The 72089-nt window shown below is 36.3% G+C and overlaps 1 pseudogene; it reads left to right on the forward strand.

Moving 5' to 3' along the window:
* Positions 1 to 12988: 12988 nt before the first annotated feature.
* LOC122907904 lies at positions 12989 to 54698 on the forward strand (annotated as a pseudogene).
* Positions 54699 to 72089: the final 17391 nt, after the last annotated feature.

The raw sequence follows: 72089 nt of genomic DNA on the forward strand, positions 1-72089 counted from the left end.
GAATTTTTGCATCTGTGTTCATCAAGGATATTGGTCTATAGCTCTCTTTTTTGATGGGATCCTTGTCTGGTTTTGGGATCAAGGTGATGCTGGCCTCATAAAATGAGTTTGGGAGTTTTCCTTCCATTTCTATTTTTTGGAACAGTTTCAGGAGAATAGGAATTAGTTCTTCTTTAAATGTTTGGTAGAATTCCCCCGGGAAGCCATCTGGCCCTGGGCTTTTGTTTGTTTGGAGATTTTTAATGACTGTTTCAATCTCCTTACTGGTTATGGGTCTGTTCAGGCTTTCTATTTCTTCCTGGTTCAATTTTGGTAGTTTATATGTTTCTAGGAATGCATCCATTTCTTCCAGATTGTCAAATTTGTTGGCGTAGAGTTGCTCATAGTATGTTCTTATAATAGTTTGTATTTCTTTGGTGTTAGTTGTGATCTCTCCTCTTTCATTCATGATTTTATTTATTTGGGTCCTTTCTCTTTTCTTTTTGATAAGTCTGGCCAAGGGTTTATCAATTTTATTAATTCTTTCAAAGAACCAGCTCCTAGTTTGGTTGATTTGTTCTATTGTTTTTTTGGTTTCTATTTCATTGATTTCTGCTCTGATCTTTACGATTTCTCTTCTCCTGCTGGGCTTAGGGTTTCTTTCTTGTTCTTTCTCCAGCTCCTTTAGGTGTAGGGTTAGGTTGTGTACCTGAGACCTTTCTTGTTTCTTGAGAAAAGCTTGTACCGCTATATATTTTCCTCTCAGGACTGCCTTTGTTGTGTCCCACAGATTTTGAACCGTTGTATTTTCATTATCATTTGTTTCCATGATTTTTTTCAATTCTTCTTTAATTTCCCGGTTGACCCATTCATTCTTTAGAAGGATGCTGTTTAGTCTCCATGTATTTGTGTTCTTTCCAAACTTCCTCTTGTGGTTGAATTCTAGCTTCAGAGCATTGTGGTCTGAAAATATGCAGGGAATGATCCCAATCTTTTGATACTGGTTGAGTCCTGATTTAGGACCGAGGATGTGATCTATTCTGGAGAATGTTCCATGTGCACTAGAGAAGAATGTATATTCTGTTGCTTTGGGATGAAATGTTCTGAATATATCTGTGATGTCCATCTCATCCAGTGTATCATTTAAGGCCTTTATTTCCCTGTTGATCTTTTGCTTGGATGATCTGTCCATTTCAGTGAGGGGAGTGTTAAAGTCCCCTACTATTATTGTATTATTGTTGATGTGTTTCTTTGATTTTGTTATTAATTGGTTTATATAGTTTGCTGCGCCCACGTTGGGGGCATAGATATTTAAAATTGTTAGATCTTCTTGTTGGACAGACCCTTTGAGTATGATATAGTGTCCTTCCTCATCTCTTATTATAGTCTTTGGCTTAAAATCTAATTGATCTGATATAAGGATTGCCACTCCTGCTTTTTTCTGATGTCCATTAGCATGGTAAATTCTTTTCCACCCCCTCACTTTAAGTCTGGAGGTGTCTTCGGGTTTAAAATGAGTTTCTTGGAGGCAACATATAGATGGGTTTTGTTTTTTTATCCATTCTGATACCCTGTGTCTTTTGATTGGGGCATTTAGCCCATTAACATTCAGGGTAACTATTGAGAGATATGATTTTAGTGCCATTGTATTGCCCGTAAGGTGACTGTTACTGTATATTGTCTCTGTTCCTTTTTGATCTACCATTTGTAGGCTCTCTCTTTGCTTAGAGGACCCCTTTCAGTATTTCCTGTAGAGCTGGTTTGGTGTTTGCAAATTCTTTCAGTTTTTGTTTGTCCTGGAAGCTTTTAATCTCTCCTTCTATTTTCAATGATAGCCTAGCTGGATATAGTATTCTTGGCTGCATATTTTTCTCGTTTAGTGCTCTGAAAATATCATGCCAGCTCTTTCTGGCCTGCCAGGTCTCTGTGGATAAGTCAGCTACCAATCTAATACTTTTACCATTGTATGTTACAGACTTCTTTTCCCGGGCTGCTTTCAGGATTTTCTCTTTGTCACTAAGGCTTGTAAATTTTACTATTAGGTGACGGGGTGTGGGCCTATTCTTATTGATTTTGAGGGGCGTTCTCTGAACCTCCTGAATTTTGATGCTCGTTCCCTTTGCCATATTGGGGAAATTCTCCCCAATAATTCTCTCCAGTATACCTTCTGCTCCCCTCTCTCTTTCTTCTTCTTCTGGAATCCCAATTATTCTAATGTTGTTTCGTCTTATGGTGTCACTTATCTCTCGAATTCTCCCCTCATGATCCAGTAGCTGTTTGTCCCTCTTTTGCTCAGCTTCTTTATTCTCTGTCATTTGGTCTTCTATATCGCTAATTCTTTCTTCTGCCTCATTTATCCTAGCAGTGAGAGCCTCCATTTTTGATTGAACTTCATTAATAGCTTTTTTGATTTCAACTTGGTTAGATTTTAGTTCTTTTATTTCTCCAGAAAGGGCTTTTATATCTCTGGAGAGGGTTTCTCTAATATCTTCCATGCCTTTTTCAAGCCCGGCTATAACCTTGAGAATTGTCATTTTGAACTCTAGATCTGACATATTACCAACGTCTGTATTGATTAGGTCCCTAGCCTTCGGTACTGCCTCTTGTTCTTTTTTTTGTTGTGAATTTTTCCGCCTTGTCATTTTGTCCAGCTAAGAGTATATGAAGGAGCAAGTAAAATACTAAAAGGGTGGCAACAATCCCAGGAAAATATGCTTTAACCCAATCAGAAGAGATCCCAAATCGTGAGGGGGGATTTCTCCCCCCTCACGATTGGGTGAGGGATCTCCTCTGATTGGGATCTCCTTTGATTGGGATCTCCCAATCTCTTAGGATTTGGGGATAAAAAGAGGTTCAAAAAGAAAGAAAGAAAAAAAGAAAAAAAGAATTAAAAAAAAGAGATTGAATTAAAAATTCAATCAAGAATTTAAAAAAGAATTAAGAAAAAAAGATTGAAGAGATTAGGATCTCTTCTGATTTGGGGATAAAAAGAGGTTCAAAAATAAAGAAAAAAAGAAAAAAAGAATTAAAAAAAAGAAAATGAATAAAGAAAAGTATAAAAAAGAAAAATATATATATATTAGATAGTCTAGTTAAAAAACATTAAAAAATAAAAGGGTAAAAGTTATAAAAAATTTTAGCAGAAGAAGAGAAAAAAAATGAAAAAGAAAAAAAATTAAATTAACTGCAAGACTAAAAAATCACAGGGAGAAATCCATGAGTTCCGTGGTTTGTTTTCTCCTCCTCTGGAATTCTGCTGCTCTCCTTGGTATTGAAACTGCACTCCTTGGTAGGTGAACTTGGTCTTGCCTGGATTTCTTGTTGATCTTCTGGGGGAGGGGCCTGTTGTAGTGATTCTCAAGTGTCTTTGCCCCAGGCGGAATTACACCGCCCTTACCAGGGGCCGGGCTGAGTGATCTGCTCGGCTTTGCTTTCAGGAGCTTTTGTTCCCTGAGCGCTTTCCGTAGAGTTCCGGAGGACGGGAATACAAATGGCGGCCTCCTGGTCTCCGGCCCGGAGGAGCCGAGAGCCCGGGGCCCCGCTCCCCTGTGCGCCCTCAGCGAACAGCTCCCGGTAACTCGCGTCTGCCCAACCTCCGGCCGCGCTCCGAGCTCACCGAGCTTGCGACCGGTTCAAGGCAACTCCGAGCTGCGAGCTTACTGTCGGCTCTGTCTCTGCAGCCGGCTTTCCCGTTCCAATAACCGCAAGCTCTGCGACACTCAGACACCCCCGATCCTTCTGTGACCCCGCGGGACCTGAGGTCACGCCAACCCCGCGTGGGCTTCGCCCCGGTTTAGCCTCCGGAGCGATGTCCCTCAGCGGAACAGACTTTTAAAAGTCCTGATTTTGTGCTCCGTTGCTCCGCCGCTTGCCGGGAGCCAGCCCCTTCCCCCGGGGTCTATCTTCCCGTCGCTTTGGATTCACTTCTCCGCCAGTCCTACCTTTCAGAAAGTGGTTGTTTTTCTGTTTCTAGAATTGCTGTTCTTCTTCTCTTCGATCTGCCGATGGATTTGCAGGTGTTTGCAATCTTTAGATAAGCTCTCTAGCTGATCTCCTGCTAGCTGAGGTAGTCTCAGCCTGCTACTTCTCCGCCATCTTGACTCCTCCTCCTCGGATAGTGTATTTCTTATAAGAAACAATGCAAGCAAGAGGATTGTATAGCAAAATATTGAAACTACTGAAGGAAAGAAATGATTATTTCAGAGTTCTTTATCAAATGAAAATATTATTCCAAAGAAGAAGATGAAATATTTTCTCTCTCAAACATGATAAAGCTAAAAGACTTTATCAACAATAGACCTACATTCTGGGAAATGTGGTCTTTCAGGAGAAGGAATATAATACTAGATAAAAATACACAGATACATACAAAATACTCTGTCTTATTTTGTCTATTTTTTTAAAGATAATAGACTGTTTAAAGCCAAAGTGCTAATGTATCAGGGGGTTTACAACCTGTAATTGCTCTACAACAATGTAGAAGTAAAATTTTGATAAAAATAGCACAAGGGCTGGGAGCGGGTTGAAACAGAAACAAACTACTGTACAATTCTTACATTGTACCTGAAGCATTATAATATTACCTGAAAGTATACCAGTAAGTTAAAGATGTATACTATAGACCCCAAATCGACCATTAAAAAAATCAAAACTAAGATTTACAGTTAATAAACTAACAAAAGGGATGAAATAGAAACTATTAAAAAGCCAATTAATCAGAAAAAGTTACAGAAAAGAGAACAAAGAAGAGACGAATTAAATAAAAAACAATTAGCAAGATGGTAGATTTAAACTCAAAATATAAATAATCATGATAAATATAAGTGGTCACCATATTAAAAGAAGGGATTGGCAATTTGGATTAAAACAAAAAGGCAAGACCCAAGTATATGATGTCTGGAAGAAACAAGTAAAAGGAAAAAGATGGAAAAGATGTATCATGGTATGAATAATCAGAAGACTGGAATAGCTATATTATTCTAATACAAAGTAGATTTTTTTAAGTTTTTTTATTTATTTGAGAGAGAGAGCAAATGCATGAGCTGGGTGAGGGGAGAGAGAACCTCAAACAGACTCCCCACTGAGCCTGGCGCCCAAAATGGACTGGATCTCACAATCCTGTGATCATGACCTAAACCAAAACCAAGAGTCAGATGCTCAACCGACTGAGCCACCCAGGTGTCCCTCCTACAAAGTAGATTTCTGAATACATAATCCAAAATGTTATGTCCTGAATAACAGAGTAAATCAAGTAAGTGAAAAAAAAAAAAAACTTAAAACACAGCAGGAAACAATAGAAAAATCTACAATTAGATTCGAGATTTTAGCATCCCTTCTCAATAATTATAGAGCTGGAGTGACAATTAGATGGATGATTCATGGGGCCCAGGGTATTTGAACAATATAATCCGCCAGTTTGATCTTACACTTACAGAATATTACACCCAACAAGAGCAGAATACAAAATGCATTTAGCACATTGATGAAAATAGACCATATTTTAGACTTTGAAATAAGTTTTATTGAATTTAACAGAATTCAACTCTTCTAAAGTATGTTTTATAGAAACATAATTAAATTAGAAATCAATAACCAAAAGGATTCTAGACAAATCCCCAAATTTGGAAACTAAATAATATAATTCTACATATTCCATGGGCCAAAAAAATCAAAAGTAAAATCAGGTTAAAAGTAAAAACACAGCATACCAAATTTCATGGGATAAGGATAAAGCAGTGTGTAGAGAAAACTTTATAGCCATAGATGCCCATGAAAAAATAAGAAAAGTCAAAATCATTGACCTCTGCCTTTGTCTACAGAGACTAGAAGTACAAACTAAAATCAGTGTTTGCAGACATAAGGAAATAATAAACACGTGGGCAGAAATCAATAAAATAAAAAACTGAAAGAGCAAATCAACGAGACCAAAAGTTGCCTTTCTGAGTAGGTACAAGAACCAGACTGATTAGAAAAGGGAGAACACAAATTATCAATATTAGGAGTAATACAGCTGTGACAGATATATATCTACCTATTTTTTTTTAAAAAATGAAAGAATATTATGAACAATTTTATATCAAAAACTTGATGATTTAGAGTAAATTGACAACTTTCTTGAAAAACATAAATCAACAAAATCACTCTAGAATAGATATCTAGAATAACCTTATGTCTAATAAATTGAATTTGTAGTTTAAAATCCTTCCACAAAGAGAGCTTCAGGCTGAGTTAACTTTATGAGGGAATTTTGCAAAAGTTTAAAGAAAAAATAATGCCAAGTCTGTATAAACACCTCCAGAAAATTGAACAGGACAGAGCACTCAACAATTCATTCTATGAAAGCAGCATTAACCAGATATCAAAACCAGAAAAAGATATTAGAAGAAACAGATATAGACCAATAATCTTCATAAACATAGATGCAAAAATAACAAAATTTTTCTCATAGAAACTATTAGTATTTTTTTAAAAAGTAATAATGCAATATGACCAAGTAGTGTTGACCCTGGGAACACTAGGTTGGTTTAACAATTGAGAACCAATCAACATAATTCATCACAGTCACATACCAAAGCAAAACAAAACACATGATCATCTTGTTAGATACTGGAAAGTCCATTGACAAAAATAAGTATTTATTTTGATAACAATTCTCAGCAAACTATAAATAAAAGGGAAAATTTTCAATATGATAAGGGAATCTAATAAAAACATACAACTAACACATAGATCAATGGAATAGAATAGAAAATCCAGAAATAAACCATAATTATACAGTTAATCTTCAACAAAGCATATCCAAAAATAACTGATGGGAAAAGACAGTCTCTTTGCCAAATAGTACTGGGAAAGCAGAAACATACAAAAGAACGAGACTGGATCACCTTCTTGTACTATACACAAAAGTAAATTCAAAATGGGTTAAAGACCTAAATTTGGGACCTGAAACCATTCAAATCCTAGGAGAGAACCCAGGCAGTAACAGTGACTTCTTTGACATCAGCCACAGCAACTTCTTTCTAGATATATCTCCTAGGGCAAGGGAAACAAAACTGTCAGGACTTGATCAAAATGAAAAGCTTCTGCACAGTGAAGGAAACAAACAAGAAAAATGAAAGGCAAGCCATGGAATAGAAGATGTTTGCAAATGACATATATGATAAAGGGTTAATATCCAAAATCTATAAAGAATTGATAGAACTCAACATCCCTCCCTAAAATAATCCAATTAAAAATTGGCAGTAGAAACAGACATATCTCCAAAGGAGACATACAGTCACATGGAAAGATGCTTCCTACCATTTACCATTAGGGAAATGAAAACCCAAACTACAATGAGATATCATCTCATATTTGTCAGAATGGGGGAAATCAACAGCGTAGGAAGCAACAGATGTTGGTGAGGATGTGGAGAAAGGTGAACCCTCATGCACTTTTGGTGGGAATGCAAACTCCTGTAGTTACTCTGGAAAACAGTATGGAGTTTTCTCAAAAGAATGCAAAAACAAGCTACAGACTAAGAAAATACAGTTGCAAATCATATATGTGATGAAGAATTTATATCTAGAACATGGAAAGAACTCTTGATAATGTGGCTATGGTTGATAATCCTGATGTAAACATTAGGGTCCATGTATCCTTTCAAATCAGCATTTTTGTATCCTTTGGAAAAATAGTTCAATTGCTGGATCATAGGGTAGTTCTATTTTTTAATCCTTTGAGGAAACACTATACTGTATTTCAGAGTGGTTGCACTGATCTGCAATCCTACCAACAGTGCAAGAAGGTTCCCCTTTCTCTACATCCTTGCCAACATCTGTTGTTTCCTATGTTGTTCATTTTAGCACCATATTTTACACCTGAAACCAATGTTAACTGTATGTTAACTGGAATTTAAAGAAAAAGTTGAAAAAAAAAGAAAAAAAGAGAAGTCACCCTCAAAATAAATAATAATGAAAGAAATGACTCACTAAAAATGGGCAAAAGATTTGAACAAATAGGTTGTGAGAAAAATACATGGATAGCAAATAAATAGGAGAAGATGCTTGACATCATTAATCATTAGGAAAATGTGAATTGAAACAATGAGAAACCACTACTCTCCTACTGGAAAGAATCTAATAAAATAGACTGACAGTGGGGTTGGTAAGAATGTGGAGAAACTCAACTCTGGTTTACTGTGCATGGGACTGGAAGTAGGAAAACAGGGGTGACTGGATGGTTCAGTCATTAAGTGTCCAACTCTTGGTTTCTGGTCAGGTCACAATCTTGGTGTTGTGAGATTGATCCCCATTTTGGCATTGGGGTCCACACAGTGCAGGTTCTGCTTGAGATTCTCTTTCTTGTTCTCCTTCTGCCCCTCTCCCCCCACTTGTTCTCTATCTCTCAAATAAATAAAACGTTTAAAAAAAAAAAGTGGAGGAGCATCTGGGTCGCTCTGCCTTTGGCTCAGGTCATGATCCCAAGGTCCTGGGATCGAGCCCCACCTCGGACTCTCTGCTCCACAGGGAGCCTGCTTCCTCCTCTCTCTCTCTGCCTGCCTCTCCTCTCTACCTACTTGTGATCTCTGTCTGTCAAATAAATAAATAAAATCTTAAAAAAAAAAAAAGTAGAAAAACAGTTCGGCGGTTTCCTAAAAGTTTAAACGTTTACTTACCATAAGTTCCAGATATTCCACTGAGAGAAATAAAAGTGGAGAAAAAAAAGTCTTTACCCAATGACTTCTACATGAACATTCATAGCAACTTTATTTGGAATACTTAAAAAACTAGATGTAACACACATATCCATCACCAGGAGAATGGATAAACAATTTGTGGTATATCCTTATAATGAAACATTTCTCAGTGTGAAACAGTGATTTATGGAACAGCATGGTAAATATCAAAATCATTATGTGAAGTGGAAGAAGATAGGCTGATAAAAGCACACATTGTATGATTCTAGTTCCATAATATTGTAGAAAATTCAAAATAGTCTACTGACAGAAAGCAGCTCAGTGGTTGCTTCTACACAGGCACTAGGGAGTGGAGAGGGGCACGTGGAAGTGAATAATGTGGGCCACCAGGGAAATTTGGGGTGGTGGCTGTGTTCGCTGCCTTGAAATGGTGTGTGTACAAGTATTAAAGTTATTGATTATATTCTTTAAGTATGTGAAATTTATTGTATGTTAATTATAGCAAATAAGTCTACAAATAAGCATGTAAGAAACAAATATATTACTAGGATGCATTTGAAAATCTTGGATTATAACCTTGGTCTGTCTTATTTGACTTCTGTTGTGTCATTAACCACAGCTATTTAAAACATTATTAAAAAAACACTAGGGTTGAATAATCAGTTAATATGGACTCTGAAAAACAATCTGAGGGGTTTGAAGTGGCGGGGGTGTGGAAGGTTGGGGTACCAGGTGGTGGGTATTATAGAGGGCATGGATTGCATAGAGCACTGGGTGTGGTGAAAAAATAATGAAAACTGTTTTTCTGAAAATAAATAAATTGAAAAAAAAAATAATCCTCATGATTATCAGTACCTGGATAAGGATATATAAGAACATAGTTGGTTGTTTGGGTAACTGTTCTTTTTAGTTTATTAAAGTTATTCGTGCCTATCCTTAAACAAAATTATGTTTTGGTCATAATTTTTCTTTATTAATAATTATAGAAGCTAAGATATCTATTAAGTAACACTTCAAGAAGTATGCTATGTTTTACAATCATAGTTATTCACTCAAATTGGACATGATACAACTCTGAGCTTTCATTCCATAAAAAATATTTTAAAGAATTTTTGCAGGATAAGAATTGTATAATGATTTTTTTTTTTTCTGTCAGAGAGAAGGAATCTTGCTTCTGGGACTCATGGTAGTTCAGCTTCTCCCTTTGACTTGCTATATGACCATGGGCAAGTTTATTTGATCTCAGCAAGACACACTAAGCTCTTGTATTGCTTCCATCTTGAAATTAGCCACAGAGGATGGAAACACTGTAGACCGGAATTAAGAAAAGTGCCACTGGATCAACTGTATCCATTTCTGCAAAGGACTATTACATAATGACACAAATTAAAAAAAAAAAAAAGGAGACAAACATTTTCTCATATTGAAAAATAAGCATTGGGCTCTCTTGTTCCCAGGATTTCCTGAGATAGGAAAAAATCATGCTCACTATTGCTTTTTGAGGAGTCTTAAATTTAAAATATAGACTCTTACCTGATAACTGTCTCTACTCTAACACCTGAATTTGGGCGCCTTGCCAGAGACCTTGCTGTTTATTGGTATTAGACGAAAGATTCTGTAGTAAAATTGTCTACCCCACAAGGTCAACTGCCATAGAAAGTGTGATGGGAAAACCGCTATCTTAGAGCAGAGCTTCTCAGATTTCATTGTGCACGTATAAGGAATCCTGTTCATATACAGACTCAGGTTTGGTGGGGAGATGCATGAGATTTGGGGCTTTGGTTGGACTTCCAGTTGGTGCCATTGTTACTGGTCAGTGAATCACACTTTGAGTAAACAAGTCTTTGACTTTCGTTAGGCCCATTGCTGGGATATGAAGATTTGCTCTTCTATCTCAGAACAGCTGTTAGAAAACTCATGGTTGGAAACTATCTGAACCAGTTAGGATTAGGATTGGTTACATGTGCCCACTTGTAGATTCAACAAGATAATTTCTCTTTCATGTAGAAGTCCAGAGGCCAATGTTACAAGGCTGGCATTGTGACTCCGTTGTATCCAAGACCCATGTTCCTTCTATCTTGTTGCTTAGCCAGATTTAGTACATCACTCCAGGGGCCAAGATGGCTATATGACTGGCAGCTGTTTAGTTTTGAGTTGGCAAGAAACAGCATGATACTCTACTATTATTTCTTGAAAATCACATAAAAATTTTCTACTTACAGAGAAGAAACATCATTCACATAGGCCAAATCATGTCATGGCCACATGTAGGTGTCAAGGAGTCTGGGCAGAATGTGCCCATCTCAAAACTGGGATTCTGTGTTAAGCTAGAGGTACGGTGGCAGTGCTGGGTTTTGGGAAGCAACTAGCAGTTCCTGCCACAGTATCGCTGTACCGAGTTTGATTAATGGAGCTACTTTTCTTACTGAATTAAAGCTCAGCCCACTAATTAGCCACGTAACCCTGTACTTAACCTAGACAGATCTTGTGTTTTTTGCTTGTAAAATGAGAGGTGTGGACCCAGAGACTGAAATAGCAATAAGGTCCTAGAGGGAGAAATTAAGTGGAACTGCCACCACATGGTAATGACATAGCGGATGAACTCACTGGCCTGTTTGCCAGGCTAAAATAACATCTCATTCCATCTCCACTCATGTAGAGCTTGCTCTTTTGTAACCTATCCCTCTTGTATCCTTTCATCCATCCTGCCCTCAATGTACAACATGGTTTATTGTGGGTATATGCTTTATTATTATCCTATTTTTCTTCCTTCATAGGGATAGCACTTTCAAAATATTTACTAAGTAGTAGTAAAAGAGTAATATCTACTAAAATTTGAAAAATGTTATTTATTTAGAAGTTTCAGCTGATGTTTAAAGGAGGGCCCCTGGTTCCAGTTCTGACTTGAATAATGAAGGTTATAGATGTAAAACTTCAAGGAATATAATACAAGTATATACATTTTTTTGTCAGATGACATTATCTCTTCTGTCTCAGTGAAAGAACAAAGTTGACAAGTCCTGAAGATCACATTTAACTTTTGAAACTTAGGAGAAGGGTTTCATCAGAATATAAATGTTGTACAATTTAGAGAGTTCATTTAAGAGTAGAAAAAAAAATCACAGTCCTATGAAGATTTATTGTATGTTTTGCATTAAGCCCTATAATATTCCATAAGATTCATGTGGTTTATAAAATACCATATTCTAACTAGAAAGCACCCATGCCTAATTCTGCTTAAGCTATTATCACTGAGTGTATATGTCTCTGAAGGTCTGTACATATGTGCAACCTTGCATAGGGAATATGTAATAATCTACATGAAGGCATTTTATGAATCAGCTTTTATCCTCTGTTATAAAGCAAATTAGACTCTAGGGACTTGTGTATTTATTAAATTCGGTTTCCTTCACTTTCTCACAAAAAATAAATCTATCCTTCTTTTGAAAACAGTTCCCATGTATAAAACTAGAAACTAAGAAATCATGTTTTTTAGGCTTCAGACTTTTCTATTTTATGGGGCATTTTAAAAAAGAAAAAAGTCTCAGATTTAGAAGAACTTCCAAAATTTACAAAATTGAGATATAGATATTACTATAATTTGAGGTAATAGTCTATATGCTTTTAATTTTGATTAAATAAGTTTTTTTTTTTTAAAGTCTCTACATCACTCAGGGGAGCTTGGGTGGCTCAGTCAGTTGAGCATCTGACTCTTGGTTTTGGCTCATGTCATGACCTCAGGGTCATGAAATTGAACCCTGTGTTGGGCTCTGAGCTCAGTGGGGAGTGTGCTTGAGATTCTCTCTCTCTCTCTCTCCTCCCTCCCCCCCATTCCCTCACTGGCTTTCTCTCTCTGTCTCAAATAAATAAATAAATAAATCTTTTGAAAAATAAGTAGGGGTGCCTGGGGGTGCTCAGTCAGTTAAGCATCTGCCTTTCAGCTCAGGTCATGAACCCAGGCTCCTAGGATCAGGTCCCACATTGGGCTTCCTGCTTCTCCTCTCCCTCTCCCTGCTTGTGTTCTCTCTTTCTCTTTGTCAAGTAAATAAATAAAATCTTCAAAAAAAAAAAAAAAAGAAATAAAAGTCTCTATATCAGAGTTCAGCCAGGAGACAAAAATAAAACAAAACAAAAACAAAACCACACATGGTAATTCAAGCAAGTGAAGTTTATTATAAAAAACTGTTACTTTGTAGCTAGGAATTAACTACTAACAGGTAAAGGGAACTCGAAGGAATACAGAAAGAATGGATAGAGTAGCTGCTGACTGTGACTAAGGCAAAGCACCCAAGGAAAAAACACATTTGGAGAGTGTGTGCCACTGCCCCCTGGATGGTGAAGCTTGCTGAAGAATTTCAGCCTAGTAAGCAGGAAACCTCGGGCTGGGATGCCAGTGCCATTCACCAGGAATCAGCTAGAGCACAAAGGGAAGCTGTCTTCTACCGTCTTCCAGACTCTGGGATACTGACTGCGGGACCAGCCAAACTTGCTTGGAGGCTGCAGCAGGTGCGCTGCTGAAACTTGCCAGGTCACTGGGCACCACTGGGTGCTCAGGAGCGAGGAGAGCACACTGAATAGAAGAAGCAGCTCTTCTGCCCCAGCAGCCCTCTCTCAGCCTCTGCTGACAAATTTTAGCGTGATGCCAGTAGACAAAGAAATGTTTGGAGAGCCCAGCTTCAGTATCACAAGGCAGAGCCTTGAAGGGTGAATTTGGACCTGAAAGGTAATACACTCATAACTGGAAAAATCACTGTATTTTTAAAAATTTGAATAACTGAACACAAATCACAAATATGAATGATTAAAAATAGAAGAGTATGATTTTTTTTGCCACTGCAATCTGGAGAATAATCACAGGGAGTAATGCAGGGAAATAATAGTTGTTGAAACAAATTCTGAAAACATACCATAATTTAGAAAGGATTTCTTGTCTAGAGGGTCAAATTAAAGCATTTTAATAAAATAGAGGCATTTTAATCTGAAAGATCTGAGAGATTAGTCAGTCCAGTTCCCTTATTCATAAAATTAGGGGGAGCCTGAGAACCAGAATTCAATGATTTGTCCAGGGCTAAAGAGTTAGTGAAAGTGGCTATTCATTTGTTCAATGAATATTTAAGAAATGCTCCCAGGTGCCTGGTGTGGCTCTGCATATCCAGAGGTATATGAACAAAATATACCCTGAGCCCACAGAGCTTGCACTGAAATTGAGAGAGTCACAAAAGGATAAACAAATGAATACATAATAATTCAGGCACTAGACACATGTGATGACAAGAGAGCAGGATGAGAAGACAGAATAATGACGGGGGAAGGGAGAGGCTGGGTTATTTATTAAGAGTTTTGTTTATTTCAGAGAGAGAGAGAGAGAGAGAGAGAGGACAAGCATGAGCAGGGAGGAGGAAGAAACAAACTCCCTGCTGAGCGGGGAGTTCGACATGGGGCTTGATATCAGGACCCTGGATCATGACCCAAACGGAAGGTAGATATTTACCCCCTGAGCCACCCAGGTGCCCCTAGGCTGGGCTACTTATATTGGTTCCATTTGGACAGAGATCTGAAAGGAGTTGTCCCATCTTCCAGTCCTGAATACCCAAATAGACAATGGCTTTTAACAAATTAAATATATTTCCTAGTCACATCAGAACTTTTGTATTTGTATTCATGTTTTTATGGATAGAATACGTTTGAATCCACTTAGCCATCAAGGGTGAATGGTGCCATCATCCTTTTTCTCCTGTCTTCTCTTTATAAAGAGACCTTCGGTTATCTGTTCATACAGTTTCAGTTGATAACACTTCAGAAAACTTCAAGCAGATGTAGCTTTTAGGAAACCTGGTTACAATGGACACAAGCTATACCTCCAAACCTCAGACTGACCGCATATTTTGACAAGTTTCAACTAGTTTACTAGATTTCTGGCTGTTTGGATATTATACATGTCTTAAGGGCAATGTTGAAGATGTTGAAAATCACTCAACAGTGTCCTACATAAGACGATATTTCAGCACTGAGATATTTCTTAATTATATGAGTTTCGACTGGGTGTGTAAGCTGGGAATAAACGTTGCTGAAATACCACAAACAATGTTGTGATTTTGTGCTTTAGAAACTAACTGTAGACACAGAAAGGGAGCTGAACATTTGGTGGTTAATGTGTGACCAGGCTATTTCCTGACAAATAGAGCTGACTTTAAAATCAGTGTAACTGATATCACTGTCAGACTTAAAAACTTCATCTTAAGTAGGCAATGTAGAGATGCAGATATGCAACTGAGTTTGGGAAACTAAAAGAAAAATTACCTCCTTGTTATTCTGAAAATGTCATCAAATTTTAATTTGATTTCAACTGGACGTTTTGCAGGTTGTACTAATCTTTATTTCCCTGTAATTGGTCATTCATCCTGTTCTAACTTTTTGGTTAGTGACCCTGTTAATCAATTGTATTCATGTTCTGATTTGTCAAAATTTTATTACTTCAAAGGAGATTTAAAATTCTGTAGTCCTTGAAGGAAATTTTTTTGCTTTTCAACTGATTCATTGGATTCTTTTTGAGAGTTCATTGGTTATTAAAATCATTTTCTTGAATTGCTATTTACTAGCATGTGAAAGAAATTATTTGGAATTTAGGCAAAATTGTGATACAAATGGAGATCTTTGAAATGTGTTCATTACCTTATTCAGAGCTCTATTTTGGGGGTTTTGTCATTAATTCAGCACATTATGTGTAAGGGCCTTAAATTCTGAGACCAAATCACTACCAAATTCAAAGCATCATATGATGGAAATAATAACTGAAAAATTCTAAATTCTCTATCTTTTAATTCTTGTAAGTGTGAAAGTCAAACTAATGCATCTCAGTGCTTACCTTTCAATGATCAAACAACCAAAGACTCAGACCAAAGAAATATTTCCTTTCCTGATTTAAAAAAAAAAGAATAACATGTATAATATAATAAAAAAGGGTAGAGTATCTACCAGAAAACTGCCAATTATAATTTTTCTCTTATATCTCATCCTAATAAGTTTTTAGTTAGTTTTCTAAGCAAATCGGGTGATAATTAAATGTGCCTGGAGGCCTCCTGGAAACATCCAATTATTCCCCTCGTGGAAATCTTCCCCTCAGTTACAATGATGACAGACAACTGCTGGGCTTGGAGTTATGTTGACCACATTAAAGAAAAAAAAATATTTTGTACAGCGCAATGAACGAAAAGGACAAAACTTTTAAATAAGTTCCTCATCTCTTTTTACTTCTCAGATACATACCTTATGTTGAATAGCCAGATCATTTTATTATTGCAAATGCCACGGTTGTAATCTTTTATTGCTTGCAGTAGAGGCCTACAGCATTAAGTTAGTATAAAATTACATATAGTTTAATATATCTGTACAACACCTTTAAACAAGCTTCTCTAGGCAAGAAGGTTATCCGTCTTATAAATCTATTATTCCATTGTACATCTTGATAGCCTAGCATTGCTTCTAGCCATGTTTAAGCATTAAATAGTGCATTATTATTTCACATAAATCAACCAGAGATGTGTGAATTCATAAATTTTACATTTGCACAGACAGTATTTTAAACGTTTTACTGCTTCGTGGGAACTCAGAGCACAAGCCAGTACACAAATCAGGACCTGAGAAATTTCAATAAAATTTAATATCACAATTACATCTTCTCAAAGTCAATGCATGCATATTTTAGAAGCATTTTAACTGAGTCCAAAAATAAAAGTAAAATTTGAGAGGTGGTTTTTTGGTAGCAAGTTTGTCAGCTATTGTTATAATAAGCTAATGAGCACTTTGGCTTTTTATTCTTTATAGCAAGATGGTATAAAGAGGATAAAGCCTTATAAAACTTTGAAATGAAAGAAGAAATGTCTTAAAATCAGAAATGTTAGTAATTGTAATTTACAAATATAATGCAGATGGAAGGTAGTGCAGAATTGATAAGCTTGTATTATAATTAATATACAGCTTTATAGTTGGAGACTGAAATAAATGTTAAAGTCATAACTAAGGCTATAAGTTATGGAAGGATAAGAATGAGGACTTTTTCAGGTGTTTTTAGGTGATTCTCTCTAATTTGGAAGAGAGCTACATTCTTTTTCTTCTTTCTAAGCATTTTTGTGGAGGGGTGGGATGATATTTGATGTTTCCTCAAAGTTTTCATTATTTTCCCAGAAAATGTTCCTTTTAAGGTTTTGTTTAGTAGGAAAAGCCTATGAAATTTAATGTACTGGAAGATTTCTGCTTTAGCATGTGTGTAGTGAAAATTACATTCCTGTCGAAATAAGTCCTAATGCATATAATTAACTGAACAAATGCCACACTAATTTGAAAATGACATATTTATCACCTAGAAACAGGTAATGTAGAAAGATAAATTGCTGTGAACATAGAACTTCCTTCCAATCATCATCAAAATCTGGGCAGAAGCTGATAGAAAGAAAAGAAAAGAAACATCCTCATGAATTTTTTTGGACTACTCTTTGCTAAGACATTTTGCAGAGTTACCAGTAGCTGATTCCTGGGGGAAATAAGCGACAAAGGATAGGTAAGAACAACACCCTACTGTGGACCTTTCCTTTTGTAGTGAGTGATTGTTTGTGGTGAGGATTTATTACATCAGGAAACCAGTTTCTGTTTTCCTTTATAAACTTTAGATATTTTCTCCACCATTATGAATCCGCCCTTTCTTTTTTGATGGACTAAAAGTTCAAACCCAAGGTTAACAGTACCAGAAGATCATTGTTTAGAGATTAATCTCTTTAGGGTGATAAGCAAAAGACAGACACAGTGAGTCTTTAGAACCCTACAGCTACTCAGAGTAATGACAAGCATTACCATACCCAGGCTGGCTTTGGAATGTTAAAGAAAGCAGATCTAGTTACCATCCATAAAAAACTAATGGAAACTTCTCTCTTACTCTGATGAATGTTGAAAATGGAGTGGCTTAAATAAAAAATCACTTCCCTTATTATGATGTTTGACTATTTAGCATTCATTGGTTTGGGGTCCATTTAGTTTTTGATGGTATTGCTCCTCCTAGTTCCCTTTTTCCGTGTGAAAGTTTCATCTTATTGTCTGGGTCTAGACTATCAAGGATATAAGGAAAAAAATGATTCATTATAGAAATTACATTTTCTGAGCTAAGCCAGAAGGCACTGTCTTTACTTTAGCTCTTGTATAAGCAAGACTTAGTGTTATGTATATATTTTATGTGTATATAATGTTGACTTAGCAATATATATATTTATACCACACAAGTGGCCCATGCTACCATTACGCAAATCCCTCTATTTTTCAAAGGCTATATGGAAAAAATTGATGGCTGAGGAAGGAGCATGTATAAACAAACATGTTTAAAAATTCTCAGTGTGTGTCAGTACCATTTAAATAAATATGTGCTTTTTTTTCATAACAAACATTACTGGTTAGAGGGGAAATTAGAAAGAAGGGATGGACAGAGAATATGTTGAATTCTAAAACAATGAATTTGTTTCATTGCTCTCTCTTTTTAAAAAAAATCTGGTTGCAAACATGGATGTTTCTGTTTGAAATAGAAATGGATTCTTCTGTTTGCTAAATTCATGGGTTCATTTTCCACTGGAGACACGGCAATTAAATTTTTAAAAATAAACTTTAGCACACCAGAGAAAGCACTGTCTTTGTGTTTTATTGTTCTATCTTCTGTTTGCATGTTTATTAATTCACCTCAAATAAAATGTTCAGGTTTAAGGAGAAATGAAGACAGTGGGCCAAAAACAAATCAAGAATTGATTGGTCTTAATTTTCATAAGTTTCGCCTCTTCCTATCTATTTTGTTAGACACGTTCATTAAAGATGTATTGTAAGCTGTTACAGTGAAAGTGCCATGTCTTTTACACTATTCATCTCCTCAAATGAGCTACATATTAATAATTCTTAGATTTTTGTTAGAATCGGTACAGTTAGGTAATAGGAAATAGGAATAGGATATTGCCTTTTATTAAAAAAAAGTACCATATTTTATAAATAAAGCTGACCACTATAAGAAGGTAGGCAATGTGACTTTTTTTCTTGTTTGTTTTCTTTTTATGATGAATTGTTACTTAGCTAATTATATCTGCTGAGAGACAATATGGCATAATAGAGACAGCACAAGTTTTGTATCACAGTACCTTATTTAGAGGACAGATTCTGTCATTTAACATTTCCCAGGACACATAAAAAACTGTCCACCAAACTTTCACAGTCTAGACTGATGGCTGGCAAGGACATACCCTGCCAGAACACATGTCACAGTGTCGTGCTCCTGCCCTTCCATAGAACTATTGCGTAGATTTGTACAGTTGGGATTCAAACCTGGTTCAATCTGACTCCAGTGACAAGGGATCATACCACTCTATCTTCACCTACAAATTGATTAATATTGTTTGCCCCTTGAATACAAAGGAATGGAAGCATTAAAGGCTCTGTCTTAGCTCAGGTTCTTCAGAAAACAGAGAATGAGGCAAAGATTAGACTCCTGGTGCCTGACTTGAAAGGTACAAACTCAGGGAAAACAACAACCAAACAACAACAACAACAACCAAACAACAACATCAACAACAACAACAACAACAAAACCCCAAACAACCAAAAAACAAATAAAGAAAGAAGTGGGAGTAAGGGTTGGGGAGAGTAACAAAACAAAGTGATGTGGTGTGTCACACTATGTGCTCTCCCTTCAGAACAAGCCACAGATAGACCCTATAGATTGCTTGGCAGGTACGTCTGCCCAGCCCAAAGGATTTCTCCAGGCAATTTGCAGAGAATACATATCTCTGAGTAGTGCTGCCTGCACACCCCTTTCCACTCTCATTTCCTATTGTTCCAAGTTCGTCACTAGAGAGGGGTTAACTTCTCTGACCTTTTTGGTTGCATCACTTGCCCATTGGGAGGATATTTGGGATACAGATCACACAGCATGTGTGATGTGCCAAGAAGTGACTTACAGGTATGGCTGTACAGTCAAAGCTAAAGGGTAGGGCCTGGCATCCCCAGGGCTGATAGCTGGAAGGCCTTGGCATCAGAATTGCAGGGCTTCACTTGATGAAGATGATGAGGATGTAGAAGGCAGAGAGCGTGGAGGAAATAGGAGAAAACACATGAGATATTTATCTGAAACAGAGCCTTCAAATGATTCATTCAACTACTGTTTATTAAATGCCAGTTGTGAAGGGCACCTGGATGGCTCAGTCAGTAGAGCATGTGACTCCTGATCTCAGTGTTGTGAGTTAAAGCCCCACATTGGGTGTAAAGCTTAATTAAAAAAAAAAATGCTAATTGTGTACCAGGAACTGATAGAGGAACAGTAATAGAAGGAAAAAAAAAAAAAAAAAACCAAACTAAAAATTCTCTTCCTTCATGAAAAATGCACTCCAGTAGAGGACAAACAGAAAAGTGAGATAAATAAGTATCAGATATGGCATTTTGGAAGAAGGCCAGATGGAAATGTGGTTATGAAGTGTTTGTAGGCAAGAGTAGTCAAAAGACTCCTTACTGAGAGGATAAATTTGGAGTAAAGACCTAAGGGAAGTGTGGGGCAATCATGACAATATTCAAGCATGAGCAAATGCAAAGGTTCCAACTTGGGAATATATTGGCATATTCATGCAAGAGCAAGGAGATGAATGGGGCTGGAGAGGAGTGAGAAATGAGACTAATATGAGATAAAGTCTAGATCCTCTTGAGCCATGTACATCATTACAAAGAATTCATCTTACTAGTCACCATACAGTACCTCATTAGTTTTTGATTTAGTGTTCCATGATTCATTGTTTGTATATAACACCCAGTGTTCCATGCAGTCCATGCCCTCCTCAATACTGAATGGTGACTAACAGAACACAATAAGAAAAAAGTAATTCATCTTCTGATCATTTAAACATTTTAGCCTGGTTGACTCATTTGTTCATCACAACAGTACTGACAAATATGGATGAGAACCTGAGCCTCATAATGGTCAGGGGAATTGTCTGAGGTCATAGCTAGTAAAAACTCACATGGGGATTTCTGGAATCTCCATTACTAGGAGAAATAAACACCCTGAGCAAAGAAAATCCACTTCAGTTTCACTTATTTTTCAGAATCAAAATACCTAAGTATTATCAAGCACTGAGAATAATGATAGGCCATAGCTTTCATGAGAAGTTGTCCTCATTTACTTCTTAAATAACCCTCTGACGTAGGCACTATGATGTTTTTTCATTTTGTAGAAGAGGAAACTGAAGTATCTTAGTCACTTACCCAGTGACACAATTGGAAAGTGATAGATAAAGAACTGCAGTAAGCATGTTCTAGAACCTGTGTTGTTGATAACACATCCCCTTTGCAAATATTTTAATTATTGCTATATATCCTATTTTCTTTCTCAGAGTCTTATCTTTTATCCTCTTCAGTTTTGAAATATAACCATACTTTTCTTTTCCCTTTCAGATAATTCATTTACTGTCTATTTTTTTTCTATTTTAAAGAAAATTAATTAACATATAATTGACAACTTCCTGTGCTTTCTTGACTGTTTTTTTACTGTCTCTCTAAGGTTGTGCCAAAATATTTTCATCCCAGTGGCTTCTTTTTACAATTTTTATCAACATTGTTGCTATTTTTCCTTTCTTACTGAATTACATCTTTTTAAAATTTTTCAGCATTTATCAGTCAATGAATAGAAAACACTCTCAGTTTATCTTCATGTGAATTCATGTTTATTTTGCCTTTGTTTTTGAGTGATCATTTAGGCAGGTATAGAATTTCATGCTGACAGGTCTTCCTCCCTTGTTTTCTGTCACCCATTTTTCCTATGAGAATATTGCTCATCATTCAATTTTTCTTTTTTGATTTCATGCCCTCTCTTCGGATTTTCTCTCTGTTTTTTGAACTCTACAGTTTCATTACCATGTTTTGATGTAGATTTACAAAAAAATGATTCCACTCATTCCTATTTTCTTCTTCAATGTAAGGGTTTATTATTTGCTCTTTTCTGGAAAATTCACATTCATTTTTTCTTTGGATATTTCCTTCACTGTATTCTCTCTGTTACTTCTTGACCTCCAGAACTTTTACTAAATATACATTACTGGATATCTTTTTACTGTTTTCTAAGTGTCATCTTTCTTTTTATAGTGTCCATATTTTGTCTTTCTAATCTTTCATCAATTCTCTCATCATTTATACTTAATCTGCTATTAAAAACAGATATTGAATTTTTTAAAAAATTGATTTTATTGGAGTAAAATTTACATACCACGAAATGAATACATTTTAAGTAGAAATCTTGACGAGTTTTGAAAAATGTGTATACCTGTCTAGCTGTCTCCTCAGTAGTCAAGATATACAATATTTTCATGTGTTTTTTTGCAGTGAATTCCATCTATGGCCTGTCCCAGGCAACAACTTATTTATATCACAAAATTGACTTTGGCTGTTGTGGAACATTATAAAAATAATCACATAGAGTATGTATACACTTGCATTTAGCTATTTTCAACTCAAAATAATGTTTTTGAAGTATTCTTGGCTGGTTCACACAAAAAAGCATGTGGTTCTTGATCTCTGGGCTGTGAGTTTGAATGTATTAGGTGTAGAGATTACTTAAAAATTTTTAAAAAATCTTTAAAAATTTAAAAATAATGTTTTTGAGTTTCATCCATATTGTATTTATCAAAAACTCATTCTATTTTTTGCTTTGTGATATTATATTTTATGAATATACTAAAACTTGAATAAAGGATTCCTGATTTTACTTCTCTTCATACATTTAGTCCCCCCAATCCCACAAAAATCCTCAAAAATCCAAACCATATAACAACCCAGATTTGCAAATTCAACTCTACCTGACTTACACTTTTAGCATTATGGAACAGAAAACCATTAGGATTTCAGGTGATTTCTAAGTAGAATAATAAACCAAATTCTAGAATGTTCTTGCTGACGCTGAGCATACAGACAGAGGGGGAAGGGAGGTATAAAATACTTCATAAAAAAAGAGCAGATGGGTGGAGAAATTTAGATCAAAACATAAATCACTTTCAGAAGAAATAAAGTCACAGAGGAAGAGACAAAATACTGAACACAGCTGGAGTTTGGTAGTTTACTCCACTGTCTACAGGGAAGGATGAAATTTGGTAGTTTACTCCACTGTCTACAGGGAAGGATCTTCAAAGTGAGTGGGGCCAGAAATAACATCATTGAGGAATCATTGTTCTTAGGATAAATCAGATTTATGGAGAAGGAATAGTATCCTTCAGATATGTGACAATGAGACAAAGAAGGAAGTAAGAGGAAAGAAATTAAGAATTTTGAAAAAAATTATGAAAAATTGGTAATAATCTTATCCACTCCTTATCATTATCCATCAAAATATCTGTGTTTTATTAAAATAACAGAAGAGGGCACTCTTGAACTAGCAACCCCAACCATGAATTAAAGAGAAATAGAAAAAAAGCAGATTATGATTACAGGAAAATACTGTAAAATGATAAGAAAAAATTTAAATAAAATAATTTCAGCTGCTGAGTATTCTCCTTACCCCAAAACCATAAAGCAGAAAAGTGTAATATGATTCCTCAAACTGAAATAATACTCCCTAAGCATTTGGAGATATGAAAAAATCAAAACAAAACAAAATCCCCTGATCAGAAGTTCAGAATCTAATAACATAAATGTATAAAAAGTTAGGATAACTTTAAATAAGAATTGATTGAATCCAAGAATTAGAAGAAAAAGAAGAAAAGTATATCAGAAATGAAGATCACATTACAAGGTATATAAGGGAGAATAGATTCAAATAAATATTTAAAATTAAAAGTATTGCTTCTATCCTAACATTGATAGAAAACCAGAAAACCAATCTATAAAATCTCTCAGCTTTATTCTGTGAAGACAGCTAAGACTGGACATGGTGACAAGAAGACAACAAATATACAGAGTATCTGAACTGGCTGAAAGACATGAGTAAAAAAAAAAAAAATACTTACTCATGAGTGGGGTGAGTGGGGGATAGGAAAATTCCTTGCCCAGGATTTTATACTATCTTTATCCCTATACCAATACCATTAGAGTTCTGCTACTTCTTTTTTTTTTTTTTTTTTTTTTTTAGGTTTATTTATTTATTTGACAGAGAGATCACAAGTAGGCAGAGAGGCAGGCAGGGAGAGAGAGGAGGAAGCAGGCTCCCTGCGGAGCAGAGAGCCCAATGCGGGGCTCGATCCCAGGACCCTGAGATCGTGACCTGAGCTGAAGGCAGCAGCTTAACCCACTGAGCCACCCAGGTGCCCGAGTTCTGCTACTTCTAAGGGAGGGGAAATTCCTGCCCAAGACACAAGTCAGAGTTTTGCTGTCGCAGAGAGTGAATGGAAAACCCACATATGAGACCCTGGTATCCAGAGAACATTTCCATTTCCCAGGAAGAACATGGGGAACAAACAACAGCAATATACCATCAGAGGAAGGATAAGAGGGTGGAGAATGAGCAGCCATGCAGCAGCATGCATGGAGGGATGACTGAAAACTGAGATGGGACAGAAATACTAAGGAAAACATCTAACAAACCAAGCCGTTAGCCTAAAACATTGTAATTCACCACTAGAAGAATTGAAGCATATAATACAAGAAAGGTATAATGACCTAACAGTCATTAATGACTAAAGCCTTATGACAAAAGAATAAATATCATAAGCAATACTTACTTCATTATATACTGTTCTATACATAATGTTCTACACACTATGACTGTATGGTTCTACACATAATGTTCAATAAAAAGCATACAGTATACAGAAAGCAAGGAAAAACCACCCATTTGTCAACAAATACAGCAATCAACAGAACCAGATAAGAGATGATCAAGATGTCAGAACTATTTGAGATTTATGAATAACTATGTTTCACATGCTAAAGGATTTAGTGGAAAAAATGGACCACATGTATGAACAGATGAAAAATTTTAGTGGAGAATCAGAAACTCTAATAATATAATGAAAAAAGCAATGCTAGACTTATATCCACATACACATGGCACACACACCGTCACAGATAGAGTGCCTTTGAACAGCTCAGAAAATAACCTGACAGCTGAGGAAAATATCCATGGGAAAAATAGCAGGAATGTATCATTCCTTAAAATCATTTAAACCGGCATATACATAGAGGGGAAAAAAGTGAGAAGAAAGGAACAGAGCATCCAGGAACTATGCAACAATATCAGATAATCTAACATATCTTTAATTATATCCTAGAAAGAAAAAAGTGAAAGACAGGAAATGGAACTATTTGAAAATATAATGGATTCCAAAAAGAATGAAAGATATCAAACCACAGATCCAAGAAACTTTAAGAAGCCCAAACAGGGTACATACACACACATACACACATCAAATCATTCTAAACTGCTTTTAACCAAAACAAAAACACTGAAGGAAACCAGAGAAAGAAAAGATCAATTACATAAAAGAAATACATTGTTTTACAGACTACTTGTCAGAAACTATGCAATAATATAGAAACTGACAAATCAATCCTAAAATGTTTATAAAAATGCAAAGAATATGGACTAGTCAAAACATTTTTTTGGTAAGTAGCAGTGTTGGTGTTCTCTCACAACCTGATTTTAAGACTAATTATAAAGTTACAATAACAAAAATAACATTAAAATTGATAGAGATAACAATTAATAGAATGAATAGAAATAGGCTCATATACATATAATCAGTTGATTTTTCACTCGATAATTCAGTGGTAAAGGGACATTATTTTTAGAATATGGTACTGGATGGATGCCTGGGTGGCTCAGTTGGTTAAGTGTCTGAGTCTTCATTTGGGCTCAGATCATGATCTCAGGTTGTGAGTTGGAGCCCCATGTCAGGCTCCGAGCTCAGTGGGGAGTCTGCTTGAGATTCTCTCCCTCTTCATCTGTCCTTCTTCCCACATACTCTCACACAGTGTCTCTCTAAAATAAATAAATAAATCTTTAAAATAATATATGGCATTGGGATAATTTGATATCCATATAAAGAAAAGAAGCAAGCCAACAAAACAAAACAGAAACTCTCAACCTATTCTTCATACCAAATACAAAAATGAACTGGAAATGGAAAATAGGCCAAATGCAAAACTCAGAGTTGTAAAACCCCAGAAACCCTAGAAAACATAGGACAGATTTTTGTGACCTTGAGTTAAGGTCAGTTTTCTTAGACAGAATACAGAAAGCTCAAATCATAAAGAAAAAAAAAATATATAATATGTAATTGGAAAAAAAAAAAAAAGAACAACAGCCTTCTCCAACATATATGAAGGACTTTTACAACTCAGTAATTAGAAAATAAGGAACCTAATTTAAAAAGTTGGCATAAGATTTAAGTCAGTGATTTATCACCATGGAGATATGGATTATAAGTAACTACATGAAAAGACGCCCAATAACATATGTCATTAGAGTGATGCAAATTACGTATCACAACACACTTTTAGAGCAGCTAAAATTAAAACAAAACAAACTAGCTGACAATGTCAGGTCCTGCAATGAATAGAGACCAACTCTCACTCACACACTGCTGGTGTTAATGAAAATGGTATAGCCATTTTGAAAAACCATCTGGCAGTTTTATACAAACTTATGTTATACTTGTCAACAACCCAGAAATCCTAGACCTAGGTACAAACAAAAGAGATAAGAAATCACACACACACACACACACACACACACACACACACACACCCCTATATCTGAATGCTTATAGTAGTTTATTCACAATTGCACCAAACTGGAAACAACATAAATGGTCATTACCTGGTTAATGTGTAAACCACAGTCTTTTGTTCTCTTTCTACTTCTTTTCATCAATGCACCTACTAAATAGCAAAAGCAACAGCAGAAACTGTTGTCTTTTAAAATTTGATTTGTATTTTTATTTTATTTGTATTTTTCTCTTCTCCATTTTAGCAATAAAATAGCAAAAAAAAGGAGAGAAAAATTTTTCAATAAATGATGGTTTGCAATTTTCCATTTAACTATTTGCATAGAAATAACTGTGTGTGTCTTCATATAGCTGACCCTTGAACAATGCAGGCTTACAGGATTGAACAGCATAAGTCCACTGATAACGTGAATTTTTTTCAGTAAATACTGTCTTATAAATGTATTTTTCTCTTTCTTAGCCTTTTCTTAATAATGTTTTCTTTTTTTGAACTTAGTTTTTGTAAGAATACAGCATATAATACGTATAACATACAACATATGTGTTAATTGACTATTCATGTTACTGGCAAGACTTCTTGTCAGCAGTAGGCTATTCATAGTTGAGATTTGGAAGAGTCAAAATTTTATGTGGATTTTCAACTTCATCGGGGTCGGTGATGCAGCCCTTCTGCTGTTCGAGGTTAACTATGTTTGCAGAATTTGTTAGGAATCTGGAATTCTCTCATAATAAAATATCAGAAGCTGAACTACATCCCTATGACATGATAACTACTGAAATTTTGTTATCAGTTTAGAAAATTGATTATAGAAAGTTTAACCTTTTATGCCATTTTCTGAGTAGTGCATTTCTGTATATTTTGGCAGGAACTTTGTCATAGATTTCTTTTTTTATGTCAGATATTGTTCCTCTATCCAACTATGTTCTTTTAAAAAAATCTTATTAATATACAATGTATCATTTGCTTCAGGGGTACAGGTCTCTGTCAGTCTTACACAATCCACAGCATTCACCATAGCACATACCCTCCCCATGTCCATCACCCAGCTACCTTATCCCTACACTCCCACCCCCCAGCAACCCTCAATTTGTTTCCTGCGATTAAGGGTCTCTTATGGTTTGTCTCCCTCCCAGGTCCCACTAGGTTCTAACAGTTTCTTTAAAATTGGCACAGATTAGAAATTGCAACAACTCAGAAAAACAATTATGCTTTCAAGCAATTCCTATTTTTAAATTAAAGTACACTTCAGTATTTTAATCTTCCTTCAAATCACATCCATATGTTAGTAGGACTTCATTTCAAATACGTAGGTGGGATCAGAGGTGCCGGGATGGGTGCTTGAGGGCAGGGCTTGGTAAATTGGAGATCAGGGCAGGCCTGGATAGATTGTTATTTTGAGAATATCTGACTAACAGGATGGAGAATACTGAATGTATGTTCTACAGATGGAGCTTTGGGATATTGAGAAAGCTAATTTTCCTCTCCTTTTTTCTTCATTAATATTCCCCACTTCCTACAAATGCTCCCAGAACGTTGAATTCAAGCCAGCCTATTAAATAACAAGGGATAGAGAAGTGAAACAAATATCCGTTGAATCCCTAAATTTGGTAAAAAGGAATGACATTTAGGCATATATACAAAACCTAAATTGTGCTTTTTATTTTCTTATATAATCTTTTTCTTTTTTTTTAAGTTGACTCCATGCCCAGGGTGGAGCCCAACATGGGGCTTTGAACCTATGACCTTGAGATCAAGACCTGAGCTGAGAGCAAGAGTCAGACGCTTAACTGACTGAGCCACCCAAACACCTCTATCATCTAACATAATCTTTATAGAACTCCAACACACAAGAAATATGAAGTTTTACTTGTATCATGAACTAAATAGATTTGGCATGATTACCTAAACATGGTAGATACTATCCTGTGTCTTTTCTGGAATATGCATTTTGGACTCTAAATAACAAACCTTTGGAAAAAGAACTATTTGAAACTGCCTGTAGTTGCATTTTTTCAATTATGTGCAAAATTTAAAAAAGTACCTTGTGCAATCTTCTTCTTAGAATTACCATGTTTCAGGAAACAATAGTAAATACTACCTTTGGGACCATACACGCAACACTTGCTTTTCCATAGTCTTTCTACTCTTTAAAAATCCTCAAGTTAAAACAAGTAAATATACCAAAACATTTCCTCTTACTCATAATCTCCAAATACTACCCAAAGATAGTGTATGAGCTTTTGAAATGTTAATCAGCAACTATACCTATTTTCTTGACAGATTGTTCAAGGAACCTCAGAGAACTGAAAACCTCTATAGAGAATATCCCTTGTCTCAAAACAAAAGTCTTTTACTGGGATGCATGTATATAATCATGAATCTCATATAAGAGCAAAATGCAGTAGACTTATTTTTAATAAGAGATGAATAGATAACCAATTTTCCAATATTTTTTCATAGAAAACAATTTCAGATTAGAAATGGATGTAATTTCCCATTTTTTAAAAAGATTTTATTTATTTATTTGACAGAGAGAGAGATCACAAGTAGGCAGAGATGCAGGCAGAGAGAGAGAGGAGGAAGCAGGCTCCCTGCTGAGCAGAGATCCCGACGTGGGACTCGATCCCAAGACCCTGAGATCATGACCTGAGCCGAAGGCAGCGGCTTAACCCACTGAGCCACCCAGGCGCCCAATTTCCCATATTTTCATATTGAAAATTATAGAGCTTTCCTGCATTTTGAAAACATAAGTGGTTTGGGAGTCATATCTCTACCCATATTTCATAGGAAAGGGTAAAGAAAGGTACTTAGTGCTTTAAAAGATAGTAAGATCTTATCATGTTTCATTCAAAATGTTTCAAAACAGTTTTTATTCTCCCCATAATCTTAATAACATCCGGGAATTTTGAGGATATTATCATGAGGAGTTTTGAAATGTAGCTAATTTGGTGTTTTGCTAATTGAATATCTTAACGTAGTAGAATTCAGAGACAGAATGGAGGCTCGTCTCTTTGCAATAGCAGAGATACATCCTCCTAAGTATGTTCACGTGGACCGACCAGTGGAATGTATTTCTGCGGATGTGGTTGGTTAAACTCCAGAAGTAGGCAGGAAACATGAATGGAATGAGGAGCTCTGGGAAGAAATAAATTCGGGATATGAAGATTGAAAAGTCAAAGCCAGCCAATATACCCCACAATCTTGGACAGCTCACGGAAAGCACTACTTTTCTGAAGGGCTGTAGTCAGCGTATTCCACTCACTGCCACCCTCCGACCTCAAACCGCAGCTGTATAACTCTGCGCCCATTTAATTGGCCTGTTGCTCATCTTCAGGGTTCTGGTGTTTAATCTCTTCCTTTAAGCTGGTCACATCTTCGTATCAAACCCTTGGCTCTCTAGTAGATTTTGGGGAGCAAATCTTCCTAGCTCTCTATACCTCAGTCAGCTTTCCTGTAAAGGACCCAGCAATTCTGCCTTGAATGCCTTTTTCTTCCTTTTCAGATGGATTTCTATCAGCCTTAGGACCCATACCAAACGTAAGCTGTCTAAAGAGACTTCCCCAGTCTTGTGGTTGGTCTGATCTTACAGTTATATCTTAGGTATGAACCTATGCCCCACTACACCTGACCCTGCACCACTTTGTATCAACTATCTTAACCGTCACGGATTAATTACTAGCGCAATTTCTTACCGTCTGCCTCCCTTGTTAGAACTTAAGTTCCCACGGGCAGCAACTGTATCTCCCTCATTTCTATCCCTAGTGTCACTGCCAGGGTGACTTGGGTGCTCAACCAATGTTCATTGAGTGAATGAATTAGGGGTGTTTCTCCTTTGAAAAGACCCTCATTTATACCAGCTGGTAGAGCTACCTCTAGTCTAAATGGGAAATTTTTCCTGGGTCCTGTGCTGTGTATCTTCATTCTTAGCCTCTCTATCTCTGAGCTTTGTTTAACTCTTGAAATATAAACCTGAACAAAGACCAAGGCCCTAACATGTATTTACAATTCTGTTTCTGTAAGTTATAATTTACATTTATTATATCAATTTGAGATCATTCAGAGTGAAGTAGGATTATTAAAATTATTTTTACTGTGATACAAGGCACATAAGCCTCTGTTAGATAAATACAAGGCATTTCAAGATAGTTTACAAAGTTTAATAAAATATATTATTCAGAATTCTCACTTATAAATGCAAATTTACACATCCTATTAAATTTAGAATTAAGGTATTCATTACTGCAAAATTTTATTTATTTTTCATTACTGCAATATTTGAAATATGAAGTATGTTCCAAAAGCTTTTCTTAGAGGTGTTTTTGTTCAATGCTGTGGTTCAAAGTTTTTCACAATCCTTAGCTTTCAGTTGGTATTGATTATATTTTGGTAGTAAATAATTTACAGATCCATTTGACAATTTATGTCTAACAATATCAGAAAAAAACAACTGCTTCTATTTTTTGATAGAAATGTGCATGTTTCCTATTGAGAGAAAGACCACTTAACTGAAGAGCCCAGGACTTCAATGGGAGTTTTATTAATAAATGGTGGGATGTCCATGGGTGAGGTAGCAAAGATCCCCTGATATATAAATTGTGACATAGTCTACAATCTTCTAAACTGCATTGTTCTGGATACCAGTTCTGTGAGACATTAGTATTCCCTGATAAAAATGTGGTAAAATAAATGTGGGAAAATTGAGGTAAATGAAGTTAGTAGGATTTTTTTCCTCTGAGATTTCTTTGGACTCTTTATATATGATCTCCAAAACTAAGCAGTTTATGTATTATCTCCAAAGTGATTTGGCCATGGAACTCTTTTTAAAGAAATATCTATTGACATAGTTATGGCTAGTCAATAAACTACCTAAAATCCTTAAAGTTCTAGTAGAAATTTAATTTATGGCTATAAAACTCTCTCTTTTTTTTAGTGAAAGCAAAAGAAGAAGAAAGATGAATAGTGGTGAAGAGAAGATGAAATTCAGATATTAAGGGAAATTTTATTAAGTACTCCTGTTCCTGTTTTTAATTTTTAGATGATGCAAGGGGTTCAGTATGTCTTAGAGATTGAATCCATCAAGTACAATACTTTTCTCTTTATAAATTTTAGAAGCACAGAAGATGATAAAGAAAATATGAGAACAAACAATTATAAGGAAAAAGAACCCACAATGGTAAGCAAGTTCTAGAGAATGGGAATGTCTTGTTCCTCTTGTTTCTCCTTGACAACCTAAGGCAGAGTTGTGCTGGCAAATGCTGGCATACGTACGTTCTCTGGATGCATAGGAATGTCTCTATTGTCTGCCCAAATCCCCTTAATCTCTATCTAACCTCTTTCATCCTGAGACTCCCAACACGTAGAGGGAACTGATGATAGATCTTCAGACCGACATCAAGTAGCTGGCAGTAGCAACCACAAATCCTATGTGTCAAATGCATGCAACTGAAGGAATTTAATTATAGAAGAAAATCTTATCAGTTGGCAACATGGAATTAAGCTATAGAAATGGAATTTGGAGGTTTCTCAAAGAGATACGAACTTGTGCTTCATGATAGACTTGACAGAAAACTCAGTTGTGTGTAGCGGAGGCACATTCTATGCCCGCTGACTCTGCTGCCTGATCTCCTGGGAGCAGCTTTGTCAGGTATAAGGATTCCACCACGAACTTGGGTGTCCTCACTTATGGCTGCTGTCTGTCAGTGGTGATGCATATAAGGGCTAAAGAATGTGTTTAGGGCAGAGACAGACCTGACTCTGTCGCTAGGCCCCTCTGCTGGGGGAAAGTAATAGGGGGATGAAGTAAGTCTCTAAAATAAACACACACTACAACTGTATTTTGTTTTAAAACTTTTGTTTAGATGCTTCTTTCATTTCCCTCCAGGCATAGCTTGGCTTACCCCTGTACTCTTAAATTAGGTAATTAATCCACATGAATTAACATCAAAATGAAGCATTCTGGATGATATCTAACTTGGCTTTTAGGTTTTATCACTTCTGAGTGGCTAAAACGGACACATATCCTATGAAAGTACTATAATGCTTTGTTGAAAATTATGTATTTTATTTTTTGGATAGAGAAGGTATAAAGTAAGTCCAGGAGGCATACATAGCTGTCCTTAAATATGACAATATTTTTCCATGTAATAGGTGAATGATTTTGGTTTATCCCAGCATGCAGCATTTAATTTCTAGGTGATTCCAATACAGTGAAAGACCTCATTCTGGACAATTATTCAGTTCTTTTTGATAAATTTATTAATTCACTTACCTATACTAGAGGAAGTAATTTGATCCTTGGGTTGTTTATTAAAGTGGAATGAGTATTTAAATCAGAAAAATGAAAGTCATCCAAATCTCTTTCTCTTGTTTTTTTTCTTTGTGTGTGTGTGTGTGTACATTTTTTTGTTTTGTTTTGTTTTAGAGAGGGAGAGAGCATGAGTAGGAGGGAGGGGCAGAGGGAGAAGCAGACTCTCCACTGAACAAGGAGCCCAACACAGGGCTTGATCCCAGGACCCTTGGATCATGAGCTGAGCAGAAGACAGACGTTAATGGACTGAGCCACCCCATCAGAGAGAGAAAATCTTAAGCAAGCTCTATGCTCAATGCAGGGCCTGACATAGGGCTTGATCTCATGATCCTGAGATTATGACCTGAGTCTAAATTAAGAGCTGGTTACTTAACTGACAGAGGCATCCAGGTTCCTCCAAATATATTACTTAATCTGAAAAGAAAGGAGGAAAAACACATGAGAGGCCAAGTTCCAAAAATTTCCTTTACCTGAAGTATTTTGGTAACAATAATATATTTTGACTATTTCCTTTTAGGAGGAATGCTTCTTGAAACCTAAGTCATGAGAGCCACCTCATGTGTCACCTATGAAAATCACAATAATCCTTTCAGACAATGACAGACAAGATATGACATGTTCCCTTGATTCTTTTCACCTTATTTTTTGAAGACAGCTGGTAGGACAAATTAATGGCATTGCCTTTATGAAAATACTGTTGGGTGAACTCACCATGACCTAAATACATTTACATTTCTTTATCTTCAATAGCTGCAACATTCTTTATTCAGTTCATGTGATCTGTATTTCACATCTGTAAACTGAAAACAAATTTCAACCCCCTAATAATTTTAAATAACAACAACAGAAAACCTGTGGGAAAATTTTTGAAAAGAACTTGGCACACAGACTTACCTTGCTTTCATTAGCATTTGAATAGTTAATAAACTTTCATTCTGCTATTTATTACTACTTTATAAAGTCACTAACCAGGCTATCCATTTAGTAGGATAAGAAAGTCAGGGCTGCATATTCAAGGTTATATTATCTTTGGAATAAATTATTCAGATGATCAATCCAATTCTTTAATTATGTAGGCTTTTCCAAGAAGTTACCTCCATAAGTGAAATTCAAGTAACAAAAAAAAAGAAAAGTTAACTGCATGTAAGAAGCTCCTTTTTGTTTATTTCTGCTGAAAAAATAACCTCGGTGGCTTCTGTTACTTGAAATTTGGCCAACTTTCAAAGAAAACTTAGTTTTATATCAGAAAAACATCTCCCTATAGGCTAATTGCATATATTGGAAGGGAACTTGATCTTTTTTCATTCTTTAAATTACAACTCATTTATTTAAAGGAATACTTGTCAAAAGAAAGCTTTAAGTAGTGAGTTAAAAAAGCAGTGTTAAATAATTGAATTGACTGTGATAAAATTGCCTTAGTTTAAATAGACTAGTCTGTTTAATGAATTGTGCTTTTATAGGGTGAGATAAATCTAATGTGAACTCAAGTGGCTACACCAGAAACATTGAATTTGGATAGCTTAGAAGAAAGCTGAGATAAGGCATTTATAATAATGCAGTTACATGTGATTTTATTAAAATTGTTCTTGATTACAAAACAGTGTTTTCTGCCAGGTTAATAGTAATGAACTTAAAATATTATCAAGAATCTTACACACATATTGAACCATTCGGATAACTTGAAGAGGAAGTCCTTCATTTGCTATTTTTCTCTCACATAAAAATAATAACTAGAGTCTTAATTAGGAACACAGCACTTAACTTTCAATTTTTAGGTGGAGACTTACTTACAAACCTTCAGCACTGCAAGAAATCATTTTGGCAATGAGATTGTGGCAGGAAATTAATTTTGTATTTTAAAGTAAATTTGGCAGGTTTACTTTCCTGTTTAATGTGGAAAAGGGTTTTTATAACATACCATTAAGCTACCATGCAGTCAGCCTGTGTAGCCAGGCTTGGTTATCACTTCAAAAGAGAAACGTAGCTGGAACATTTTGTAGCCCTTGATTATACTTCTTGTGTTGTTAAGTGTTGAAATACATTTTATGTGCATAAAAACAGAGGAGCAACGTAAGGGGAAAAAAAACCTAAACTAAAACAAGTATAAACATAAGGATCTGTTCTCATCAAAAAAGAATCATGAACTAAGACTGGGTGATGGAATAGGCTGGCAATTCATGTTCAGATTGGCAGAATGGTGGAGACCAAATTCTTTGTTACATAGGTCAAGGCTGAAAGGAAAGAGTAAGGAAAGATATTATCAGTTCACACATACCATTGAACCATTCCACAATTTAAGAGCTATCTCTTCTTTTTATCTTACCCATGGAATTCCTATTTTAGTGCTTATTATCTGAGAAGTAGCTTGTTAACTTAAGGCAAAAATTCCTTTCACTGTCCACACAGAAACTTCCTGCTTAGTATTTAGGTTCTTACTCTGAGGAGCTTCTAATGACTGCAGTGAAAAATATGAAGTCAAATTCAAGTTTAAAATACGTGACAAGTTTTCAATATGTAAAATTCTGATATTAAAGTCGTGGTCTAGTTTATATTAGTGAGCAAACTGGGAATTACTCAATTATATTTCCAAACCTGATGTTCTTTAATTTTAGAATATTTCATATAGACTTTTTTATAATTAGACTTTTTAGTTTTTTTTTTAAAAGAAGTTATACATGCTTGCTGTGGAAATTTAAAATGAAAGAGAAGTAAATAATATTCATCATTCCATCCATTTATCATGCATTCCATAACAATTTGAGTGTCTGATATGTACAACACATATTTCATGCCTTTACAGAGTTTGTGGAATATTAGAGATAATAGATATCAAACAGATAGTCAAAACGAGGGCTGTAAGATTTCAGCAGACTCCAATGCTATGAAAACAGAGTCCAAGATTCTCCTAGAATGCATAAAATGGGGAGCTATTCTAGATGAGGGGGAGAGGTGGTGTGCTGTGAGGTTGTGTTTTAAACTGAGGTCTGGGCAGACCCAGGGTAAGAGGATGGGAATGATGAATGGAAGAAGAGCATTCTGGATGGAAGGAAATGCAGGTGGCCAGACCCTGACGCTGGAAGGCCATTGGCATGTTCCCAGAGACCCAAAGGCCTGGAGAAGGAAAGTGACACAGACAGAGTTGGAATGGTGAGTCGGACTCAGTGGCACCTTTTACATCATATGAAGGAAAGTGACCATCTTCTAAAAACGATGAGAAATTAAAAATATTAATAGTTTGAGTTAACTTGTTCTCTCCTGCTCTTTCTCTTTCATTATATTTGAGAATCAGACATTATGTACTGCTTGTAACCTGCTTTTCTCACCATCTTGTAATCTATCATCTATATTTATTAAATGTTTTTCCACAATGATTTTGTTTCTAATAACTAGTTTCATTATATGGATTTTTCATAGTTTACTTAACCACACTTCTATTTTATACCTTTGAATTTTTTTGTTGTTTTAGCTATTACTGACACTGGTGTGATGACCATTATTGTGGAGACATATTTGTACACATTCGTAACTGTTTCTTTGGGAAAAATTCACAAACAGCTCAACAGGATTTCTCTGTCAAAGGATAGGACATTTGCAAGCTTTTAATATGAATTGCCAAATTGCCTTCCAGAAAGATTGGAACAAATATTTCTATGGTAGTATAAAAGACCATCTGTGGCAAACATACTTTTTGAGCCCAAGTTATAGAGATGATTAGGGGAAATTTTCAGGTTCTATGAGACAGTCTTGAATAGCTATTTGCAAAACTGGAATTTACTTGGAGATTCTTATTTGATAATTAAATTTGAGCCATGTGCCTGGAAATCTATAAAATTCCTGACTTCCTATCTGATTGTTTTCAGTTAAGAATGAGTCATGGGCAATGATCACTAAAATATGTTGTCAGTGTCAAAGTTTATAGATGACATGCATTTTTTTTTACATTTGTAGAGGTAGTGAAATATTTTAATTTATACATAAGACACATATAAAAACTTCAAATATTAAAAATATGAATTTGGCACAAATTATTGGAATTAACAATTAACCATCATCGAGGCTGTGTCCAAAAATACAAAGGATAACACAAAGAAATTAAAAGATTTTAAGTGTCAAGAAAAATTAGAAAAATATCCTTTTCTCAGTATGATTACGTCTAACCTCTGATGCTTCAAGCTATTTTTAAGCAATAGCTTGAAATTTTCAACACAAGGACTGATATGTTATCACTGGGTTTCTCACTAATTCCAGCTCTGACTCTTGGCAATGTACCCCAGCTTTGATCTGCCTCTGGCTCTTTGGCTTCCACATTCAGATTTTGTTCTCTCTAGTTTTTACTCATTGCCCTCCTTAATGGATTTTGGCTTCTCTTGATGTTCTGGGTTTTCTTACTCTGTACAACCTCAGATGGGCAGACCTTCCTTACCCTCATGCCCCAGCTCATTCCAATACGGCTATTTGGAGGGCACACCTCTGGGGACCATCAATAGGATAGTACTGGCCTTGTCATCTTTGAGTTGGGGCAGATATTTGAGCAAATAAAGTATCTATTCCCTTAAACTGTTCAAAAAGTTATGTAAATTTCCCAATAAACTATCAGATATTTATGATAATTTCTTTTTGTGCACTTTGGGCAAAAATATAAAAGAAAAGAAAAGAAAATACACATTTCCTATCTCCATGACATTTATTGTCAATGCTTATAGTGACATGAAACTTAAAACTAAACAATTAGTATTTTACTTGAATTAATAAGTGAGAATACCATATTTTACAGCACAATCACCCTGAGAGTGACTTGTGTTTTGCAGACATACATAATTAAGTGCTAAATTAAGTGGCTAATTCAGCAAAAGCTCTAGGAGTTTAAGGAAGGAGCGAGAGCTCAACGCATGTTTGAGTAGTTGGGGAAAGTTCCTTGGATAAAATGGGCCCTGAGAGTAAATATTATTTAGGTAAGGTGAAACAAGAAGACAGTATTCAGAAGAAAAGAACCATTTTGGCAAAATGAAGGAATGTTACTGATGCCTAGAAACATTTCAATAGTGTGTTCAAGTTTTTCCATACTTTGTGCTGTGACAATTGATAAAGCGTGTTTTTCTTTAGACATAAAATCAATGATCTGACTGACTCACCTTTTTGGGGGGATGTACTTTTTAACTCCATTTCTTAATAATGACAATGGTTTTATTCTGCCTCATCCTGTGTTATTCAGGACCATGTGAGGCTCATAGAATAAGATATTGGAAAATTATTTCTAAGTAAAGCAAACTGAATATAAGCAAATCAAAAGGAAAAATAGCTATTTAATCTTTCCATTTCTTCAGCCTCTTGGTTATTTTTTTACTCTTTCCCTTGCCTACGACAATCAAATGCTTATCAAAAAATATTAGCGTTCACAATTATCCTTCAGTTTTCCTTTCAGTTCCTTTTTCAGGCCCCTCTGGACTTTAGCCATGGAATAGGATACTGTTCTCTCAGCTGGTCTTTCTGATATCATTTCTCTCTACTCCAGGTCATAGATAGCACAGTAACTAATGTATTTTTAAAAATACTGCTTTTATTTCAGGACATTTCCTGATCAAAATCCTTGTATTGGTTTTCCATCACCTGAAAGGCAGAGACCTCCAAGGTCCAGCTCTGTTGTATTTCCTACTAGTGCCCCACAAGGGCACTCTTACCCAAAAGTTGTTCATCAGAAACTCGCCGGTGTAGTTACACCTCTCTTTGACCCATTTTCCAGTGTGGAATGCTTCCACTTCTCTCTTTGAACTCAGTTTCAATATCAATATGTACCCCCTTCTTCACTAAGCCAGGGGTTCTGTAGAGATCCTACTGCCTGGCTGACACCTTTTCTGATCAGTCTTGTTTCCAGAGGTTTCTTCCACTATGACCAAAATTGAAATTAAAACTTAAGTGTCACGTACAATCTATCCTGTATTGTTATTTATATTCTTCCATATTATCTGGTTGATACAATTAAAAAAATAATGTCTTTGAAGACAGAGATGACTTTCCATCTCCCACCCCACATGGTGGGATTTACATATGACATTTGTAAGTCCTGGATCACACTTGATTTGTTTCTTAGGTATCTTTTAAAGATCATGTGCCTCATTAATAGTAGGAAAAGAAAGAAAAAAGGATGGAATGAGGGAGAACTGCGTTTCATATACTGGATGCTCTGTTAAAATTTCTTTAGGAAGTTCATACTGTTCAACTATTGCATTCATTTTGCTCTCTCCATAGCATTTCAGAGGTTAATAACAGAAACTACCACTTCTCCAGTGGTTCCTATGTGCCAGGCATTACACTGAGTGTTTTACAAGAATTATCTCAGTTAAAACTCACACTATTCCTAGGAGATAGACATTATTATGCACATAACGTTGAGGAGGAGCTGGAAGCTTTCAGATCAGTATCAGAACAAGTAGATGGTTAAGACCAAAATTTTAATTCAGCTGGGTGCAATGCTTTTTTCTTTCCTTCCCAAATTTCTGTTATCAAGAAGATTCATCAATGGACCAAAGTGGAATTCAAGTACTTCTGTAAAGCTTAAATAGAAGTATCATGTGGTGATTTGGGAAGAACGTTTTCCTTTTTGGCGGGAAGCCTGATTCTTTGATTACACGAGGTGAGAGGAGTTAGGTGAAAAACTTGTCCTTAAATCAGGGTAAGCATTTGCCCTGATCAGGTAGAATATTGAAAGGTGATTAGCTTTTATAGCTAGACATGACATTTGTTGGTGCATTGATCTGTAACTTCCAAGAATAAATAGGTCTTACTTTCCTCCTCCTAGCCACAAGATTATTGATTTCTGTGGAAGATGTGGGAAGACACTGGAAGTAGAATATAGAGGATTAGAAATGGAACTCTCTGAAAGGACGAAACATTTTACAAAATTGATGGAACAAAAGATTTTTATTATCCTGCTTCTTCTTATTCTGTCACCATGAACTTTCTCCCCCTGTAAAGGAATCTATCTTCCCAAGTAGGGAAAAATGATTTTAAAAAAGATAAGCCTGAAAAAATTAATTTAAACTTAGCCATATTAGGGTGGCATTAAGGCACTCCCGGGTATATTTTATTGGTCCATTAATATAGGCCCCGAGTGGTTGAATACACCTAAGGCATGTACTGTATTAATGAACCAATAAAACATGCCCTGGAGTGCCTTAATGATATATTACAACCATTTCTATTACATACATAAATGCACTATTTGCTGGCTGTCTTGCATAGTTTTAAAGAAAATCTTCAATTAACTAAAAATATTGCATCAAGAACTCTTACCCACAATAAAAAAAGAGCAACAAAGGGTCCTGTAATTAACTTACTAGGCTAGTTACCCATGAGGTGATTCTGGATTTATTTAATCTTTGGAGCTTTTTCATTATAATACTTAGGAAGAACTATTCTTTGGATTTAAAATTGGATACTTTTAGGAGAGGAAACAGATGAAAGCTTACAGAATTCATGATGATCTCCTTTCTTACTTAAACTATCCAATCCTGGCTTGTGGTTATGAAATTAAATAGGTTTTAATGACTGGATCCAAATATTAGCCTTCTGTGTTCACATTGAAAGAATATCTTGTAGGCATTTGGAGAAATTTTTTATAGCACAATAAGGAATGCAGCACATCCATAGGCAAAAGTGACAGGATTGTGAGTAACGCATGGGATAGTGTAAAAATATCTTCTCCTGACCAATGTGGTGTCCCACTTATTTAACTCAATATCAGCCCTCCTATTTTTTCACAGGAGTCATCAACATGGATACGTTTCCGTAAGTGGGAGAAGGTGAAGGAGGAAATGGAGAGAAGGAGATATAATGATGAGGATAATGAGTATCATTTGTTTAGTGATTATTATACACCCAAAATGTTTTAATTATTTTTATACCTATTATCCTTTAGTCCATGCAACAACCTATGAAAGAGCTACTATTCAATTTGTTGTAGCCAAAGTAAGAATAGAAACTCTTCCACATGGTAGAGCTTGGGTTTGATCCAGTCCATCTGAATCCAAAGCCCATACTCAAAGCTTGATGTGGCCACTATGAGAAAAACAGAAATATTAAGTTAATGCTTTCTTTGGATTGTGAATACCTTTTGAATAAAAGTCATTTCTAAACCCTCTATACCAACATATTACATTTTACAGGATATTCTTTTCCTCTCCTCCCTCTTTAGAGGCACACATGCAGAGGAGAGAGAGCTGGTCTACCTGAAGGGGACTTGTAGCAGAGACTTTGAGGATGCAAAGTGACTTGCATGGAGCAAATGATCTAAACCTGGTGGGACTGGGTGCATTGCAATATGTTTAGATGTTTACCAGTATGTTTACCAATATGTTTACCAATGGTAAGAAAGGAGATAAGGTGCCATTCTTAACATCTGATCTTGGTGAGAAAGTGATAGTTGAGAGTCAGACATTCTCCCATTTCCCTTGATGCTTAGGTACTAATTAGATCCCCCGAGACTGAGATGCCACCCAGGGATAATGAGTGAGTAGAGAAAACTTTCAGGCTAGTCCTAGATGGAGAAAATACTGCACTGACTGATTAATCCTGAATTTGACCATGGGACTGACTGGGGACTCAGAAGCTAGAAATCAGTTGTTAAAGAAAATGTAAAGTAAAAAAAAAAAAAAAATTATTTTTTATATACACGTGTTTAAGGTCTGGGATTACTATCCTCAGTGTTTTTATTCATCGACATTTTAATTGCTACAGATTTGTAGCCCAAGAGAACCTGACCATGAAATGTTTTAAAAAGCTACTGAAATGACTGCTGTTATTGTTTGTTTTAGAATCACAGATTAGGCATCGAGTCTTCATAAAACTGGCCTTTTTGAGGAATCACATTTAACTTAATTTCTTCTTAAAAAGATCTATAAAATACTAGGAATTTCATTATTTTGTCAACTTTTTTCTGAACCAGTTTCTCCAGCTGGATTTTATAATTCTGGAGAACAGTTGCTGACAGGGCTTCTCTGACTCCATTTGATTTTTGCTCATAGTTTATATTTGCCTTGCACGTTTTGTACTTCAGTGATATAATTCTATTGAATTCATTTATGGAAGGTCTTAATCCATGTATTGAAAGATATGCTGCAGAGCTGTTCACTCAACCTTTAGAATGCAAGAAAGTTGATAAAATAAGCCCAACTATCTTTTAAAAATTCTGAAAAATCTACCAAACAAGTTATACAACAATATCTTTAAAAATCCCACATATATTGAGAAATAATTGACCCTTCTTTATTTAAAGAGGTTACTGAAGGTTGCTTTTTAAAGACCATTAGGTTGGTATTATTTATAATGAAGTAGTAATATAATACTGGACAGTAAATACACTATACAATTTCACTAGGTAAATCACTGAACCATGCAAGGTCACTGAGTTGATTAAATGACTCATCTGTTGGTTTATGTCCAATTTGGGAACCAGGACATCAGCTCTTCTGTAGAGCTGACTGGATGAGTCAGCTCAGTGTGGTCAGTATCATGTAATAAAGCAGCACCAACATGTGGGACATAACAGTGATGACTGGACAGTTGCAGTGAACAATTTCATGGATGTGTAATCTCACTACTCTTACTTTTAAAAAATTTAATGCTGGTTTTGCCAATGGGGACATGTTTGCTGACTCTAATCATGGAAACCTAAATATGTGTGTGTGTGTGTGTGTGTGTGTGTGTGGTTTCAAACATTTCTGAAGCACTTTCTTAGGTAATATATCTTGTTGGACACTTTCTATAACCCTAAGACATAGTTGTGGACCATATCATCCTCATTTCCAGATGAGGAAATTGTTACTCTGTGATTTACCTCTAAGTGATTTACCTAAGGTATTCACCTGCTAAGTGGAAAAATGTATTAGAATCAAGTCTTCTTATGAGTACTCAAGTGTCTTTGGTTTTCTCTTCCCTACACCAAGACTTGGGTATCAACAGGTCAAGGCATAGGTCCAGAGTCCAAGGTGGTAGGTTGGGCATGAATGTTGAGAAGGAAACAGAGGAAAGGAAAAAAAAAACTGTTGAAATAATGAACTACATCTATGTTTGGGGCATGGATATTTGGTTTTAACTTTATACAACACCATGGGATAAATTGGAAATGCTTCTGAGTGAATAAATTTTATAGAGCAGAGTTTTAACATCTGAAATCAAATGGAGCTATGATTTGAAGATCAGATAGGATTTTTATCACCTCATTTATTTAGAAAACTTTAAATATCCTAAATATCCTGTAATTCTATTTCAATAAATATTGGTTCTGCCTTATTAATATAAAATACTTTGTAGTAGAATATAGGTGATAATCCATGCTAACAGAAGTTGGAGGTAGTCATTGTACAAAGGCTAATGAATTGGACATGGTGCTAGGTTTGAGTTTAACACCAAATTCTGCAGCTTCACTTGAACAAATCATTTCTTTGTGGCTTAATTTTCTCAGTTGAAAAATGGGAATAACACAATCTACCTCATAGAAGTATTGTGAGGATTAACCTATAAATTAAAGGAGTTATTCACCACTGGATAAATTTTAGGAAATCAGCACATATTCCTCAATTGTAATGTAGTAGTACATGTATGTAAGCCCATGTACCTAACCTCAGACAGAGTCTCATTATTGTCATCAGATTTTCAAAGGACTGTTAGATAAACTATGACTGTATGTGAAAAAGATCTTAAATTGAGGAAAACTATATAAATATTAAGATCCAAGGATAAAAAAGCAATGCTCAGGAGGGAGAAACAAAATGGTAATTTTCAGTAGGAGAAAAATGTCTATTTGTCTCTAACAAACGTGGACTAGAATTCTATAAGATGATTTGGTAAGTCTAATTTACATAAAATATAAATTACATATAATGGTAAAATTATTTTAAGTATAGGCTTGTTAAATGGTGCTTTTGAACATATTCCATAGATGATAATCTCTAGTTTACTAGTTTCTCTTTCTTTTTGAAATTGGAATGCATATACCTGAGATCCTTTCATAAGTTGCCTTAGGTGATGCTGTTGAACACTTAAGTGTGGGATTAAACAAGTTTTCCCTGGTTCTAAGTAGTTAAATAATCTGTTCACCTCTTGCTTTGACTTAATGAATTGATTTATAACATACTTGAAGCACATAAGTCCTTACCTCCTAAAAAGATCCAGTATTTTGAATTACTAATCAATTCTCAATAAATGTTATTTTTGTGGAGATTGTCCTTTCAACATATTAAACAAAACCAAACTCAACCCCATATTAGAGTTGAAGGAGGAAATGTGAGGAAGAAGAAATATTATCAAAGTCTTCCATTAGAAAACTTCCCTAAAGTACTAAAAAAGCAGTATTGCATTTAAAAAATAGGCTGGGGTTGGTCAGTGGAGCAACAGATATGTAATTTGGATGGTATTATTGCTCTCTCAGACATAAAGACATCATCTGTGGAAAGAGTTCTATTGTGTAAATAATGTTGAGATGACAGTGGAATTTAGATCTCTCAGCCTCTTTCTTGATTTTGGCAAGGTTGAATGTAGTGGAAACCACAGTGGTTCAGGAAGAATACCCTGTTAACAATGTGATGTCTTATTATAGAAAAATGAAACCAGATGGTATAAGCTAGAATAAATGTATCAGTCAGTGTCCCAGCAGGAAATAGATAATTCATTCCAAAGAATAATTCCAGGATTATTTAGTAAAGGGGTCATTTATGAATATATCACATGGGATATAGGAGAACTATCAAGGAGAGATATTCCCAACACTAATCACCCAGAACCTATTTCCCCCCATAGGCTTGAAGAGGGAAATTACCTGGAAGGAGAGTCTTGTGGAGTCACCACCTTGAAAAGCCATGGCCTTTATGGGGAGAACCAGCAACTCAAAGTGTTGCTCCCATAAAGAGGGAGTTAGAGGATTATAAATACTCTGTTCCCACTCTCCTCTCTCCCTCTAATCTCCTGCCAGGTTGCTAGTGGTTGTACTCAAGTAGAAGCCAGAGGGCAAGACAGTTCATTGGTACATATAGGCTGGCTTCCTGCAACAGAGGAGGGGGGAGTTTAGCTGAAGGGTTGAATGGAAGATATCTGTTACAGTTATGCTGGAGGGACAAAAACTCCCCAACTTTGGTGGCTTACAATCCCAAAGTCTTCTCATTCAGGCTAAATGTTCAACATTTGTTCTTTTCACTATGGAAATTGTCATGGGTAGAACATGTAGTTAGAGGCAGCTACGCTTAAAATATCTGAGATGGCTTTCCCATCAACATTTCTGGTGGTATTCTGAAAATATTATCAGTTAACCCTCTACGACTTATTCCTGGAGGTCTTTGCCTTTCAGGATTCAGATTAAACGGAAGGTCGTTTCTCACTACCAAAGTATTAGTCAACTAGCATCAGGCTGTATATCCAAAATAGACTCAATATCCAGCTTCTAGAGCAACTCAGAATAAAATAGCTTTTCCTTAGTAGAGAAGAGATTGAGATTACCATCACCCTGCTCCTCACCAGTTCTATACTAATTTGGTTTGACTTCCAACTGCTGGCAACTGTTTCCTTTTACTTGAGAGCTTTCTCCGGCACATGGAGCCTGCTCTGCCTGAGCGTGCAACAGCCTCCAAGTGCTGGGGAAATACCACCATTAAGGAGCAGACCTTAGGCAGACCCGGAGGGGTTCCCCCATCCATGGATGGGATGGCAGTGAGTTGCACATTGTGCACATTCTAGAGGACCTCATGGTTTCCTAAGGCCATAGGACTGTAGATACTCAAGGGCAATTTGCTTGATAAAGCATATTTTTATCACCTTCCTTCCCTTTCTTTGCTCCCTTCCCCTTTCCCTTACAGTACCTCCTGGGATCATCTTCCAAATAAATTCTGAGGACTCAAATCTTTGCCTCAGAGTCTGCTTCTGGGGGAAGAGAAGATAAGCCAGTGTACGATTTTCTTAGCCACAGGCTTGCTTTTACTTATACTGTATTGTGGGGCTTGAAAGAGCATCAAGAATTCTTTGGGCAAATATCGCTGGTAGGTAAAAAGGATATAGGCAGAGACAAGCAATGGAGCCCAAAGTAGTATAATGAAGGCCTTGATTATAAAGGCTTTCACTAAGGATGATGTAAAAATATTGCAGAATCTTAAGACTTAGAAACGGCTAAGTGGGCTAGGCCTCTGCCTTCGGCTCGGGTCATGGTCCCAGGGTTCTGGGATCGAGCCCTGCATCGGGCTCTCTGCTCAGCAGGGAGTCTGCTTCCTCCTCTCTCTCTGCCTGCCTCTCTGCCTGCTTGTGATCTCTCTCTGCCAGATAAATAAATAAAACCTTTAAAAAAAAAAAAAGAAATTCCTGACATTAGGCATCATTCAGAGAATTAACAAGTAAAATTGTCAACTGTCTGCTGGATAATAAGCTAAATATAAGATATATATTTTAGAATAATCCACTTTATATATATATACCGTTTTAAAAAGATTTCATGTTTTAATCTTTTAACTGCAAAAGTTGTCAATTATTTATTCAATGGCTGAATTAGTTGCAAGTTCTCTGTCTTCCCCACTCTAGCCAACATGGATAGTAGAAGAGAGACAGGATGACTGTAATAAATACCCCACTCAGAAAACAGAAAATTGCATTATACACAGTAATCACTGGCCCATGGTAATGATGAAATCCTTTTGGACAGCTGTTAAGAAGTCTTGGCAGTGAGGGACGTTCTTTGATTAGAACTTGATTTTCTCTCAGAGAGGAATGTCCTTGTTCTCTTTGGTCTCTGGTTCTGCTATCTGGGAGGTTCTTGCTGGTTTATTATGTGACATGGCCACATTTGTAGTGGGGGTTGAGGGCTCTAGAGTTTTTGCTGAGTACTTCCTGTGTGTATGAGTTTGGTGGCTTAAAAGTTGCTTCAAAACTCAGCCAAAGGCTTTTAAAAAATAAATTAAAGTATACTTTCTACTTTTGCTATTTTGTCAGAAATGATCTTTCAGGGGTGTCTGGGTGGCTCAGTCGGTTAAGTGTCTGCCTTCAGCTCAGGTTATGGTCTCCCTGCTTTGGTCTCCCTGCTTAGTGGGGAGCTTGCTTTTCCCTTTCCTGCTCCCCCTGTTTGTGCTCTCTCCCTCTGTCAAATAAATAAACAAAATCTTTAAAAAAATGATCATTCAGAGAAGGAAAAGAGCCTATGTCTAGGCTTAAACTCCAAACGTCACCAAGAGAAGAAAACAAATCCAATAATAATATTACTTCAGTCATGAATATTCTCTTTATAGCAATGTTTATGTCTTGCAGCCTGGGGAGCAGAAGAAGAAAGGATTAAAGAGACAAGTTCATAAAAAAGCATCATTTATATAGATTTACAGTAAAATATATGCAATACATATTTGGCCATCAAGAGATTAAAAATTATTTATCAAGATTTGATTATATAGGCGATATGTATAAATAAACATTACCTGTTAAATTTCAAAGAATTTCAGGGTAGGGTTTTTTTCTTTTTAAGCCACATCAATAAACTAATAAACAGATAAACAGAGACCTAATCAGCCAAAGACTTTCAAGTTTTAGCTCACAGTTGTTTGGGCAATATAATTTCCTTTAAAATTACTAAAGACTTTCATCTCTTTGCTTGCACTTAGTTCAATGTGCCAATTGCCACACCTACAATTATTTGTTAGACATCATTCTTATATCTGATTTATTTCATTTCTTTTTCATCTCACTTTTTTTTTTTTCCAAGTCAATGACAGTTACTTTATGGCCGTCAATTTTGGCTGAGGGTTTGGTTCAATCTAAACTTTGTCCTGTAGTAGTACCTTCAGATCTTTAAGGATTTGGTTAAAAAAATCTTATTCTTTTGGTTTTGTTAACTGTTTCCTTTGCAGACATTTCTGCAAAGAAGACATCCAGATGGCCAACAGGCACATGAAAAAGTGCTCCATATCACTCAGCATCAGGGAAATACAAATCAAAACCACAATGAGATACCACCTCACACCAGTCAGAATGACTAAAATTAACAAGTCAGGAAATGACAGATGCTGGAGAGGATGCGGAGAAAGGGAAACCCTCCTACACTGTTGGTGGGAATGCAAGCTGGTGCAACCACTCTGGAAAACAGCATGGAGGTTCCTCAAAATGTTGAAAATAGAACTACCCTGTGACCCAGCAATTGCACTACTGGGTATTTACCCTAAAGATACAAACATAGTGATCCGAAGGGGCACGTGCACCCGAATGTTTATAGCATCAATGTCCACAATAGCCAAACTATGGAAAGAACCTAGATGTCCATCAACAGATGAATGGATCAAGAAGATGTGGTATATATACACAATGGAATACTATGCAGCCATCAAAAGAAATGAAATCTTGCCATTTGTAACGACGTGGATGGAACTAGAGGGTATCATGCTTAGTGAAATAAGTCGATCAGAAAAAGACAACTATCATATGATCCCCCTGATATGAGGAAGTGGAGATGCAACATGGGGGGTTAAGGGGGTAGGAGAAGAAGAAATGAAACAAGATGGGATTGGGAGGGAGACAAACCATAAGTGACTCTTAATCTCACAAAACAGAGGGTTGCTGGGGGGAGGGGGGTTGGGAGAAGGGGGGTGGGGTTATGGACATTGGGGAGGGTATGTGCTTTGGTGAGTGCTGTGAAGTGTGTAAACCTGGAGATTCGCAGACCTGTTCCCCTGGAAATAAAAATATATTATATGCTGAGTGAAATAAGTCAAACAGAGAGAGTCAATTATCATATGGTTTCACTTACTTGTGGAGCATAACAAATAGCATGGAGGACATGGGGAATTAGAGAGAAGGGAGTTGGGGGAAATTGGAAGGGGAGGTGAACCATGAGAGACTATGGACTCTGAAAAACAATCTGAGGGGTTTGAAGTGGCGGGGGGGTGGGAGGTTGGGGTACCAGGTGGTGGGTATTATAGAGGGCACGGGTTGCATGGAGCACTGGGTGTGGTGAAAAAATAATGAATACAGTTATGCTGAAAATAAATAAATTAAAAAAAGAGAAATGTCCTATTTTTTCAGCTTCATTTAGATGTGATTGATATATAACATTGTATAAGTTTAAGGTGTACATTGTGTTGGTTTGATAAACATATATTTTGAAAAGTTAACCAGCATAGCATTAACTCCATCACAGTCACATCAAGTAATTACCATTTCTTATTGGTTCTGAGAAAATTTCAGATTTATTTTCAAAAAAAAAATATTATATGTTTATTAAAAAAAATCTTATTCTTTACTGTTTGGGATAAGCATTCCCAGCTTTTCAAAGATTAACATTTCTGGATGCTTCCTTATTCCCTTTCATTTATGTGTACAGTCAAATATAAAATATATTTTAGAGTACTCCATTATGTGCGTACACACACACACACAAATCTATTCTTTCTCTCTTGATAGATTTGTAGATGCTTTGCTTTAATCTTTTATTTATTTTTATGTATTTATTTTTAAGTAAACTCTATTGCCCCATGTGGGTCTTGAACTCATGACCCTGAGCATGCTCTGTCAGCTTAGCCAGCCTGGAGCTCCTGCTTTGCTCTTTTAATATGCAAAGACTGCCAATTATTTATTAGATGGCTGAACTGGCTTTGTCTTTTCTGTGGTTCTTTCTTCTTCTAATAGCTTACTAAGTAAAGCTACTAATATATAATGGATGTTAATATAATTCTGTTTTCTAGTCTCTTTTGATAGAGCTGCAGGCAAGAAGGTGTGTGGTTTGCCTCTCCAAATACCAACAGCATCACTGTAACTGAATATTTCCTCACTGCCTAACTTGGAAATTCATAATTCCAGTCCCTGATATTAGTTTCCTAGTTTTCTTCTGCCAGTAATACAGATTTTATATCTTTTTTGTTACTGCCCACCCTGATTGAAATTTCTCTTTAAGGTAACATTAATTACGGGAGCAGGTAAACTTTGAAATATAAGTGACTTAATTAAAAAAGATGTTTGTTTCTTGCTCGTGTAAAACCCAATAGATAGAAGGGGTGGAGGGTTATGTTTTATAAAGTGACCGAGGTGTCCACACTAGTAAGACTTTATTGTTTTAAATATGTAATTTTCGAGGCACTGGCATCTAGCCAGCTGATAGGGAAGAGAGAATAGATATTTGTTTATGGATTTTTTAAAAATTTTTTTCTCTCTCATTATCTATATTAATACTAAGAATCAAAAGCAAGCAAAGTTTGGTCTCATCTGCTCCAAGAATATTTTCTTACTTCTCAGAATGCACTTTCAGGAGGTTTTTATAGCCCAACTGAGAAGTAGTACAGGTTATTTATGTTACATTGCTTTGGCTTGAAATCAGGCACCTGACCATAGCTAACTGTAAGGTAGCTGTGAGCCCAGAAAGACAAAATGTAGATTTTGATGAACCCATAACATTATAGTATTCTTTACTACATTGACTGACTATTGTTTTTAAAATTGTCTTTTGCATTAGAGTGCTCCATTATTTCTACATAAAGGCCATGAAATCATCTTCCATTAAGAACTACGATTTTCTAATTTCCTACATTATGATATTTAGTCTGAAATAAAATGAACAACTTTAATTTTATGCATGATATGATAGAACAAAGCATGGACATGAAAATTAAAAGATTAAACTTGTATTTGAAGCCTGGTACTGTTTGTCTGTTTTATATTGGGCAAATTACTTATTTCCTTTAAATTTTATTTTCTTGTTTATACATTGAATGAACTGCATTGAATGAAGGTAAGTGGCTCTCAACATTTGCTATGACAAACTTTGATTATCTTTCCTCCCTCCTCCATCATTATTTACAATGTAAGTAATGATTTATTGGACTGAAATTTTAATTAATCAAAGATACAGATAACTGCCAATATATATTTTCAGATCAATGCAATTTGCCATTATTATCACAATTACAGGTATGACTATTTTGTTAGGATGGATAACAAGGTAGTTATTTATTCAAGAGGTACTAAATTTTATGGCACTGGGTTCATATAGGCAAATGATTTTCTAGAATTTTTGAGAAATTTTAAATTAGATAGTGTACATACTATCACTGATAGTTAGCATAATTAAATAATTTTCTCTATTTGATAAAAATATCTAGTTTCTTATTTTATACTAAGATATTACTATTGTGTATCAATTCCTATATATATTTTGTGCATTTCAATAAATAGATCCAAATTTCTTACAAATAAGAATGATTTCTTGGGTTTTGTTTTAGTGTTCTTTCATTCCATGGTTTTGATTTTCTTCATCAGGACCTCTAATTATACTCATGTTAGGTATTCTTTGTTCTATATCTATCAAATTATTTTTAGTCTCTTTGTTTAGTTTTTTAAGTTCTTTTTTTTTTTCTATCTTTTATTTTCTGAACATTGCCTCCTGAGTTGTCTACTTACTCTTATATTACTTTCAACTGAGTCTTCATTTCTAAACCTATTACTTTTATTTCTAATTCTTTATACGGTCATTTTGTTCTCATTTCTCATCTTCCTCTTTTTTAGCTATCACATTTCTGAGTTTTCTTGATTGTGAATTATTTTGTTCTTTAATAGCTTTTGCCATTTAATTAATTCTCTTTTATTTTCTTTAAAAAATTAGGTTACACTAATATAAAAATATGTAACAATGTGTAAAATATGAAAACTTTGCTTTACAGACATATTTTTTCTGGTGAGTCTTCATATTATATATATTTTCCATCTATGCTATTTATATATTTATTTATTTTTATTTATTTTACATATTTAATTAATATGGGAGTGGTCACAATTCTTTCCTGTTGTTCATATTGAAGTGAGTTGGAGATTTCTGTACTTTAAAGAAAGAGATTCCTGTGTAGAGGGTAAAAGTGCATTAAGCCAGATGTTCTAATATTTGGCTCTTCTTTTGTATCCCTCTCTTCTTGTTGTTGGTGCAGAATATCAATAAATACGCTTTCTCCGTATAGCCAAGTTTCTGTATTTTCTGATACTTGTCTGGTGCTTTCCACCATTTATATCTGAATCTTCTTTTCTTTACTCCCTTTGTTTCTGACCTAAGAAATTTATGTTTATTTCAAGAAATTTTAACCCTCAGTCCAGGGTTCTGGTTTTTTTTTTTTTTTTTTTTTTTTTTTTTTGCTGGTTATTTCTGATAGACCCAAGAAGAGTCTTTTAAAACAAATACTGTAACAAAGACAAAGAAGAGCATTACATAATGATAAAGAGGTCAATCCAGCAAAAACATCAAATTTGTGAACAGTTATGCACCTAACATGGGAACATCTAAATATATCAAGCAAATAGTAACAGAAATAAAGGGAGAATTAGACAGCAACAATAGTAGGGAACTTTAATATCCCACTCACATCATTGAATAGATTATCCAAATATAAAATCAATATGCACATATTGGCTTTAAACAACATATTAGACCAGGTGGGCTTAATATTTACAAACATTTAACCCCCAAACAGCAGAATATATATATATATATATATATATATATATATATATTTCAACTACACATGGAAGGTTCTCCAGGATAGATCACATGCTAGGCCACAAAACACGTCTCAAGAAACTCAAGAAGATTGAAATAATATCAAATATCTTTTCCTACTTAGTTGGCAGGAAACTAAAAATCAATCATAAGAAGAAAACTGAAAAAAGAAACTCACAAAAATGTGGAGACAGCAACATATTCAACATATTATTAAACAGTCAATGGGTCAACAACAACAACAACAAAAAACAAAGAAGAAATAAAAAAATTATTTTCAGAACAATGAAAATGGACACTCAAGCTTCCAAAATCTTTGGGATGTAGCAAAAGCAGCCCTAACAGGGAAGTTCGTAGCAATACAGGCTCAACTCAAGAAATGAGAAAAATCTCAAGTAAATAATCTAATCTTATATCTAAGGGAACTAGAAAAAGAAGAACAAACAAAGTCTAAAGTTAGAAGTTAGGAAATAATAAAGATCAGAGTGGAAATAAATAAAATAGACAAAATATAAAAGATCAATGAAGCTAAGAGCTGCTTCTTTGAAAAGACAAACAAAATTAACAAAACCAGAAACATCAAGGAAAAAAGAGAGATAGCCCAAATAAATAAAGTAAAAAATCAATGAAGAGAAATTTCAGCCAATATTACAACAATATAAAGGATCATAAAAGAGTATGAAAAATAGTGACATGTGAACAAATTAGACAATTTAGGAGTAAAGGATAATTTCCTACAAGAGTGTAATCTTCTAAGACTGAAATCATGAAGAATTAGAAAGTCTCATTAAACCAATTACTAGTGACGAAATTGAAGTAATTAAAATCTCCCCGAAACAGAAGTCCACTTTCAGATGGACTCAGAGGTGAATTCTACCACACATTTAAAAAGGAGTTAGTATCTACCCTCCTCAATTTATCCCAAAAAATTGAAGATGAGGGAAGAACACTTCTGATCACCACTACTTGATCATCTGATCTGTGAATGTGGTGGAAGCAATGAAAGAACAATTGAAATACTTGAGAAGAAGGCTGCTGAGGTAGGAAAGGGCCCCTTCAAGTAGGCGTGGGTGTTGGATAAACTGAAAGCTGAAGGTGAAGATGATATCAGCATTGACATCTCCATGTGGAAATTCAAGACCAACAAGTATTATGTGACCATCATTGAGTCCCCCATTATTGATGTCCTAGGACACAGAGACTCCATCAAAAACATAATTACATGCACATTTCAGGTTGTCTGTGCTGTCGTGATTGTCTCTGCTGGTGTTGGTGAATTTGAAGAAGGTATCTCCAAGAATGGGCAGACCCACGAGCAAACCCTCTAGCCTACACACTGGGTGTAAACAACTAATAATAATTAGTAAATGACTAGTCACTGGGGTTCACAAAATGGATTCCACTGAGCCATCCTACAGCCAGAAGAGATGTGAGGAACTCATTAAGGAAGTCAGCACCTACATTAAGAAGATTGGCTACAATCCTGAGACAGTAACATTTATGCCAGTTTCTGGTTGGAACAGTGACAGCATACATGCTGTAGCCAAGTGCTAACATGCCTTGGTTCAAGGGATGAAAAGTCATCTGTAAAAATGGCAATGTCAGTGGAACCATACTACCTGAAACCCCAGATTGCATCCTGCCACAAACTTGTCCAACTGACAAGCCCTTGCATCTGTCCCTCCAGGATATCTACAGGATTTGTCATATTGGTACTATTCCTGTGGGCTGAGTGGAGACTATTGTTTTGTTTTGTTTTTTGTTTTTAAGATTAATATATTTATTTCAGAGGTGGAGAGGGGCAGAGGGAGAGAGGGAGAGAATTCTAAGTAGACTTTATGTTGAGCATGGAGTCCCATGTGGGGCTTGATCTCACACCCCTAAAATCACAACCTGAGCTGAAGCCAAGGGCCAGATGCTCAACGGACTGTGCCATTTAGGTGTCCCAGAGATTCGTGTTAAACCAGGCATGGTGGTCACCTTCGCTCTAGTCAATGTTATAACTGATAAAGTCTGCTGAAATGCACCATGAATCTTTGAGTGAGGCTATTTCTGGGGATAATGTGGGTTTCAATATCAAGAACATATTTGTCAAAGATGTTTGTCATGGCCCTGTGGCTGAACACAGTGAAAATGACTCACCTACAGAAGCAGCTGGCTTTACCACTCAGGTGATTATCCTGAAACATCCAGCAAAGTAAGTGCTGGATATGCATTTGCATTGGATTATCCCACAGTTCACATTGTTGCACGTTTGCTGAACTGAAGGAGAAGACTGACCACAGTTCTGGAAAAGAGCTGGAAGATGGCCCCATGTTCCTGAAATCTGGTGATGTTGCTATCATTGATACAGTTCCTAGAAAGCCTATGTGTGTTGGGAGCTTCTCTGATTATCCTCCTCGGGCCGTTTTGCCGTTCATGACATAGAAACCATCTGTCAGTTTCTATGGATGTCCAACAAAGTGGTGGACAAGAAGGCAGCTGGAGCTAGCAAGCTCACCAAGTCTGCCCAGAAAGTTCATAAGTGAATAATATCCCCAACACCCATCACACTAGTCTTAATCAGTGGTGGAAGAACGGTCTCAAAGCTATTTGTGTCAATTCACCATATCAGTTTAATAGTAAAAGACTGGTTAATGATAGCAATGCATTGTAAAACCTTCAGAAGAAAATGAGAACATTTTGTGGACCATTTGGGGTGTGTGTGTGTGTGTGTGTGTGTGGCAGTTTTGTCACTAATTTTGAAAAAAGATTTTATCTATTTATTTATTTATTTATTTGTTAGATAGAGAGAAAAGAGAGAGAGAGCATAAGCAGGGGAGTGGCAGGCAAAGGCAGAAGGAGAAGGAGGCTTCCTGCTGATTAAGGAGCCTGGTATGGGACTTGATCCCAGAACTCTGGAATCATGACGTGAGCTGAAGGCAGATGCTTAACTGACTGGGTCACCTAGGCATCCCATTAAGTTGGTAATTTTTAAAATCAGTACTATTTAATGGAAACAACTTGACCAAAATCCTGTCACAGAATTTTGAGACCCATTAAAACAAACATTTAATGAGAATTTTAAAAAGTAGAAAAAAGTAAAAAAAAAATTAAAAAGTAAAAGATTAATCAAAATTTGCTCTGCATAACTGTTCTTTGTTGTTGTTGTTGCCTTTTCCCAATGTCCAAGAGACTTTTTAACACTTACTTTACAAAATAAGCAAGTAATCATCTATTTTGGGGATGGAAAAAGAGGAGGTGGGAAATGAGATGTCTGGCCTAACCTCCTGTTATTTAGGCATGGAAATGATTTGTTTAGTGATTCTGCCATAATCATAAAACAGCTTTTGCATTGTCTTGGTTTCTCCATGTGTTTTGAAAGAGAATAGTGTGCTTAAAATCTTGTTTTAATTCTTGGGAACTCAGTGTATATTTGGGGAGGGTGGAAAAGAGGCATTATTGAAAGAAAAATGTTTCTAATACAACTTGGAAGACAACACAGAGAAAGAAGAAAATGAATAAATAATTTTATTTTAGAATTGAAAGGGATTTTAGAGCTCATCTTGCTTAACTTCCCTCTGTATAGATGACTGAAATGACTTTAAGTATCTTGCTGATGGAAGATTACACAAAATAAGGTGTCCTGACTTCTAGAATAGGGTTTTGCTCCCCTCTAAGTGTTATTATGGGATTACAGTGCAGAATGGTCTAATAAATATCATCATTGCCATTACTGCTTGTGAGGACTGGTTGTATGTACAAAAATTTACATAATACCCGATATGGAAATCCTAGTGCCCTAAAGTAACTGTTTAATGATGACGCCTTTGCTCTCCTCAGACCAGTGAAATGAACACACATTTCTAGTTCCATTTAATAAAAGGTCTCCTCGAGGGCACTAAATCCTGTTCTTCTGGAAAAGCTCATCCACCTCACATGAGTAAACAATTCGTTTCTTCACAAATTTTGTTTACAATCCATAAGCACAATAAACCCTGCTTTGTGTTATTGATGTTATCACAAAATTAGACAGAATTCACTAGAATGAATGGTGGGTATCCATTCTTCACAGTTTCATAGAAAGGAAGAACAGGTTGATGAAACATGTTAGATTTATGGTTAATTGACCATAATTATTCAACTGTGATTACACTGAATACTTCTTTAGTGATGGAAAGTTTGTAGTCGTTATGGATGGTTTAAAAATAAAGCAACCATTTCATAGTTCATAGGTAAATGTTTCAAGTTTTTTTTTATTATTAGCATGTAATGTATTATTTGTTTCAGGGATACGGGTGTATGATTCAACCATCTTATACAATTCACCGTACTGACCATAGCACATGCCCTGCCCAGTGTCCCATCACTCAGCCACCTCATCCCTCCCACTCGCCTCCCCTCCAGCAACCCTCAGTCTGTTTGCTGAGATTAAGAGTTTCTTCTGGTTTGTTTCCTTCTCTGGTTTCAAGACAAAGGATCAGAGGGAAAGGGAGGGAAAATGTTTCTGAGTTTTTTTTTTTTTTTAAGATTTTATTTATTTATTTGACAGAGAGAAATCACAAGTAGGCAGAGAGGCAGGCAGAGAGAGAGAGAGGGAAGCAGACTCCCTGCTGAGCAGAGAGCCCGATGCGGGACTCGATCCCAGGACCCTGAGATCATGACCTGAGCCGAAGGCAGTGGCTTAACCCACTGAGCCACCCAGGCGCCCTGTTTCTGAGTTTTAAAGAATTTTATCAGCTAGAAAAATTTGCATTGGCTTCACTATATTCACCCAAACTATGTTCTTTCTATCTTTACTTCATTACCTTCCTCAGCATATTGACCCTTTAATTCCTCCAGAGACTTAATTTTAAGGCAAATTATCTGAAAGTAATTTTTTAAAGATTTATTTATTTATTTCAGAGAGAGAGAGAGAGAGTGAGTGAGTGGAAGAGGGGCAGAGGGAAAGAATCTTTCATACAGATTTTTGACTGAGCGCAGAACCTGACTGGGCGGCTGGATCCCACAACCTATGAGAATATGACCTGCAAACAAGAAGAATTGGACACTTAACCCAATGAGCCACCCAGGTGCTCCTATATGAAAATAAATTTTTAAAGAAAATAGTCAAGACCCAGATATATGAAAAATAAAAATAGAATTTAGGTGGTTAGAATCCTGTGGTGATGCTCATTATCTTCTCTGTTTTTCAAACAAAAGCTTCTATTACTGTAGTTACATCTGGTTAGATGAGTGATTCTATTTTTAAAATATATTTATAGTTCAAGTTATTTGGATTTTATTCTTTTGGGGGGCCTGCTTTCTTTCTTTGCCTTCCTTCATTCCTTTCTTCCTTCATTCTTCTTTCTTCTTTTTTGTAGAACACAATATGCATGAAGAAGAAATTGTAAGGGATGGCCTTTTATATTCCAGTTGCTTCACTCTGGGGAATTCTCTCCTCCCTCTCTATGCCCTAATCAAAAACTGCAAATGAAAGAAAATTTCCAACTGTATGTAAAATTGAGAATTTTGTAACATACGGATGGATCCTATATAATTTTGAAGCATCAGCTCTTTATTAAGACCAATTTATTAAGATTATTAGGTCATATCACAGGAGCAGATCTGCTTTTAATGATATGACTAATATATACAATATATGCAAGGTATAGCTATATCAAATCATCATACTGTAAATCAGAAACACAAAGGAGACAAGTAATTTCCACCTTCTCTGGGCTTCATTCCCCTTGTCTGTAAAGAGATGGAAGAGGGTGTGGAATGAATCCTAAGATTAGTTCCTGCACAAATTTTTATGAACCTATTCTTTTAAAGATTTATCATTTTAGAAAGAGAGAGCCCCTAGTGGGAGGGGCTGAGGAAGAGGAGAGAATCTCAAGCAGACTCTGCCCTGAGTCCTGAGCCCATTGTGGGGCCGATCTCATGACCCTCAGGTCATGACCTGAGCCAAAAACAAGAGTTGGATGTTCAGGGGCGCCTGGGTGGCTCAGTGGGTTAAGCCGCTGCCTTTGGCTCAGGTCATGATCTCAGGGTCCTGGGATCGAGTCCCGCATCGGGCTCTCTGCTTAGCAGAGAGCCTGCTTCCTCCTCTCTCCCTCTGCCTGCCTCTCTGCCTACTTGTGATCCCTCTCTCTGTCAAATAAATAAATAAAATCTTTAAAAAAAAAAAAAAAAAGTTGGATGTTCAACTGACCGAGCCAGCCTATTCTTTATGAATTTATTCTCAACATAAGAACTTTCTAGCAATCCAGACAGTGAAGCACACTGTTACTAGATTACTCACAGGGGAAATACTCTTTTTGTAGTTTAGAATTTAAATCTTAAACTGTTGATGAGGTCCATGCAGAGAGCTTTAGGTTAACTTAGAAAATTACGGTTGGATCTGCCAGTTCCTATGTTAAACACTTAAAACAGGCAATCCAATGTATGTTATTTATTTCATGAAATGCCTTAATCCTTAAAGAGCACAATGGAATCAGAATATCCTTCTAACATTACTCTTCACAATTTAAAAATGTTGATTGTGACTAGCCTTGTTCTTGTTTTTTAAGATGAAAGAGGCTTATTTTTCAAGTGCCCTCACTCTGCTGCACTCTTACCATCACATATGGGGTATATTTTGGGGTGTTTCCATGGCCTTCCAACTTCACCATGGCCCTCTCTTACTGTTAGGGAAGAAATTGTCAGGTTAATTTGAAGGCCTGGAGAAATGATGATTCTGTATATTTTGAGTTTTATTACAATAAAATTTTTGCTGGTCCTCCTGGAAGAAAAGCATCACCTAGAAATACATACCCAAACTAGAGTCGCAGGACTTAAAAAACAAATAGAATTCAATCCCCTGGGGACCCTGGGTGGCTCAGTGAGTTAAAGCCTCTGCCTTCTGCTCAGGTCATGATCTCAGGGTCCTGGGATGGAGTTCTGCATCGGGCTCTCTGCTCAGCAGGGAGCCTGCTTCCTCCTCTCTCTCTGCCTGCCTGCTTCTCTGCCTACTTGTGATCTCTGTCTATCAAATAAATAAATAAAATCTTTAAAAAAAAAAGAAAAAAAATCAATCCCCTTATAGTTCCATTGTTTTGCAGCTGATAAAACCGTTTGTTTTTTCGCTTATTTCTCAGCAGCTCTCTTAGAGCTTCCCCGACACCACACCTTCGTTGCCAGCTCCTCCCAAGACTGATCAGCCTCTGCTTTTCTATCTCCATGTCAAATACAGAGTTTCCAGCCTCTTTTTTTTTCTTATCAGTGAAAATTCGAATCAGACTTCGTCACAGCTGTTTGGATGCTTATTTTCCTAAGCTCCTCTAAAACCCACGAAGGCGGAATTTGTTTCTTTCTGCTTTCTTCTTTGTATCTCTAATCCCAGCACAGTGTCTGGCATGCAGCAGGAACTCAGGGCTGAACTAGGAAATACTTGCATCAAGAAACCACGTGTGCCCTGAACCTCCGCCCCCCCCATGACTTCTTCACTGTCAGGATTGCTGGAGATCTCGTGGGTTAAAAATAGGTTCCGAAAAAGTTTGTGCAGGAAAGAACCTGAGGAATCATCCCATCTTCTTATGGCCATTTACAGATGAGGAATGATGGCCAGAGAAGGTGAAAATGAGTTCTCTTTTGTGTTCCTGATTTGTACATTTTAAAATAGAAAAAAAAAAAACCCACCCAGTAATGTTAACATACAACAAATAATATTCACAACAGAGACAGATATTTTCCCTAGCTTTATGAGGTATGATTGATAAATAAAATCTGTGTATATATATATATATCTGTCTATATCTATTTCTATTTTCTATCTATCTATATGTCGGTAGATAGAGAGTACACAATGTGATGGTTTGATGTAGTTATTCATTGTGAGGTGATGACTACAATCAACTAATTAACACATTCACCGTCTCATATCATTGAGCACCAACGATATGGCCACTTGCGAATCAGAACATTTTGCCTTTTAACTGCTTTGTTGTGATATCTACTGGGTTGTCTCTGAGTGTTTAGGGTTGGGTTGCCTCACAGATGGGAGTTACCGTATACCAGCCCGGGGCTGTGGTGACAGAGATCGAGAAGGCTGCTTCAAGAGCCTTGAGCAACAGGGCGAGTGGAAGTAGTTGTCTCTGCCTTCATGACCGTCCCAGATGGGGTGGATCTGAAGGGAGTTCTAACCTGGAGAAAGCAAAAAGGTAGATCCTTGCGGGCTTGAGGTGTGGGGACAGTTCCTCCTTTTCTCTTCTAATCTGATATTTGAAATTAGGGTGGAAAAAAGAGAATACCAGAATATGCAGGAAACCCAGCCAGAAACATGCCTGATAGGTTGTATATTCTGTCCATGGGAGTCTTCGTGCTGCCCTCCGGGGGTAACAGACTTGTCCTTGACACATTGGCCTCTGAATCTAGACTAGAAGGATCATCACCAAAATTTGCTGGTTTGAGGAGTAGGAGTCCACTGGACTCTGAGAGCCTCATGAAGGAAGCAGAAGCTGCTCGAGTCCCCACAATACAAACTCATACATTTATATGAATATTATGCATATGGAAAAATGTATACCAGGCAGGTTTGTGAATATTCTATTCTTACTGTTGGAATTAGGAATATTAAAATGAAGATAAAATGAGCTAAAATTTCCAAATTCTATGGGAAAAGTTAATTTGTAACACATTGAAAATAGATACTCAAATAAGATTCTAGAATATCTTCCCCAGAACTAAAAACAAAACAACACCCAAATCTGATCCCCAATAAACTCATTTGAAGCAGGTGCTTTTGTCAAATAGTAAATCTATAAACAAATATTTCAATGTATGAAGTTTCAGAAAACATACACATATTCTAAGAATTTTTTTTAATATTTTATTTACTAAGAATTTTTTAAAATTTGGTTTGATTCTCACACTGCTCCATTTTTGGTTTTGGCTACCATTTTATTCAGCATATATATTCCAGAGTAACGTAAAATATGTCCAGTTAGTTCATGAGTTTCTTGAAACAGTTGGTGTCTAAATAACTTTATTCTTGGCAGAAGTGACTTCCTGTTTTAAAAGAAAATAACTTAAAAGGTCTTTTAAGGAAGGCTCATAAGTCTTCTTGGAAATCAAGTGTTTCTTACAAAACATTTTGATGTGTTTAGTACAGAGGAATTAGGAACATATGGGTTATATTTTCCTTAAAATGCACATGGTTTTTAAAAATTAAAGGGTAATGTTCTTGGCAAAATAGGTTTTGCCAAACCCAAACTGCTTAAAAAATTGTTCAAGATGTTCAGCAAGGCCAAAGGGCCCGAGGCTTCCACAGTCCTAATAATAGAATCAATCAGGAAAACCAGAATGAAGTCACTAAACTCATTTTAACAATCTCCTGAAAAAAACCAACAAAAATAAATCTCAATGTAGTAACAATCACAAGCAATTAGAATATAATAACTTTTATGCTCATATTGAATAAAACCCCAAGCTGGTAGTTAAAATCGGGCTGGAGAGTCTGGAAAGTTGGCAGGGTCCTTTGCTTGACTGAAATAATTGATTACATCTATAAAAATGGTGAAGAGACTAGAAGGGATTGCACAGATAAAGCACTTACCAGAAACAATTTAAGAATTTTACTCTGGTTGCTTAAAGAATAGAGGTCTGTGTGATTGTTAAAAACCCACACATTCTTTCATAAAAAGATGTAGGCAGAGGCAATGACCACAAAAATTTCATTAACCTGGTATTGAGCACTACTTGTCTTATCTGGAAAAGAGTCTATTACAGCGCTCAGTGCTGTTCCCAGACATGATGGGATGGGACAGTCCAGGACATCAGACCTGAGGCTGTCTGTGGATATGGTCAGAATCAATGGGGGGTAATGTCAACTGTCAGCAAACAAACGTAAGGAAGGGGAATTCGAGTCTCTGCTTGTCAATATCTGTTTCTCAAAAGTACTTCTATTAAAATAATATTTTGGTCTTGCACATAGTAGGGATCTGTTAGAAATGTATTGATTGGATTTGGTTTCTTTGCATGAAAGTATTTTCATATTCTCTTTCAAGTTCCTCATTTTCTGTGTGCAACCTGCCTCTGGGCATTATGAATAAGCCTTCAGGGTTCCCCCCACCCCAAGGTTCACTCCCTGGTGTTTTTTCCCCTAAGTTTCACTCCTTGACCTTTTAAAAGAAAAAAAATACCGCAAGGCCTTAAAATAATAATAAAAAAATCATATTCTTCTCAGACTCAGACTTTACATAATCACCTCCAGCTAAAGATACAAGCATTATGCTTACCGGTTGGACTAGTTGAGCCAACAGTGAAAAGGTTCTGGAATTCTTCCAATTTCCTCTTCTCTGCTCAAGATGCATGGCATTGTCTCCTGCGGAGAAGAATTCTAATTACTAGACAACTTGGGATTAGGGCAGGCCAAATCAGCAGACTTTTGCGTAGGATGTAGAATTTGTAGAGAGGCAACGTGCTCATACAAATAAAATCAGAGTCGTTTCTTTTTGTTGTACGAGTTCTCTAGGAAACGGTATACTTTGAAAGGGGACAAGAGTGAGGCACTGTAAGTCAGAGAGGAGGATTTGGGAGGGTGTCTTGGTTGAGCCATAGGGGTTGTGGTTGTGAGAATTACTGTGTGTATGCAAGGTGGGCGGTGTTACCTGGACTTTGATCTAGGTCTAAGTGGGTAAGGAATTGTCTGTGTGTGAGTGTGTGAAGGGGAGGAATTTGGCTTTGTCAGAATTGGGGGTGATGGTGAGGAAGAAAGAGCTTATCTCAAAGGGCACTAAAAAGATATATTTCAAGCCTATGGATTCATTACTAAAAAGTGATTTAAAAGGAGTGATCTAGTTCCGTTGATTAAAGATTTCTAAGGGGAATTAACCTTCAGATGTCAAAGAAAAAATATTTTAATTAGAATATTTCCAGAAGTCCCTCTCAGTGATATTGACACAAACTTTTTATTCACTATCCTATCCTTCCTGCCCTACTGTGTCAGACTCTACCCTACTTTATCTTTCTCAGTTTAAATCTTGGTCATAACTCCCTAATATGATTTCATTCTTACCAATGTCTTTATCCACTATTTGCAAAAAACAGTTCTCTGTGAATCTTTCTTTGAAAATCCAAGCCCACTGGTTCCTCCCTCAATTTTCTAAACTCATAATACTTTTATCTTTTCTATGGTTTATATAGCTATGCCGATATATTACATGCATGGTTTAATTTGTCTCCTTGTTTCCAATTAGATTATAAATCACTTGAGGGAAGAGACTATATGCTGTATATTTCTCTGTATTTCTTGCAGTGCCCAGCACCTCCTGTATAAGAAGTACTCAGTGAATAATTGTTGAGTGAATTAATCAAAATCAAGTTCATGCATAAAAATGTGCACATATGACCCTTGTATGGAGGAACAAAAAATAATAGAAGGCTTTAAAACTTTTGAAAAGGTTTTTCTTCTGTTGCCCCAGAAATACTTTGTTGAAATTCTTCATGCTGAGTGTAGTCCTATTGTTTCTTGATTTCTTAGGGAAGTTAGGTTTTTCTGGTGAGTATTAATTCTGATCAATGGCTCAGGTGTGTGAGATACATAATATTCTTTTTATTCTACAAGTGAATATGATTTCATTTTGAGAGCCAGTTTCAACAGGGCAACAGATTTAATTGCAGTTTGTTTGGGGTTTCTCTACACAGTTTTCCCTGGAGTTGTATCTGACTCTAGAGATCTTAAATAGCTCTACAACTATAAGTGGAATTGGCCCTTGGCCATTAATTGGGGGAGGATATAACAGTTGAGATATCTTTTCCTGTCTACCTTATCTCATTTGGTCTTGTGCTCTTTCTTCTCACGCTGTGCCATCTTTAGGGTCAGAGGTTTATTCTGCTGTTTCTCTCCATGTTGGGTCACAGAAATCTCTGAGAGGCAGATCTGATCTCATCACCCTAAATTTGTTAGGGTTTCCATCTCTGGGTGAGACCACCTCTTCAGGATTCTTCCTAAGGACAACGATCCTGGGATTCTTTTTGGAACCCACCAAAACATCTTTCATAATTTCTCTTGGAACAGTCTCCCTTACAGCTAAAAGGAACTCTGAACTAATAACAAATATTAGGGGCTTAAACTAGAAAGAACTATATAAAATATGGTTACATTTTAGTATAATTAAACTTAGTATAATTTTATATATTTATATATAAATATATAAGTATATATATAGTATATTTATACTAATATTTGTATATTAGTGTAATATCTTTTCATAAGCAATAATTGCTAGCTAAAATTATTTAAACCAAAGTGATAGCTTCTTCTTTTTAAAATCACTTTTGTTGGGGTGCCTGGGTGGCTCAGTGGGTTAAAGCACCTGCCTTCGGCTCAGGTCATGATCCCAGGATCCTGGGATCAAGCCCCACATCGGGCTCTCTGCTCAGCGGGGAGTCTGCTCCCCCCTCTCTCTCTGCCTGCCTCTCTGCCTACTTGTGATCACTCTCTGTCGAATAAATAAATAAAATCTTTTAAAAAAATAAATAAAAAATAAAATCCCTTTTGTTTTTTAATGACTTCTGATAGAATTAACCTCAGAATTATCTCAAACTTATGTGCTCAGAAACATGCAAAATACAAAAAAAATATGGCAGAATACCTGAGTCATGTCTGTCAAGTTTACTATGTGGTGTACCAAATTCTCTACTCAAACTACTAAACATAATATTATTGTCACAATATGATATGAGATCCCCAAACAATGACTGTCAAACATATTTCTGCAAATGGGGATGGGGAAGACATAAGGAAAACAAAGATGTCCTGAATATTAAAAAATTTCCAGTTACTAGGCATTTGAGATGGTGTAGACAAAATGTAGTATGATGCATGACTAGAATTAAAGTAACTATTTTTCTTGTGTGCCTGGGTGGCTCAGTTGGTTAAGCAGCTGACTCTTGATTTTAGCTCAGGTCGTGAACTCGGGGTTGTGGGATCCAGCCCCATATCAGGCTCGTGCTTAGTGGGGATTGTGCTTGAGGATTCTCTCTCTCCCTCTGCCCCTCCCCCTCACTCGCGTGCTGTTACTCTTTCTAAAATAAATAAATCAATCTTTTAAAAAAGTGACAATTTTTCTTACAGGAAATATATTCAAACATAGACTTGTTAAAATCATGAACTTAGATGTATATGAGTTACCTCTGTCCAGATATAATTTTATTAAAGAATCCTCAAATATGATGGTCAAAATACTCATGTTTCCTGACACTGGCACTGTGAGAAAGCTCCCAAGGCCTCTGACTTGAGTAAAATACTTAAGTCTTTCAAGGTGTTGTTTTTTTTTTTTTTTTGCCAGCTTCACAGATGCCTTGAATATGCCTGTCCTCTCCTGCTTCTGTTTGGTCTAACCAATCTGCTAATGGAAAGGAGTCAGAAATATTACTCAGTGTTTGTTATTTGTATATATATTTAAGGATTTTCTGGGATTCTGAAGAGCGAGAATGCCATCCGAGAAAGTGAACCCTGAGAAAGCTGGGAGGAAAGGTAGGATTTAGGTTGAGAATATTTTAAGAGTTCAGAACGTGAAGCCCCAATTATTCAAACCTGTAATGTTTGTTCCCTCTATTTAACTGCGTAATTAGATCAAGGGACAAAGTTAAAGGTTCCTGCCCCTTTCGAGTTTAAGCCTCTGCTGTTTGATATTAGTTAAAAGTTTTTTTAGCTGTAGGGGAATAAAATGCAACTCGTGCTGATTGCATAAAAACAAAGTAAAAGCTGTGTAGGTGTCTGGGGGGGTGGGGGAGGGCTTGTCGGCGGCACACATGACCACAGTGCCAAGGCCAGTCTGTATTCAGGCATGGCTGGATCCAAAGATGAAGGCAATATTAAAAGCATCAGTGGCTCTCTCTCCACTGTATGGAGAAACCACTATATGGTTCCGTTTTTTTGTGTCACGGTCTCCTTATGAAACGGCTACTCTCCCCTCATACCCTCGAAGCTTAGTAATGCCTAGTAGACAAAGAAAACCAGCAAAAGTTCTGGGGTTCAGTTGTACTGAACAAATTCATTCTGTGCCTATCTCCAAACCACTGTGGGCAAAGGGCTGGACTCTATTGGTTGGGTCTGGGTCACGTTTTTTCTAGCTGGTGGAAAAAAGGCAGAGGATGCAAAGGGGGTTTGGATGTCCAGAACCACATGAACTGAGAGAAAAATATATTATTGGAAGGAAGAATAACTGGACAACCAAAGATAAGAAATGCCCACTGTGTGTGTTTGTAAGTTACATGAAACAGTAACAGTTTTCTTATTGACCATCTTCACATGTCTATTAATAAAATTTTTAAAAAAGTCACTAAAAGATAACAGACCAGAATCCAAGGGTCAAAACTATTACTTAGTTGTTACAAGAGAAGTACACTTTGAAAACCATGAAGTGCTAGACTCATATATATATATATGAATATATATGTGTTTTTAGTTCTTTCTCTGCTATTAATTTTTATGTCACTGTAATATATTCAAGTAATCATGAGATGATGTCTCTCTCCTGATTATCTGATACTTTGCAGAAAACACATCCCCATATTTGAAATAAAAGGATGATTATTGTATGTCTTACAATAGTGTTAAAACAGAATTTTAAAGGAGACAGATAATCCTGCAACATTGAATTACTTCAGACTTTGCAATATATTCAAGGAAAAATCTTGTCTCTAAAATACCCTTCTGTCTTATTCTGTAACTGAGACTGAGTCACCTGTGTAAATATGCCATTTACCATTTTAGAAGTAGTGAAATACATGTATAAATACATAAATATAGCAAATGAATGTAGAACAATATATTGTTGAATTTCTACTATATATATAGAAAGAGAGCATATTATATTTCTGTCAAATTTGGAAAACATAGCATTAGTTTTGGAAGAAAATACATTTTGTTTGATTTTTTGTTACTAGTCTTTAATAAAGAAAAACTGACTGTGGCCCAATCCCCACTCTGTCTCTAGTTAACGGTCACCTTGAATCAAGTCACTTAATCTTCTTAGACCCACTTTCCTAATCTGGAACTTAAAGATATTTGATTAGATGCTATGTAAGGCTGCCTCCAGCCCTAACATTTTATAATTTATGCAAGCTCTGATAATGCCAAAACAAAATATGTATTTTGGAAGTGAACTAGTCAAACCGCCAAAGACCACCAGTACGTTTTTAAAAATGGTGTCCCTGCATTCCTAGTTACTTGATTCTGTAGAAACCGAGGGTCACTTCCGTTGGAATGTTTCAATTCTCAGATGTTCCTGGAGCTCCCACAGGATTTTTAGACAGGAAGTTTGATTCAGCTTTTCTTTCCAGAAGAAATAGGCTTCAAGGGCAGAAACGGATTACAAGAGGATTGCATCGTGATCCATTCAAAATGTTTCAAAGCACATGGTTGGCTTTTGGGAATTCCACTATATTGACTTGGCCCATCTGCTGTGAGCTACTTCCTCTGTAGCTCTGTCCTCTTTTTCTGTTGCCACCTTCTGCTTCCTCCAAGGACAGGACTGCAGATCTGCTCTCTCCTTTTACTTTTTTCACAACCTAATTGACTCTACATGCTGTTATCCAGGCATGGCCCTCTGAGGACATTTCCCAACTGGAAAAAACAAACAACATACAAAAACCAAAAACCCCACAAATCAACAACCACAAAAAAAAAAAAAAAACCAATAATAAGAATGGCTACAAAATATAATTAATTTTTTTGACTATTAATGCAGGAGGAAAATGTCTAATGGGTTGCAGATTTCTTCCTATTTGAATAGCGTGACCGTGACCAATTCAAAAGGAAACCCCCAGCTGAAGTGTGTTTCCGTCGTTCCCCTGCATTAGGACAGAGCTCGGGTCTGGGGGATGCTTGCCTGGTGTTCTACGCATGGAAAGAGAAGTGATATGCACACGGGGAGGGTGTTCAGTTATCACAAGAGAGCAGAGTTCTTTAAAACAATATTAAGAATAAGGCAGCAAGATTCCGCCCGTCTCGCAAACCGTTAAATATTTCTGACTGTCTGCCAGCATCCCTTTATTTCTTTGAAGCTTTCTTTTACTTACTACAGTAGAGTAATTAGAGAGTACTTTTTTCATCTTTACTTACACACATACACACGTACACCCTGACGTGTTTTGCTCTCACATGTGCTTGCTAGAACCTTCCTTCTGAGGCCACAGATGAACCTCTTCTAGGAAAGCTCTTAGGGGCAGGTGGCAAGCACTGAATCCTTTGAGCACTTCTGCTTCTGAATCTCTGCTTTTAAATGTTTCCCTAATGTATATAAGGAAGTTTCACCCACGAATTTGGGCTGATTAGATTTTACAAAAAAACTTCCTCCCTGTGGGCAATTAAAAATGGAATAAAACTCCCTTCATCTGGTAGATAGGCAGTTGCAATTTTTGCTTCCTATTATGGCATTTTCTCATTTGCCTGAATATATTTCTCTGTGAAAGGTAAAAATCATGCATTTTTAAAAAGTTAAATACAAAGGAGTTAACCCTTCTGGACAAATATATATATTTGATATGACATACATCTCATAAAAATTACTGAGAGACCTCTTTTTCAAATTATGATCATTACCATAATTACATTGATAATATTTATTTTATTTTTTAAAAAAGCCCGACAATGCCATTTCTTCTTTGTATTATTATGTTATGTTAGTCACCATACAGTACATCATTAGTTTTTAATGTAGTCTTCCATGATTCATTGTTTGCACATACCACCCAGTGCTCCATGAAATCTGTGCCCTCCTTGATACCCATCACTGGGCTTACCCATTTTCTAACCCCTCTCCCCTCTAAAACCCTCAGTTTATTTCTCAGGGTCCGTGGTCTCTCATGGTTCCTCTCCCCTTCCTTTCTCTTGTTTCTCTCCAAGCTGCTAAAAAGATTGAAACCAATACCACCTCAATCACCACAGCAAAAAATTCCTGGTAGACAAAAACTTCCTCTCTCCTAGAATATTGTAGCCTTTGCATTAATATTCACTACACTATTGTTTTCTAATGTATAGATTTAATTCAGTATTTTTTGTGGGGGGAAATAAAAAAAGAAAACAAGAGAGCAATTTAAGATAAAGAAGTAATGGGTAGAGGAGATATGATTTTTTCTTTTACATTGTTGAGTAACCCACAGAACTTTTTTTTAAATTTTTATAATTTTTTATTTTTTTATAAACATATAATGTAATATTAGCCCCAGGGGTACAAGTCTGTGAATCGCCAGGTTTATACACTTCACAGCACTCACCATAACACATACCCTCCCCAATGTCCATAACCCCACCACCCTCTTCCTACCCCACTTCTCCCGGCAACCCTGTTTGTTTTGTGAGATTAAGAGTCTCTTATGGTTTGTCTCCCTCCTATCCCATCTTGTTTCATTTATTTTTTTCCTACCCCCAAACCCCCTCCAATGCATCTCCACTTCCTCATATCAGGGAGATCATATGATAGTTGTCTTTCTCCAATTGACTTATTTCGCTAAGAATAATACCCTCTAGCTCCATCCACGTCATCGCAAATAGCAAGATTTCGTTTCTTTTGATGGCTGCATAGTATTCTATTGTATGTATATACCACATCTTCTTTATCCATTCATCTGTTGATGGACATCTAGGTTCTTTCCATAGTTTGGCTACTGCAGACATTGATGCTATAAACATTTGGGTGCACGTGCCCCTTTGGATCACTACGTTTGTATCCTTAGGGTAAATACCCAGTATTGCAATTGCTGGGCTATAGGGTAGCTCTATTTTCAACATTTTGAGGAACCTCCATGCTGTTTTCCAGAGTGGTTGCACCAGCTTGCATACCCACCAACAGTGTAGGGGGTTTCCCTTTCTCTGCATCCTCACCAGCATCTGTCATTTCCTGACTTGTTCATTTTAGCCGTTCTGACTGGTGTGAGGTGGTATCTCATTGTGGTTTTGATTTGTATTTCCCTGATGCCGAGTGATGTGGAGCACTTTTTCATGTGTCTGTTGGCCATCTGGATGTCTTCTTTGCAGAAATGTCTAAGACACAGAACTTTTATACTTGACTATTTATGATCTACAATAGATTTGTGTTGATCCCTAAAACATGTCATGTGATGATGGTGGCAAATCTGACTTTTGTCATTAGACAAGATAATCAGGCCCACATTATTAATTGCTATTCTTGTTCCAAGAGGGAACATGAGTTCAACACATCTTATAGTGGGACAAAGAGGCCCCTAAGGATGCTATCTATTGCTCTCAAGGAGAAACTCCCGCTTTTCCTTCACCCATGTGTATTCAGGTGTCTGAGAGTGGGTCTATGGTACATAAATAAGTAAAAGGCAAGGTCATTTCTGGTGGAAGAAAAATAGACTAAAGGAGAAGGTCAGGGGGAACTCCAGGCTGTGTCTCAGATTATCTAGGACACAATTGCCAACTTTCTTCAGGGTCCTGATGTACTTTAGTGTGGCAACGTTTTAACAGAACAAATTATACCTATAAAATTTGCTTAGAAGGTCAAACTACAGCACATTTGGTTTGGTAACTGTAAGTAGTGCATTTTTCACCAGCAGGTGGAAGGACACTATCACAGGGGTTGGCTACAGAAGTGCCAAGATGCCTACTTTTGGCAGCTGGCTGAAGATCAACCTGTTTTTGTTGATATGTACATGATAAACAGTTTTCTCTGCTACCCAAGACACTAAATTTGGGATTTTCAAATTTCCAAAATGATCTCTATGATGTCTGCCAAGGCAGTGACATTGATTCTAATGATGAGATGAAGGAAATGGCTGCACTTGGGTGGGGGGCTGTTGGATGGACAATGGCTCTACCCCTACTTGCCTCCCTGAGTTACAAGACAAAGACTTCCATGTAAATGCAGGCAAGTCAGAGTAGACACTATACATCCATGAATGATGGATGCAGTGGCTAGAATTTGTGGGTTTGTACACTGTGTGTGGTTCTGACCCTCCACCAGGAAGACCATGAGAGTCCACAGTGAGAAAAGTCAAAAAATGAGCATTGTTTTTATGTTTAACCAGAGAAAAAAAAGCATCAAGAAAACATGCTTTTTAGCTGTAAAACAAAACAGAAAAAAAAAATAATAATAAAAAAAGGCATTCACTTGCCAAACTTGGGATATACTTATACTTTAAAAAAGTATGTTGGTTGATATTTACCTCTAGTCAAAAAAATATTAGAGCATTAGCGTTTTTAAGGGCAAATAAATAGCTTTAAAGGTGAAATTTTTTCAGTTAATATACTTCAATTAAAGTTTCAGTTTTCATCATATTGGGCAAATTAAGAACCATCTCGGCTGATGCTTTCTATTCACATTAACAAAAACCACATTAACACAATAAACACCATAAATACTAAATACCAGGGAACTGGCCAAATGAGTACACAGTCCAAGACTCAAAGTCAGCTTGCTCTGATTTCAAAATAAATCTTCCCTCCGTACTATACACATGTGTGCAGATGTGTGTAGTGCATAGTACATGCTGCAGAAGTTGACTGGCTAATACTTTATTTTAAATTTTTGCATTTCCATTTATGTGTGATGTTGATTTATAACTTTCTTTTGTGTTATCCTTCTGACTTGCTATCACATTTGTGTTAGGCCACTAACAGTTTTGTAGATGATTTCCTTCTTATTAGTTTTCTATCACATTCATTTTGACTTGCATAGAATTTATTATTTTATTCTTAGGTTTGTCACTTTTACATTATTATTCTTTTTCTAGCTTTTGAATTGAAAGTTGCATTACTCTTTTTCAGTCCTCATTCTTCTCTTTTCCTTTTTTTTTTTTTTTTAATATGTTATTTTTTGAGAGAGAGTGAGCATGAGCTGGTGGGGGTGGGGAGTGGCAGTGAGACTTCCTGCTGAGCAGAGATCCTGATGCAAGGTTAGATCCCAGGACCCTGAGATTATGACCTGAACTGAAGGCAGTTGCTTAAA

This window comes from Neovison vison, chromosome 1 (genome assembly GCF_020171115.1).
Source record: "Neovison vison isolate M4711 chromosome 1, ASM_NN_V1, whole genome shotgun sequence".
NCBI lineage: Eukaryota > Metazoa > Chordata > Mammalia > Carnivora > Mustelidae > Neogale > Neogale vison.